Genomic DNA, 72,089 nt, shown 5'->3' with positions numbered 1-72,089 from the left:
ATGTTAAACAAATGGTTATGGCTAAATTTGCTTTGTTTAGGTAAAATGTTAAACTAATGGATTGAATGTGTACTGAGATTCTGAATGTAATTTGCTTCCTGTAATATTCTCGGGAGCTTCTGTATCTATTTATTGATGTACAGATTATATTATATTTGAGAATCAAATAACATGATGTTGTCAGCCTCCTTCAACTGACATTTGACTTGGTCTATGACTGTCCTCCTGTGATACTTTGAATTGAATTTTGCGGATTTATACGTTTGTGTGCACACAACAAAACGCTGTCGTATAGACAATCTCAGTTGGTTTAGTCTATTTTGCGGATTTATACGTCTATGACTCTCTTGAGGATCATGTGTTTCAAACCGTGTCGGTTTTAGTCTTAATATATAGTATATTATAGTTATTTAAAGCACTTGTTTCCACGTTTTATTAGTATAATAAACCACGTGTTTCTCAATCTTCGGGGTTCTTACACAAATTCATCATAAAAACCTCATGATATGATAGTCAATAAAGATTGCAACCTAGAAATAAAGGTTTAGATTTTAAAAACTTCCACCCCGTAGAAAATTCTAAAAATAGCAACTTTCCTGGCTCGTGCTGAGTTTCAAAGATACTGAGGCGGCCATGGGCGGCGCCTTGTACGGTTCAAAGTGTTTAGTGAACCCACTGTGTTGGCAAATTTTATATATATATAATATTTTTTTATTTGACCCTCCTAAAATAAAAATTTAAACACCTTGACTAAATTTATTTTAAACCCACTTGAATTAAGTTTAAATATAATCATTTTAACAATATTTTGGTTTTTTTAAACATACAAAAAAAGGCCCAACAGCAAACCAATTTTATCTAAAATCTGGGAAGAAGATGCTTTAGATCTTAACAAATTCGAAATAATCTAATGGAGAATTCATAATTTACATTGTACTATCAATGTAAGATTTACGTTGTTTTCAAACCTTACATTGATTCTATTGTATATTTTTTTATATTGTGTATTTTATATTGTATATTTTTTTGCAAATGTGTACACTATAATTATTTACAATGTAAACCTTACATTGATTCTAAACAAACGTGTACAATATAATTCACTACAATGTAAATGTTACATTGATAGTTCAATGTAAACATATAATTGTCCTAAACTAATAGATAAAAGTATTTTTAGCAATAATAATCAAAATTAACTTAATAACAGAAATTAATACACTCATTGTATTACGAAAAAAATGTCAAATGAACTTATAATTTATTTTTTTATTCTATTGCTCATACATACGATAGACAAATTTGTAATAAGGAATCAATGTTGAATACAAGATTAATCTCTTACCCAAAAAAAAATCGTAGAGCTGCCACTAACTCTAATGTAGCAAACTCTAGATGGTAAAAAGAGAAAATGGTGTAACAAACTATAAGTGATAAAAAAAAAAAAAAAAAAAATGATGAGTTTATGTAAAAATGACAAAAAATTAATTACGGTCAATATGTCATATATATATATATATATATATATATATATATAGTGATGACAAAAGATATGATAAATGTTGAACCTGTTAGGTTTAGAGTCAAATATTATAATTCGACCGACGGTCGTCTTACCTGACATGATTACATTTCACGTAACCATTGACAGATGGAAGCAAAGTCAAAATCTATGTCAACACTTTCATTCACGCCAGCTTTGTTAGCCGTGTGGGACGTGCAATAATCTATAAACGTAGTGCCCATTTGATTAATTCAAGGCAGTAATCTTATTCTGTGGGATGTCGTAACAAATATAAAATTATTAAAAATAAAACTAATTCTGTGAGAGGACCAGTAATATTTCCATTTGAAAACCGTTTATTTAATTGAAATTGAAAACTTTTTACTAAAAGTATGATAGAAAAAGGTTAAAAACTAGCAGAATTGTATAATAAGACCTATGAAAAGTACTAAAAAGTATTATAGGGACTCATGAGTAGTTTACAATTGAAGGCTATATTTGAATATATTATCTATTCTCTCCCTTCTATTTAGAAATTGTGTTTCCCTTTACATTATCACATAAAAAACTTTGAATTTACACAACTAGATATCTATGTAGGAAACACTAGAATGTGCTAACCTGTTAAATTATAAAATTCTCGTCAAATATATATTTTTATTAAATTTTGTACATGATAAACAATCGATTTCAAATAAATATTTTAATTCCTGAATATTATTAAAAAGTGTTTAGTTCATACTTGTGAACCTTAAATATGCAAATGTGGTTTGGTCCACATAACCTGCACTTCGTGGAAGTGCCTTCTTCTTTCTTGTTTCTTCTACCTTTTCTTGTTCTCCTCATCTTCTTCTTCTTCTTCTTTTATTATTATTATTTTTTTTACGGATGCTCTTAAAACATTTGTTTTTGTGGAGTGACATTCGAACCAAAGGTGCGTGATGGGAATAAATCTTGAATATTGTGTTTATTGCTTTCGTATTTACTAATTTAAGATTTGGTACCTACTTTATTACTAGGTGACTTAAGAATAAATCCAAAATTCGGTAAATAAATCATATATAGTTTTTGTTTTTAATAATTTGGTAATTAAGGGAGTGGGGATTTGAATTTTAGACATCTCTATTGGAAACACTAGAATGTGCTAACTTCTTAAATTATAAACTCTTGTCAAATATATTTTTTTATTAAATTTTGTAGATGATAAACAATCTATGTCAAATAATTTTTTTAATTCATGAATATTAAAAAGTGTTTGGTTCATACTTGTGAACCTTAAATATGCAAATGTGGTTTGGTCCACATAAGTTCCACTTAGTGGAAGTGCCTTCTTTTTTCTTGTTTCTTCTATCTTTTCTTGTTCTACTCGTCTTCTTCTTCTTCTTCTTTTATTATTATTGTTTTTTTTACGGATGCTCTTAAAACATTTGTTTTTGTGGAGTGACATTCGCGCCAAGGGCGCGCGATGGGAATAAATCTTGAATATTGTGTTTATTGCTTTCGTGTTTACTAATTTAAGATTTGGTACCTACTTTATTACTAGGTGACTTAAGAATAAATCCAAAATTCAGTAAATAAATCATATATAGTTTTTCTTTTTAATAATTTGGTAATTAAGAGAGTAGGGATTTGAATTTTAGATATCTCTGTTGGAAACACTAGAATGTGCTAACTTGTTAAATTATAAAACTCTTGTCAAATATATTTTTTTGTTAAATTTTGTAGATGATAAACAATAGATTTCAAATAATTTTTTTAATTCTTGAATATTAAAAAGTGTTTGGTTCATACTTGTGAACCTTAAATATGCAAATGTGGTTTGGTCCACCTAAGTTGCACTTATTGGAAGTGCCTTCTTCTTTCTTGTTTCTTCTACCTTTTCTTGTTCTCCTCATCTTCTTCTTCTTCTTCTTTCATTATTATTATTTTTCTTACGGATGCTCTTAAAACATTTGCTTTTGTGGAGTGACATTCGCGCCAAGGGTGCGCGATGGGAATAAATCTTGAATGTTGTGTTTATTGCTTTCATATTTACTAATTTAAGATTTGGGACCTACTTTATTACTAGGTGACTTAAGAATAAATCCAAAATTCAGTAAATAAATCATATATAGTTGTTGTTTTTAATAATTTGGTAATTAAGGGAGTGGGATTTGAGTTTTAGTATCTCTGTTGGAAACACTAGAATGTGCTAACTTGTTAAATTATAAAACTCTTGTCAAATATATTTCTTTGTTAAATTTTGCAGATGATAAACAGTCGATTTCAAATAATTTTTTTTAATTCTTGAATATTAAAAAGTGTTTGGTTCATACTTTTGAACCTTAAATATGCAAATGTGGTTTGGTCCACATAAAGTTGCACTTAGTGGAAGTGCCTTCTTCTTTCTTCTTTCTTGTTTCTTCTACGTTTTCTTGTTCTCCTCGTCTTCTTCTTATTCTTCTTTTATTATTATTTGTTAGGTTCTAAGTATTAGGAACTAATGTATTAGAACTCTAATTTGTATTGTTGGCAAATCATGATCAAAACAGGTTTTAGTCTTGTTTAGACTTGCTCAAAGTATATACTGTTAGGACATATGTGTTTCACTTGTTAAGAACGTATGTCATTCTTTTATGTAATTGGCTAATCCTTTGACAAAATGCACTTTACTTGTATTTGGGTAGATCTAAGATCTGTTTAATACTTCAAGAAACATGTTGTTCAAGTCTAGTATTAAAGCCATGAAGATTGGACTAAGAAACAAGTGGAGAAAAGTTGTTCATTAAAGCTGGACAGATAGCTCGACACCAGCAGACAGATATCTCGACAGCTTCTCGACACCTCTCGACAACTAGGCTATCTATCGAGCTCTTCAGTTGATTGTTATCACAATCTCGACATTCTCGATAGCTGGTGGATCGATCGAGAAAGCTCCTGTCTCCTCAACAGCTCCTCGATAGCTTCTCGATAGCTGTATATGTCGAAGTTTAAAGCTCGACACTTCCCGATCGATCGAGGTTACAGGAATTCAGATTTTCAAATATGATTTTTGGCTCATGATGACATGAATGTGTAGAGTTTCTTTCTCACAACCCTAGACCTATATAAGGCTTATTTTAGAGGCCGTCACATAAAAGAATACAATGAGAACATATGCAAAAGATGACCGATGCCTTATTCTCTCTGAAAGAAGCTACTGCGTCTTTGCGCCTTAGGGTTTTGTAACCATGTGCTTCTTGATCTTCATTATTGATGAAGTGAAGAACTTTGCAGCCAACAATCTTCTTCTAGTTGGTGATTAAGTCGTGTACTGGGATCCGTGCAATTGGTTAGTCACATACTGGGATTCGTGCATCAAAAAATGGCATTCATATATTGAAGAGTTTAGAGGTTCTGAAGCGGTAGAAGGTTTCTGCTGTGAGTTCATCTACGGGGATTCTAGAGTCTAAGGACAAAGGTTTTGTACCAAATCTGAAACTTCTCTTTACTATAGTGGATTGCTTTTTGGGAAAGTTTCCCCCCAGGTTTTTTTACTGTGAAAATAGTTTGTTTCATTGGTTTTTCTGGGTCATCATATCTTGTCTTATTTATTTTTCTGCTGCATGATTTTGACATGATATTGATGTTTGTTTGTTTGTTTGTTTTAACAAGTTTTATTCATAATAAATCTGATTAACAAACTTGGATTTAAAACTTGTTAATTCTATCAACCGGGGTCTAAATTTCCCGACAAATACGTTTTATGTGAAGTTCGAATCGAGTTAATATAGAATTTACTATGCAATTCTGTCTGGCTTGATTGATCAAAAATTAGGCTCAATCGATCGAAGCACGGGCAGAATGTTTTTCTGTAGAATTTTCCAACTCAGCCCAAGCCTACATGACGTGTAGGGTTTTATGTTTTGTCTTATGTATAAAAGGGAAAACCCTAGCCACGTTTTTGGTTTTCCATTATGATGTGTGTGTGAATCTTTTGTGAGATCAAGAGGTGGTTGCCTTCACACATACTTAGGGTTTCCAAGATTCAAGACTATGTCAAGAACTTGGTAATTGTTTCAGTTGCTGCATTAAAGAGCTAAAAAAAACACAAGCGGGTATGCTTGTATTTGCTGGAGAATCCAAGAAAGAAGGAGTCCGTTGTCTCAGAGCTTGCACGTGGTCGTGTCAGTAAGTTTCTACTGGTAGGTAGCAATAGGATGTTAGGGGTCTAAGTGCTATTGTAAAACTTCGATTCTTTCATAGTGGATTCAAGTTTACCTTGAGGATAGCTAGGTTAAATCCTCGCCAGGTTTTTACCGGTTTGGTTTCCTGGGTCATCATACCTTTGTGTTCTTTATATTTTGCACTTTACATTGATATAATTATATGATTTTGTTAACCTAGATCTGAAATTTGGACTAAGTAATCACTTAGCTAATTTACTAGGTTAATTTAGTTGTGTTTCAAGGGGTCTAAAAACGAACATTTTTCTTTTTCAGGTGCTCTTAAAACATTTGTTTTTATGGAGTGACATTCACGCCAAGGGTGTAATGGGAATAAATCTTGAATATTGTGTTTATTGCTTTCGTATTTACTAATTTAAGATTTGGTACCTACTTTATTACTAGGTGACATAAGAATAAATCCAAAATTCAATAAATAAATCATTTATAATTTTTTTTTAATAATTTGGTAATTAAGGGAGTGGGGATTTGAATTTTAGATATCTCTGTTGGAAACACTAGAATGTGCTAACTTGTTAAATTATAAAACTCTTCTCAAATATATATTTTTATTAAATTTTGTAGATGATAAACGATCGATTTCAAATAATTTTTTTAATTCTTGAATATTAAAAAGTGTTTGGTTCATACTTGTGAACCTTAAATATGCAAATGTGGTTTGGTCCACATAAGTTGCACTTAGTGGAAGTGCCTTCTTCTTTCTTGTTTCATCTACCTTTTCTTGTTCTCCTCATCTTCTTCTTCTTCTTCTTTTATTATTATTATTTTTTTTTACGGATGACCTTAAAACATTTGTTTTTGTGGAGTGACATTCGTGCCAAGGTTGCGCAATGGGAATAAATCTTGAATATTGTGTTTATTGCTTTCGTATTTACTAATTTTAGATTTGGTACCTACTTTATTACTAGGTGACTTATGAATAAATCCAAAATTTAGTAAATAAATTATATATAGTTTTTATTTTTAATAATTTGGTAATTAAGGGAGTGGGGATTTGAATTTTAGATATCTCTGTTGGAAACACTAGAATGTGCTAACTTGTTAAATTATAAAACTCTTGTCAAATATATTTTTGTATTAAATTTTGTAGATGATAAACAATCGATTTCAAATAAGTTTTTTAATTCTTGAATATTAAAAAGTGTTTGGTTCATACTTGTGAACCTTAAATATGCAAATATTGGTTTGGTCCACATAAGTTGCACTTAGTGGAAGTGCCTTCTTCTTTCTTGTTTCTTCTACCTTTTCTTGTTCTCCTCGTCTTCTTCTTCTTCTTTTATTATTATTAATTTTATTTTTATGGATGCTCTTAAAACATTTGTTTTTGTGGAGTGACATTCGTGCCAAGGTTGCGCAATGGGAATAAATCTTGAATATTGTGTTTATTGCTTTCGTATTTACTAATTTTAGATTTGGTACCTACTTTATTACTAGGTGACTTAAGAATAAATCCAAAATTCAGTAAATAAATCATATATAGTTTTTCTTTTTAATAATTTGGTAATTAAGGGAGTGGGGATTTGAATTTTAAATATCTCTGTTGGAAACACTAGAATGTGCTAACTTGTTAAATTATAAAACTCTTGTCAAATATATATTTTTATTAAATTTTGTAGATGATAAACAATCTATTTCAAATAATTTTTTTAATTCTTGAATATTAAAAAGTGTTTGGTTCATACTTGTGAACCTTAAATATGCAAATGTGGTTTGGTCCACATAAGTTGCACTTAGTGGAAGTGCCTTCTTCTTTCTTGTTTCTTCTACCTTTTCTTGTTCTCCTCGTCTTCTTCTTCTTCTTCTTCATCTTTTATTATTATTATTTTTTTTATGGATGCTCTTAAAACATTTGTTTTTGTGGAGTGACATTCGCGCCAGGGGTGCATGATGGGAGTAAATCTTGAATATTGTGTTTATTTCTTTCGTATTTACTAATTTAATATTTGGTACCTACTTTATTACTAGGTGACTTAAGAATAAATCCAAAATTCAGTAAATAAATCATATATAGTTTTTGTTTTTAATAATTTGGTAATTAAGGGAGTGGAGATTTGAACTTTAGATATCTCTGTGGGAAACACTAGAACGTGCTAACTTGTTAAATTATAAAACTCTTGTCAAATATATTTTTTTATTAAATTTTGTAGATGATAAACAATCGATTTCAAATAATTTTTTTAATTCTTGAATATTAAAAAGTGTTTGGTTCATACTTATGAACCTTAAATATGCAAATGTGGTTTGGTCCACATAAGTTGCACTTAGTTGAAATGCCTTCTTTTTTCTTGTTTCTTCTACCTTTTCTTGTTCTCCTCGTCTTCTTCTTCTTCTTCTTTTATTATTATTATTTTTTACAGATGCTCTTGAAGCATTTGTTTTTGAAATTTCTTATGAGAAAGGTAAAAAAAAGCTTTTTTTTTTTTTTTTTTTTACAGTTTTTTATATTTCCCATAAAAGTAGTTTCAATTTTTTTAAAAAAATATTTCATTAATAAATGTCCTAAAGGCACAAATTAACCAGATCTTTTTTAGCTTTATTGTTTATTACATACAATTAATTTTTTGCACAATTTTACATGAGCCCTAAAAAGCATGTTGCTCTTTGGGTGGGTAAAATTATGTTAAAAAACTTGTGTGCAACAGGTTAAACTTTTTTTTTTTGGTTGAGAAAGTTAGTAGAAGTACGTATGTAATGAAATGTTTGCAATCAGCGCCAGTTTCAGGATATTTTCTATGGGAGTCAATAAGAAGATGAAGCTTAGGTAATAGATGAATCTTGTTACAAATTTTCTCATAGTAGTAGTAAGAGAATTAAAGATAAATTATAAGTTCATTTGATATATTGTTTCTTAATACAATGAACATTAATTATTATTACTAAAATTAAATCTTGGAAATCATTTATTGTTTCTAAATACAATAAACATGCTAATTATTGATGTTAAGTAAACTTTAATCATCATTGCACTGAATAATTTCATCTATTATTTTATTTCAAATTTGTTAAATTCTATTCCCTCAAAAAAAATTGTTAAAATCTAGATTAACAAATTTCTACTTTTGTTGTTGGGTTTACTATTATTTTTTTTTTAGAAAACCAAGATATTATTAAAAAGATCATATTCAAAACTTATTTCAGCTCAACTTAAACAAAATTTAGGATCATATATGCTGTTCAAAAGTTTATATTAGGGGGTCAAATAAAAAAAAATAAAAAATATATATATATTTTTTTTTTCTAGCTCGATCTGGGGTTTCTTTTGAACCCATGGGCTGTACACGTATCCCACCCCTGTCGGCAGTTTGGTTTTCATGCACCATATCTCAATCTGTTTCTTTCTAAAAAGCTCAGTAAAGCAAATAAGCCAGGGCAAGTACTTGAAAGGTCAACACGCGGAAAAGAAATGTGGATATATGGGAATATGTGAATAGTGAGCTTCGGCTTGAGGTATTAATATGAATTAATAACACAAATGCATTTAGATGCTCTTCTTTCGCACTCTCACGTCCTACCATCTTCATTGGTAAAACCATGAATCTGTTAGGTTTTGTGAAGCCTAATTGTATTTTATCCGAATTATGACTTGACCTGAAATAATATTGTTACAATTTTTAGTGGAAGCTTTTCTGAGACTTAGTCCATGGAGTGGAGGCTTGGACCGATAGGCCTAAGCTATAATGCTCATGGACAAGCTTCCCTGAAAAAATTTTGGCCCGTTTTGTAAGCCATTGTTAATCTTGTGCACAAGATATAAAAACCATTGTCTTGGAGATGATTTGGGTTTTCTGTTGTTTTTGAGAGGGAAAATTGTATTGTCGCACTCTGTTTTTTTTTTTTTTTTTTCTCCTTAAGAATAGTGAAATCCCTACAACTCTATGGACATAGGCAAATTGCCGAACCACGTAAATATTGTCTTTTGTGTAATTATTTTTCTTTGGCGTATATTTTTCTCTCTTTTTGCATCTCACTAATCTGGAAATTTCATGTATATTCCCATCAATTGGTATCAGAGCCTAGGGTTATGTTTGAGTGGAAGCAATGACGGAGGAAATAGGAAAGGTGTCTGGAATAGAAAAATTCAATGGCCCAAACTTTGGATTCTAGAGGATGCAAAGCAAGGACGGAAAAGAAAAGTTAAAGTACATTGACATACGAGATCTAGTTCTAGCTGAGGAGATTTGTAGAAGAGATTCAGGTGAAACCTTAGAATCTGGTTTTTCCCTAAACCTTGAGACAAGAGGTAGTGGTAATAACAGAAATTCAAATCGAGGCAAATCAAAATCTAAAAATTCCAATTGGAACAAAAGTAAATCTAGATCTAGCCTACAAGTACAATGTTGGAACTGTGGCAAAGCTAGCCACTTTAGGAGGCACTACAAAAGTCTTAAGAAGAAGAATGAGGATAATTTTGCTAATACTTTAATAGAAGAGGTACATGACAACAAGAAAAAACATGAACACAAGATGTTACGGACACAAAGGGAATAAAAATGCAAAACTTAAAACTCCAACAGACTTTTTAAAGAAAAGATAGAAATTTTTGTTAAAAAAAAAAAATCACACTAGTACAAGAGTAACTTTTAATGGCCAAATCACATTGTACCTATACATTGTATCAAGAGTAGCAAAGAGTATGCGTATTGTGTGTGAAACTTTTGCAAGAGACATAAGTGTCTCATTATATGAAGAGTAATGATATAAGAGAATCAAATACATCCACACACAATTATAACTATTTGATGGGGACCATCACCTTCGAGGTACATCATATGACTCTCACATCTCCTGGAAACATGCTTGCAACCATATTTGAAAGAATTTTGATTCTTTTTGCTTTACATATTTTCTACATATTTTTCTTTTAAGCATAAAATGACATAACATGCATGGGCAACTAAGAGAGAAAATAATTATCCAATTATGAAAGCCGAACATCTTTATTTTGCTATGCAAGTGCTACGTCTTACTGTGCGCGGCTTTTATGAATCGCACACAGATGTTTTATGATTGATGAGTTTTAGTGGTGAGATAGTTATTTATGCCTTTCTCTTAAGATTTTCTAGTCCTTCCATCAAAAAGAGTGATTTTAGATATGAAAGATAAGAGATCAATCAAATCATACAAATCACATAAAAGAGCCATAAAGCTCACATTGCTTAGTTGTGGATGAAGATGCACATCTAAGTTACAAGTGATACAAAGAGAAACTTTATTTCAAAGGCCATCCAAAGGTACACAAGTACTAGTATACACAAAACACACACTGTTTTTGTATTTTTTTTTTTCAAAATTTTTTCCCTTAATTTTTCTTTTCTTGAAAGCAATAAAGGAAATAAAAAATGCATATGTAAAAATAAATAAATGCAAAAACAATGCAATGCATGAAAGCATGATTCCAAAAACAAACAAGAAATCAAGCATGAAAGTCCTCGCCAAGAAAAGGTGTAGGACCTCGAGAGGAAACTTGAGACCTTTTTGACACTTGCTTATGAGGATACAACTTGAAACAATTTGGATGAGTGTATCCAAGAACACCACAATGGTGACAAACATGAGTAGTTTTAGAACTACTAGACTTCCTAAAATGAGGTCTAACAAAGGATTTAGAATTAGACATATCAGTTAAGGATTTTTTACCTTTATCAACCTTCTCAAATTGAGGCACAACAACAGTCTTTGATCCAAAAGCTGTGGAAGAAGAGGGGCCGGAGGAATCAACATATCCTAAGCAAGTCTTATTAGAACTAGGCCTTTCAACACTCAAAACCTCATCAAGTTTTGCACTAGACATCCTCTCTATTTGAGTTCTAGCTTGACTAAGCTCAACCTCAAGATTCTTGATCTTCTCATCTAATGAGGTTTTTTCCACAACAAGAGTCTCAACTAACCTTATAGTCTTATCTAATTTGACTAACAGATTAGCTTTTTCGGTTTTCACCTCATTAAGCTTTTTTCTACAGAGATGGGAAGTCTTTTCAGATTTTATGTATTCAGTGCATAGCTTATCATAGGCTTCCTAAAGGGTCAACTTCTCGGGTACTTCATCATCAAAAAAATCCTCACTGTCACTAATATTCTCCACAATCACCTTATCGATTGTGGCAGCAAAAGCCATATAATTACTACATTCATCCTCATACTCATCAGAAAGATCACTCTCAGTATCACTCAAGGTGGCAACCAACACTTTACCTTTTGATTTCTTGGTCTTTTCCTTTATACAGTAGTTTGGGCACTCTATCCTCATATGACCAAAACCTTTATACTCATGGCACTGGATGAGGGGTTCTTCACTCTTACCCTTCCTAAAAGATTTAGATTTCTTAGGAACTTTGTTTTTATCCTTTTTCCTGTATTGGAGAAGCTTTCAAATCTTCTTAGCTATGAAAGTTCAGTCCTCATCCTCTTCTTCATCTTCAAAGTCATCACTCTCTTCCTCTATACACTTAAGAGCCATGCTCCTACTCTTTCCACTTTTTCCTATTTTATCTAATCCCATCTCATAGGTTTGAAGGTTCCCTACAAGCTCAATCAAAGGAATTTTATCAATGTCCTTTGCTTCTTCAATAGCAGTTATCTTGACATAGAGTCTTTCAAGTAGGGACTTAAGGATTTTCCTAAAAATTTTGGGTTTTGCTATAGATTCTCCAAGATTGAAGGCAAAGTTTACAATATTCTTGAGTTTAGCATAGAACTCATGAAAGGTCTCATCCTCCTCCATCCTTATTTCTTCAAAACTGCTAGTGATTCTTTGAAACTTAATAGTCTTCACTGTCTTAGTACCTTCATAGGTGGTCTCAAAAATGGTCCATGCTTCCTTAGCAATTTTAGTGGATGATATTTTCTTGAACTCCACATTGGTCACATCGCTAAACAAAGCATTCAAAGCCCTACTGTTGAAGTTTGCATCTTTAATCTTGCCATCATCCCAAGTAGTTGGGTGGTCACTTGGTTTCTTCCAACCAACTTCAATAGCCAACCATACTTTTTCCTTAGGAGCCTACAAAAAAACTTCCATACGAACTTTCTAGTATGCATAGTTAGTACGATCAAACAAAGGAGGAATGAAAAGAGATTGTCCACGATCCATGACAATGGGAGTCAAGGTTCACTCTTAGGAAATTAATCCAATAAGAGTGTACCTACGCTGATACCACTTGTTGGAAAATTTAGACCCCGGTTAATAGAATTAACAAGTTTTAAACCCAAGTTTTTAATTAGATATATCATGAATTATCCTTGGTTAAACAAACAAACATCAATATCATGTCAAAATCATGCACAATGGAATAGTAAATAAGACAAGATATAATGACCTAGGAAAACCAATGAAACAAACTAGTTTCACAGTAAAAAAACCTAGGAGGAAACCTTCCCAAAAAGCAATCTCCTATAATAAAGAAAAGTTTCATATTAATACAGAACTTTTGTCCCTAAACTCTACAATCACAGTAGATGAACTTATAATAGAAACCTTCTACCACTTTAGAACCTTTGAACTCTCCAATATATGAACGCTCCACCCACAATCACAATTGGAACCTCCAAATAACTTCAAGAACCTCTTGAAGGTTTTCCTCACAGTAGTGGTTGCTATGACTTCAGCTTCTTCACCAATGGAATCTTCAAATCTACATAGAAACTCTTTGGTTTGGTGAAATAGAGAAAACTTGGTTACAAAACCCTAGCCGCATGAACAAAGTGTTTCTCTCTCTGAAAAATCTTCTAATAGATGGCTTATGATGTCCTTTAAATATAGGTTCAAACGGATCTCAATTCGGGCTTCAAACAAATAAGTTATGGGCTTTTTCACGTTGCTTATTTTTTCTGATCCACGAAACTTGATCTATCGAGCTGCTATTGAGGAGACAGTAATTTTCAGCTTCTATCGAGTTGTTATCGAGGTACATGCTGAAAATGTGTTTTTCTTGAACTTTTCTTGAGCAAACTTTGTGTCTTCAACTTGGTCTTCAATTACAACTTTAAGATAGATCAAAACTCAATAAAAGACACATCATTTAGCATGATTTGACGATAATAAAACACATGAACCTAACAAGTATTATCAAATAAATGATTGATAATCATATATGAAAAAGGAACTAAACATTCTTTTAAATCTAAAAAATCATCAATGATTGAATCTCACGAACAAGTTATTATAATTACTAAGAAAATATAAGAATGTGAGCAATTTGCATAATTATTCAACTACACTTGCCTACTACCCCACGCCAACTGTTACCACACTACCAACAGTGTTAACCAATCAACTGCTTCTACTAACTTCCCACTACTTTATTACCAAATCATCACTAACTTTACTAACTTTAGTAACTATCTCTATATAATATGAACTATAACAGGTCACACAATCTTGACACCACACAATTTACAACACATCTCAGTAGACAATACAGTCACACATAAAAGATAGTTTCTAAGACAAAGAGGTACAAAAGTCAAAACACATAAATCAGTATGGAAAAAGAAGAAATACTTGCAATGATGATGGCGATCTAACCTTTTCCTTTCAAACCCTCTTCCCACCTCTCATGTCTCAATCAATAACCAGTTAGATCTCCACAAATGAAGAGAGAAGAAATACTTGTGGTGAATGGGTGAAGTGTAAATACGTGGCTACTAGTGATGGCGGTGAGGCACCAGCCTATAGATTCTCTTTGACTCTCTCTCTTCAACTAGTATTTATAGCCCGTTTGGATTGAGGGGGAGGGAGGGGAGTAAAGTAGAGTAGAGTAGAGTATATTTAGCCTAAAATTAGCTTATATTTAGCCTAAAATTAGCTTATTTTTAGCCAACTCTACTCTACTCCCCTCTACTTCCCCTCCTTCCCCCCTCCATCCAAACAGGCCATTAGGGGTTTTTGTTTTTGATTTTCATCTTATGAATTACGAGATAAGTTACATTATTAAATGGTTTTTATTTTTTATTTTGTTATCACAGCCTAAAAATGGGCTTACTTATTTTGTTAAAAATTTTAATGTTGTTTGGGCTGAAATGGATTTTATTTGGGCTAATTTGTGGTGTTGTTTGGGGCATTTTGGGGTTCAAGGGGCATGATTTTGGGACTAATTGTTTAAGCATTTTCTTGATTTGAAGGGCTAATATTTTGGAGAGGGGGGGGGGGGTAGGTTTAATTTTTTCTTGGGCCTAACTTTAAATTCAAGCCTATTATATATATAATTTTTTTTTCAAAATCTTAAAGGTGGCCATTGCCCCCCAAGGTCAAACTACAGCTTTGTCCATGATTATGAGATTAGATGGAAAATACCGAATTTTACCAAAAATGATAAAATTGTGTTAATGCAAAATCATAAACTACTGACCTTAAGGGTCGTCCCAAAACAAGCTTACTCTTATTCTGACTTTTGAGCAAAAAGTTATTAAAGAAACAAAATTTACTATAGATAGCAAAATCGTAGTTTCCAAGGGCTAAATGGAGGAATTCACCAAAATTAGGGGGTATCTCGTGGCAAGGCGACGACTATTACTCAAAAGACCGTTTCCCTTCAGCCTGCGAAATTTCATGCGATTTCGACTTCGTCGCCCAAATGATTTCTACTAGTGCCTTTTTGCCTTGAGCAATTTCAAGCTCACTTGAAAGCCTAGAAAAGTCATGGCAGTCTGTTCTACATCAATAAGAAAGAATTAATAATAGATTTAAAATATATATAAATATATATATATATATATATAAATATGTATACACACACTAAAAATAAACTAAATTTTATTTTAAGTGATATTTAGATTTAAAAAGGCTCCTTTAAAATTATTGCCTTAGGCCTCAAACCATCTTGGGTTGCCCTGGATGGGGTAAGTGATATAGGACATGGTTTAATATTTAATTTTTGTAATTATTTAACTTTAGTATTTTTACCTAATTTTTGTTATTTTAGGTTTAGGTGATTTATTTCCTTGTTTTAGGTGTTTTTAATGTTTTTTTAGTCAAATTAGAGTTTTATAAACTTACGTAGCTGTCTTAGGGTTTGCTAGCCAGCTTAGGTTTTCTTTTTACTATTTAAACGCATTGTAGCCTACAAGGGCAATTCAGTTTTCAGACTATTATCAATAAACATAGACATTTTGTCAATTTTCTTCTCTGGTGGATTCCAATTTTATCACCTAATGGATTTAAGGAACCCCTCATGGATTCAAGGTTTACTACCCAAAAACTAATAGCTTAGCTTATGTTCATCAAAGAGAGCATCGTGTGTGCTTTCTTCAGACTTCCATGACATCAGTTTGTATCAGAGCCTTGACATACCCTTGTCTAATGGCTAATCAGTGAGATGGTGACCTCCACAACAATGATGGCGGTGACGACATCAACAACCCAATCCTCACTAGGGTTGAGTTCCTTGAGTTTTGTAAAGAGGCTCGTAATGAGAATCAACGATTTTGTGAAAAGAGTCAGCGAATTATAGGCAAAATCAAGCAAATGATTGCTACTCTTCTTGCTATGAAATCATCTCACAACAACAATGATCAATATATTCAATGACGCACTCCTAACTTCAAGAAAATTCCATTCTTTGACAGAGATATGTGTAAGTTTGATTTTATTGACTGGATTCTTAATTTGGAAGAGTATTTTAATTTTTGGAAGATTTGAGATGAAGAAAAAGTGCAGCTTGCATCTAATAAATTGGACAATGAAGCAAAGGAATGGTGGGAAGATATTCAAATCAATAGAAAGCGACGAGGTAAGCATCCAATTTGCTCTTGGCAAAAAATGAAAAGGGTATTAATTGATTTATGGTTTCCTAATGACTATTATGATATACTAGATTATACAAGTGTTGATTATAAATCTGTATATTCATATGAAAAGCAATATGTTCAAAACATGGAAGGTCAACCACAAAACCAAAATTATCATAGTTAAGTCCATATGTCAAGTAAAGGAAAGGATTTGAGGGTTAAGAAGAAGTAGCCAATTTTTAAAGAAAATTTTGAAGTGGTTAAAAAAGATTAAGACTTACAACAGGTTCTTGAATTGAAGATTGAAGATATCACTTGCCAAAAACTTGATGAAGAGGTCAAACAAAAGTAAGTTGAGCTAATTGTGGATAATGACAAAATCAAGAGATGGTAATTGTTGAGAACATTGTGGAAGATCCAATGGAGGTTAAATATGAGGATAAGTCCACAACTCACAATCCTCAAGTTTTGGTTGATTTGTTGAAGATGACTTCACATATGTTGATTTTCTTGGAGTAGAAAATTTTAATTTTATTATCAGTCCTTTGTTGATTGATGTTACAAATAAATTGAAGGTAGATGAGAATAAATTTTATGCTACACTTTTTGAAGAATTCAAGTTTCGAAACCGAATCAAGTCATTAACGCATTCAAAGTATTTGTTTATTTGGAGCTAAATGATAGTTTTTAGACCCTTAAAAACACAATTGGATTAACCTAGGTAATTAGCCAAGTTGTTACTTAGTCCGAATTCCAAATCTAGGTTATCACAATCAAACAATCATATCATGCAAAGCAGCGGAAAGATAAATAACACAACGATATGATCACCCAGGAAACCAAACCGGTAAAAACTTGGAGAGGATTTAACCTAGCTATCCTCAAGGTAAACCTGAATCTACTATGAAAGAATCAAAGTTGTTCAACAGAACTTAGACCACTAACATCCTATTGCTACCCACCAGTAGAAACTTACAGACACGACCACGTGCAAGCTACGAAACCACAGACTCCTTCTATCTTGGATTCTCCAGCAAGTACAAGCACACCTGCTTGTATTTCTTTAAGTTCTTATGGCAGCAACTGAATGATCATCAAGCTCTTGAAGAAATCTCCTTCTTGATAATCCTAAGCTTGTGTAAAGGAAAGTTCCTCACAGATCTCACAAGAGATTTACACAAACAGCAATATGAGCAACACTAAAACGTGGCTAGGGTTTACCTTATATACTTGGGGTAAAAATACAAAACCCTAAATGTTTTAAATAAACTAGGGCTGAGTTGGAATTCTGCATAAAATGCATCTGACCCGATTTTCAATTGATCAAGCCTAAGCTTCGATCGATCGAACCAGGCCGAGAAGCAATATTAATTTCTACATCAACTCGTTCCAACTTTACATAAATGAACCAACTTTGAGCAAGTATAAACACGACTAAACATCTTGTTTTGATCATGGTTTGCCAACAATATACATTAGAGTTCTAAATACATAAGATCCTAAGTCTTTAGAACCTAACAAACTCCCCCTTTGGCAATCCGTGACAAAACACAACTAAAAGCTCAAAGTTTACAAAGAAAATCCCTTTACAAAAATAATGCTCATAAAAACAAATCCAATCCTAACTACTATCCAATCCCTCCGATAAATGCTATGATTCTTCTTGCAAGTGTAGACAGTAGCTCAATTGAATCAGCCTGTATATTTCCTAAAACACTAAACAAAAATGCATAACTGCATGTGTGGAAAATACAAGTAAACAAAATAAATTCTTGATTTCAACCAACACACAATAAAGACATATATCAATGAATAACTCATAAATATAAATCAATAAGCAGTTGAAACAAGAAACATATAAAGCAATAAAAGTATCTCCCCCTAATATGAATAGCCCAACAAAAAAAATATGGCAAGAGCTAAAAAAAAGTAAAATACAATGTGAAGCACCTAGATACAATCTAAACTCCACAAGCTCCAACCAACAAGAAATGCTCTCCCCCTGAAAACAAAAACTCTACAAGTACTCAAATATGTACTCCCCCTTTTTGTGATGGAATGTCAAAGGGCAATCAAAATCCATCATCAAAAGGAGGTGGCGGTGAAGATCGTCAAAACTGTGCCAACTCTGCGCGCAAAGCACGGATCTCATTGAGCATGTCCACCAAAATCTGTCCATGAGCCACCTAAACGGTCAAGACATGATCCAACATACGTCGAATGTCTGAATCATCCGAAGTAGTCGGTGGAGGAACATCAGCATCAGCAGCAGCAGCACCAGACGCCTTAGCCGTATCAGCACCTATAGAAGAGGGAGGAGGGGGAACAACACTAGATGACGCACCTCTAGGACGCGTAGGACCAACTCTCAAGTGAGCAGCCCTCTGCCTAAGGAAAGTGGCACCTATGGGAGCTATGACATGAACGGGCTCACCGGCAGGGAAATCAGCTAGACCAAGAAACAACAAAATCCTATGAATAAAAATAGAATGAATAAGAGCATGCGCTACAGTAGAACTCTTATGAACTTCGTTCAAAGAACGAAGAAAGAAATGTGGAAAGCTGATAGACACACCAGAAACAAAAGCGTACAAAAACACACATCGCTCAAGAGGGATGGTGTGAAGATGAGAAATAAGCCACAAAGAATAACACGTTATCCTAAAGAAAAGATAGACAGTCTCAGTAAGCTCAGCAGACATGATCCGAGGATCAGAACCCCACTAGATAGATGACCCAGTGATGTATGACATAACTTCATCTAAGGGTGGAGACTCCTCATAGGGATAGACAGGCTCCCTAACGACCGGAACCCCAAGAGCATCAGCCACTATCCGAGGGGTAATGGTGAACTCAACACCTCGTATCCAACTCCTAACAAGGGTGTTGGAATCATAGATGTGGCAAGAGAGATTCGAGAAGAATTCTCTAATTAGGGCGGTGGGGGGTGGATGATCTACCTTTAACAAGGACAGCCAACCTCTACTCTCAAGGTTTTCCCTAATGGCAGGGTCTACCTCATCTAACACAACAGAACGCTTAGCCCAAATCTTACGCTTACAGTTCAGTTTCTCATAGACCTCTCTGCTTTTGTCATTCCTAAACAACTCACTCCTAGAGGGAGACTCAGAGGAAGTGGAAGGGGTCTTATGAGTTCTAGTCTTCCTAGGCATGGTGCTAGGATAAGGACTAAGATACAAAAACAAAAAAAAAAAAAACAAAAAAAAAAAAAAACAAACAAACAAACAAGCAAAAACAAAAACCAAGGGCAGACTACAAGTTTGCACAAAAAAATAAAAACAAAAATCTATATAATGCATGAATAGTTAAATGTCAAATCACTTGTTCAATTTGTAATAAATTGATGAATTGATCATTACACATGAGAGAAAACATATAAAAATGATCAATTACATCAAAACAACAAGCCAATTTCATCAATTAAACCTAATTTGAACAAAATCCCCAATTCGGGTTCAATACAAGCCCTAGAATTTTTAATTTATCACAAAACCCCAAATTGATCAAATTAACCATCATAGATCATGAATATATCAATATAACTACAAAACCCATTGATCAATTTCACAAAATAAGGCTTGATTAATCAAAACCCCCAATTTATGCATAGTCCAAAAATTTACCCATAAATCATGAAATAATGCATGAAAACATGAAAAACAATGCAAAAGAAAGGGTAATATGGACATACTGGCTTATGGAGAGAGAAACCTTGCAAGAAATTAGGAGGAAAACGACAAAAAATTTGTTGTGGAGCCTTGCCGAGTCGGAGAGAGAGAAAAAGTTTTGAAAAGGTGGTTTGAACAAGTTAAATCTGAATTTTAAAAAACCTTATTCCTGATATTCGATTGATCGAATCAACAGTTTCGATTGATCGAAACAAACAGAGACTCCTTAATAATTTTAAATGCAATTTCGATTGATCGAAAAAACAGATTAGATCAATCGAAACAGGCAGAGGCTCACTAACAAAAAAGTTTTGAAAAAAATTTTAGAAACATCTCAAAGCATTGAAATTGATGAACAAAATGCATGAGTATGTGATGATATGTTTTTCAAAAACAATAGTTTTAAGCCCAATTTTCCCAAAGTTAAAATTTCTTACATTCTCTATAAATTTTCAAGCATCAAATCTGTTTTTGCATAAAAAACTCAAAGTATTTGCAAACTTGGTTGGTCAGACCAAAGACACACACAGTAACATGTACAATGTTTAGCAAAGAGTAACTTGTGTAGTGTGTGCAACTAGCAAAAACTTGAGATACATGTAAGGTGATATGTGTATAGCAATTAAACACAAAGTCTACAAAATTCATAACATAGAATTTGAAAGAGACTATTACCAAAAGAATTCATGATTGGCTAGTGAACAGTGGTGAGATGGTTATTTATGCATTTCTTAAAAGGTTTAAGTCCGACGGTCAAAGACAAGTGACTTCAAGATCAAGACAAAGTGATCAAAACCATAAACATCTTTCCCACACAACATGCACTACAAAGCTTCAACTAGTAAAGTGCAATAAGTAGGCTCATCAAAGCTAAACAAGGTACAAAAGACATGTTATGTGAAAATAAATTGACCAACCTTGTTTTCAAAAACCATGAAAATAGTGCAAAACACAATTTGCTTCCTTTTTCTCCCTTTTTTTTTTTTTTTAAAAAAAAATGATAAACAAAAACAACCTAGAATGAAATGCATGAATGTTATGCAATGCAAATCCTAGAAACAGAGAAAACAAAAACCAAAGAACAATGGTCACAAAGAATAGCAATGAAGCACAAGGACCATGTCAGAAGGACTCAATTAGATTGAACATTTTGCATCCAAAACTTTTTAGATGCACCACGAGCATTGGAGTTCTTATTCACATGGGAATGATTACCAACTCCAGGATTGGAATAAAGGTTTAGAACTTTTACCAATTCACCAATAAGTACCATAGGATCTCGTGCTTGAGGCACAGGTACTTTTGGTTTGTTTGCTCTCTTAGCAGCTTGTAGCTTGTAACAGTTTGGACGAATGTGTCCAGACTTTCCACAAAAATGACAAACCCATGCAGGCTTATCATGTGACTTGTCCTTAGAAAGGGTAGGCTGCTTAGGTTTAGACTCTTTTTGATCAACCCTAATCTTCCTAGGAGGTGTAACTTCTTAGGGCTTGACAACCTCACTCACAACCTCACTCACAGGGGGTTCAGAAGAAGATGAAGGAACAAAGATAGTGGAATTGGGTGCAGACACATTGATGCTTTCTACAAAACCTAACCCAGTTTTGTCAGAAGGAGACTTTTGAACACTCAGCATATGATCAAGTTTGGAACTAGTAGACCTATTAGATTGTTCTCTAGCAACAGAAAGCTCATGTTCCAAATTATTAACTTTATTAAGTAAAAGCATGTTTTCAGTCTTCACATTATTCAAAAGTTCAGTAGCATCAAATAGTTTAACAAGCAAATTTTTCTTATCAAGCTCAAGAGATGCAATTTTCTTCAAGCCTAATTCAACATTCATAGCATCCTTTGCAGCAACTTTGCAAAGTTTATTGTAAGCTTCTTGAAGATCTATGTCCTCAGAGAGTTCCCCATCAAAAGGGTTCTCTTCAGCAGATATGCTTTCATTGACTACAATATTAGTAGTGAAAGCAATGAAGTTTCCATCCTCTTCACAACCAGACTCATCATCAGAAACTTCACTATCATTAAGGGTTACAGCCATAGCCTTACCCTTAGACTTCAAGTTGGTAGGACATTCAGATTTCATGTGACCATACCCTTGACATCCAAAACACTGAGGACCCATAAAATTATTTGAAGATTGACCTACTTTTTCTCTAGGTTTATCAGTGTTGTTAACCTTATTGGGATCATTCTTCCTAAAGTTTCTAAGTTCAGCAGTGTTCTTATCTCTTACCCTTCTGTTGTTGTTTCTAAGGAAATTCCTAAAGTTCTTGGCAAAGTAAGCAATCTCTGTAGCAGAGAGCTCATCATCAAATCCACCAACATCAACATCATCAACTGACTTAAGAGCCATTGATTTGGATTTGCTAGTCTTAAGTAGGTCCAACTCATAGGATTGAAGAGATCCTACAAGTTCATCAACAGGGATGGAGTCCACATCCTTGCTCTCAGTGATGACAGTCACCTTGGGTCTAAAATCTTCAGTAAAAAATCTAAGAATCTTCCTAACAATATCATTAAGTTTAGCATAGAATTCATCAAAAGATTCATCATCGACATCCTAATACTTTCAAATTTAGAAGTTAACTGCTGCAATTTGTTGATTTTGACAGCCTTTGTGCCTTCATGCATAGTCTAGAGGATATTCCAAGCAGTATGAGCAACCTCAACATTTGAGATTCTCTTAAATTCCTCTATAGAAACAGCGTTAAAGATAGCATTCATAGCTTTGCTATTGAACGCGGCTGCTTCTTTTTTAGAAGTTTGCCACTCACTAATAGGAGTAGTGGGCTTCTCCCATCCATATTCGACGGAGTTCCAGACTCTCTCATCAATTGATTTCAGGAATGCTTTCATCCTTACTTTCCAATAAGCATAGTTATTCCCATCAAAGTGAGGAGGAATAACAAGAGAATGTCCGTGTTCCATGACAATAGGGGTCAAGGATCAGCTCAGTGATCAAAAGATCAACAACAAGAGAGCAACCTGCTCTGATACCACTTGATAATTTTTAGACCCCTTAAAAACACAATTGGATAACCTAGGTAATTAGCCAAGTTATTACTTAGTCCAAATTCCAAATCTAGGTTATCACAATCAAACAATCATATCATGTAAAGCAGTGGAAAGATAAATAACACAATGATATGATCACCCAGGAAACCAAATCGGTAAAAACCTGGGGAGGATTTAACCTAGCTATCCTCAAGGTAAACCTGAATCCACTATGAAAGAATCGAAATTGTTCAACAGAACTTAGACTACTAACATCCTATTGCTACTCACCAGTAGAAACTTACTGACACGACCATGTGCAAGCTCCAAAACCACGGACTCCTTCTTTCTTAGATTCTCCAGCAAGTACAAGCACACCGGCTTGTGTTTCTTTAAGTTCTTATGGCAGAAACTGAATGATCATCAAGCTCTTGAAGAAATCTCCTTCTTGATAATCCTAAGCTTGTGTAAAGGAAAACTCCTCACATATCTCACAAGAGATTTACACAAATAGAAATATGAGCAACACTAAAATGTGGCTAGGGTTTGCCTTATATACCTGGGGCAAAAATACAAAACCCTAAATGTTTTAAATAAACTAGGGCTGAGTTGGAATTCTACAGAAAACGCATCTAACCCGATTTTCAATTGATCGAGCCTAAGCTTCGATTGATTGAACCAGGCCAAGAAGCAATATTAATTTCTGCATCAACTTCTTCCAACTTTACATAAATGAACCAACTTTGAGCAAGTCTAAACACGACTAAACATCTTGTTTTGATCATGGTTTGCCAACAATACACATTAGAGTTCTAAATACGTAAGATCCTAAGTCTTTAGAACCTAACACTGAAGATTTCAGATTTCGACCATCAACTCGAGGACGAGTTTGCTTTAGGTGAAGGGGTCTGATGTAGGACACGGTTTAATATTTAATTTTTGTAATTATTTAACTTTAGTATTTTTATGTAATTTTTTTTTATTTTAGGTTTAGGTGATTTATTTCCTTGTTTTAGGTGTTTTTAATGTTTTTTTTAGTCAAATTAGGGTTTTATATACTTTCATAGCCGCCTTAGGGTTTCTAGCCACCCTAGGTTTTCTTTTTAGGTTTTCTTTTTATTATTTAAACAAATTGTAGCCTCCAAAGGCAATTTAGTTTTTAAACTATTATCAATAAACACATACATTTTGTTAATTTTCTTCTCTAGTGGATTCCAAATTTATCACCTTGTGGATTCAAGGAACCCCTCGTGTATTCAAGATTTACTACCCAGAAACTAACAGTTTAGTTTCTGTTCATCAAAGAGAGTATTGTGTGTGCTTTCTTTAGGCTTCCACGATGTTAGTAAGGGTTGGGGAGGATTGAGAGATAGTGTGGCTGAATCAAAAGTAGAAGAGTACAAATTTTGTCATGGCTGGAGGTGAGTTTGTATGCTCTGATACCATATTGGATTGAATGTGTAATGAGATTCTAAGGGTAATTTGCTTGCTGTAATATTCTTGGGAGTTTCTGTATCTATTTATTGATGTACAGATAAGATTACATTTGAAAACAAATAACATGATGTTATAAACCTCCTTCAACTGACATTTGACTTGGTTTATGGCTTGTCCTTTTATGATGCTTGAATTGAATTTTGCTAATTTATGCATTTGTGTGCACACAACAAAACGCTGTTGTATCAAGAACCTCACTTACGCTAAACAGTGTCGTTTCCACTCAAGAAAATGTTCCTTGTAATTTGAACAATGTTGTCTATCTTATCTCTTTGAGGATCAGTTAGCGTTTCAAAATGGTGTCGCTTTTAGTCTTAATTAGTCGCCGACCCGCGCATTATGTGTGATAATATTTTTAGGGTGATCTCATTAAATTTATTTTTTAAAAATTTGACCTAATTTAATAAATAGTATTGTATTTCATAATCATATTTTCTTTTATTATAGTGACAATCACAAATGTAATATATATAATTTATGTTGTACCAAAATGAAAACAATACAATTTTTCTCAAGAATTCAAATGGTAAAAATTATTAATTACTTAATAAAAATTATTTATAACATTTTGTGTATCATTAAAAGGTATATAAAATTTTGAAATTATTCTTTTAGTTTTAAACAAACTTTCTCAAACCCAATTTTTTCTACCATACAATAAAAAACATCGAGAAACATATCTACAAAATTAATCAAAATCAACAAAACTACAATTCAAAATAAAAAAAGAAAGGGAAAAGTAAAACTCACATCAAAGTAAAACTCCTTCTCCTGAATATGTAAAACATATCAAATATGATGTAATCAATCAAAATATCCAATGCATAATTAAATTCAAAAATTTTAATAAGGCTTTGAAGTAACGCAATAGAAATATGCCGTTGTTTCTAGGCAAAAGTGCGGACTATAATCTAATCTAACATCTAATCCAACATATGAAAAATAAATAGATAAATAAATAATTTTAAACAAAAAATTGAATTTGTTTTCTTAAAAATCTCAAACAATACACTAATGAGATAATGATATTTATAAACACTTAAACAAATTACTCAAATATCAAACAACATTATATATCAAAGACATAATAATTTTCTACTAATTTGTTAAACAAAATATTTAGAAACAGTGAAAGGATACTGCACATAGATCATTTTCGTCAATACATAGTCTAGACAATATATTGTCTAGACTATATCCTGTTATTTTCCAAATAAATTAAAACCTGACAACAACACAAAATATAACATATTATAATATGATTTTTCTCCAAATTATATCAACAACAAAAAAATTCATTAAAAGTATTTAGTGTTGTAAGTAAAATGATAAAAAAAAAAAAATATTTGCATCAAGGAACACATATATATTGACTAATGACATGCAACAAATTATGAAATGCAATATGTTGTGTTAGTTTTCCTAGATCTATGACTAAATGTCATTCAAAAATCCTAGATCTACACCTTGCTCTATGCAAAGAAAGAAAAACATTTTATTTATTTTGTTATGAGAATACCATGACTTCATGATAGAAAATCCCAGATCTGATTTTAAGATGAAAAACTATGAATTATATTTTTAATAGAAAATAGAAATTTGGTTTTATGATGCAAGAAAGAATGAGTTTTATAAAAATAATTTCAAATATGTTTTTGAGATAGAAAAAAAAATGAATTTCGTAAAAAGAATTTCTGATATATTTTTGAGATAAAAAATAAAAGAATGAATTTTATGAAAAGAATTTCAGATATGTTTTTGGGACAAAAGAAAAAAGAATGATTTTTATAAAAATAATTTCATATCTGTTTTTGAGATAGAAAACAAAAGAATGAATTTATAAAAAGAATTTCAGACTGGTTTCAAGTGAAAAATAAAAACAAAAACAGTTTGTCCTACAATGATCTAGGTGATAATTAAGACTGGTTTGAAAAAAGGAAAGGGAAAAAAAATGACAATGTGTAATCAACATCTAAATTAACAAACACTTACAATGTGAATTCTTACTATAAAAATTAATGCAATCAAACAATTGGATACAATGCATAGACATTACAATTAATCTTAAATTAAGACGTTCATTGCAAAATTTTGTAGTTGAAGATATATTACAAAATATCCATAGTTTAGGTTTCTATCTTTTTTGTTAAGTTCTAAAGATTTAGGTTTAAATGTTTAGAATCATATTTTTGTTGTGTTAACAAACCAAGAACAAAACATGTCTAGTCTAAGTGTTAGGCAATACTTAAAAGTATAGGTTTCAAGTTTCAAGTCCAGCTAGCTGCAGAAAAAAAGGAAGTGAGGTTTTGCCTTTCTCGACCGATCGAAAATTGCAGGTCTAGATTTTCTACAAAATTTTTAAACAAGCCCAGGCCCACAAAAATGTTTAGGGTTTCATTTAAATTTCTCCACATATAACAGGGAAACCCTAGCCACATTTTGAAGACTTTTGGAGAAGACTTGTGTGTTACTCTTTATGAGATTTTAGAGGTTTTGTACCTTTTAACTGCATAAGAACCTACCGGGGCAAGAACTACAATCAAATGTTGGTAGAACATAGTTGCTGTATCAAGATCATTAATAATGGTGATCTGAAACCTTTGAGCGGGATCTCAAAGTCATAAGCAAAGTAGCTTGTGTTGCAGCAAATCCAAGAAGAAATGGAGTCCATGGATTCAGAGCTTGCACATGGTCATCTCAGCAAGTTATTAAATGAGGTAGCAATAGATTTAGAATTAAATCTAATTGTAAAAATTTCAATTTTCTTATAGTGGATTTTCTTTACCTTGAGGATAGTTCGGTCAAATCCTCCCCAGGTTTTTATCTTGAAACGATTTATTTCATCGGTTTTCCTAGGTCATCATATCGTGGTGTTATTTATTTTCCGCTGCTTTGCATGATATGATTTATTTGTGTTTAACCTAGATCTGAATAATTAATTTAAGTAATCACTTAGTTAATATATTAGGTTAAACAATTTGCTTTAAGGGGTCTAAACGAACAAACATTTTTCATTCATTAGAAAATCATTAAGTTTATGAGTTATGTACAGGATGAGTTAGATAATAGGAGGTATAGTGGCTAGCCTTTTATCTTTTCATTTTCAGTTATAATAAACCAAAAGTAAAGTTTTAAAAAACACAAATATTCATCAATCTAAGGTAGAGATGCAAAAGAAATATTAAAAAATCCAACAAAAAAATGAAAAAATGAGAGAGAGAGAGAGAGAGAGAGAGAGAGAGAGAGAGAAACTATGCATAGAATGGAAGAGATTGACAAATTTATAGTAAAAGTTTGGGAATAAGAAAAGTCAAAATGAAGGAAGGTAAATTGGCAAAAATTATATGTAAAGTTAAACTGCCCAAGATGAATATGTATAGATAACACTTTTGTTTTGAATTATTTATTTATAACATCTGTAAAGTTGTGATTTCAAATTTGTATTTTGTTGGCTTTTATTCCGTGTCAAATTTTATTGTAATTATTTTCAATCTTGTGTACCTTGTATTTATTGTGGGATTTGATTGTAAGGGTTTTGTGCTAGAGAGAGAAAGTGTGAAGACTCAAGCAAGTGAAGACAAAAGACTTCTCACGGGTGTCTCGCGACTAAGCTTCCCGCGAAGTAAAGCATATGCCTTGCACATGACTAGAATGCGAAGAGTCTGTACAGATGAAGACAGCTGTGTCTAACGAGTATCTTGCGGGTAAGGCCTTCCCGCGAGACACCCGCGAGACATTCTGTTCTGTCAGTCTGTACTGTCTGATACACACTTTCTGTACCCTCACTATATATACCCATATTACCCACAAATGTGAAGGAGAGTTTCAGAGAGAAAACCCTAGCTAAAACACTTGAGAGTTAGAAATTGTTATACCAACAATTCTCTACACATTTGTTTGTGGAATTTCCTCATCTCCTACCTCTCCATTCCCATATCATTGAGAGGTCAATAGCCCAAACACTTACCACACCTTTTGAGAGTGTCCAGTGAGGTTTTGGTTCTGCTGGGAAACATTGGAAGAAGCCAAGGATGGCAGATGCAACATGGAGCTTGTTGCGGGATCCGGAGAGCTAGACAAGACACAGTTCCGAGAAGCCTTGTTGGAGTAAGAGCTTGGAGGGCTTAGGTACAGCGGGTAGATTAGGCTTGGAGGGTCTCTTGCTAACCCATGTATCCCAACTGATTGTCTAGTGGATCGATTACCGCTTGGAGGGCTGCGGAGAGGTTTTTCGCCGAGTTCTTCAGTTTCCTCTTCGATAACACGTCTTGGTATTATCTGTGTTTGCATCTCTCTTCCCTACTCTTGTTCATTTCATTTTACTGCTGTGTTGCTTGAAATATGGATAAAAGTAGCTCTCGTGTTTATTTGCTTGTGTTTATGCTATTCCGCACTTAGCTCTCGTGTTTATTTGATTGTGTTTATGATATTCCGCACTTAGTATTAAGTTAGTGTAAAATCGACCAAGCCGTAATTTGAATTGGGGTTCTAAACAAGTTCTTGTGTTTTTACACATTTCGAGCTTTCAACATCAAAATTAAAGTCCTTGAATATGTAAAATTAAAACAGTCTAAGATTAATTTGTAAAAAAAATATATTTTTATATTTAATATTCTAAAAAATAAAATTAAAAAGTAAATATGAAAAAGAATAATGACATGGTGGATGGGGTGGCTTAACAAGAGCGTAACAACAATAAATGTTATGCTTCATTTTTTTTTTTTTTGAATAAACAATAATACTTATTAGAACACACACGAAAATAGTAATATTAGTATTTTAAACCAGGTTTTAGATATATATAGATAGATATAGTATTAGTTATTTAAAGCACTTATTTCTTAGTTCTTACGTTTTATCTAATACTATATATAATAGCAGAAGCCTTTAAGGAGGTGCTAACACGTTAGGAAAAATGCCTATCTAAAAAACTGACACGTATAGAGTTTAAACTTGAAAAACCGCACGGTGCGTTTGGAGAGATTCCTTTTCAGACAGTAACACGCTTATCCAAAAAAAGAAGAAAAAAAGAAGAAGAAAGAAACGCAAGCCCTTATAAAAACACCAATCGCTTTTCCACAGAAAAAAAGAAAAAAAAAAACAAAAACAAAAACAAAAACTCTAAAACCCAAACCGTATTTCCCGATCAAAATTCAGATTTGCTGCACCTTCAAACACACAGATCGGACTTGCATGTTCCAACCTATTAAATAGACAAAAAATAAAACCTCTGTAACAGTGAAAACCTCTGCGACGGTGGAAATCTCTATTCGTTCTCTGCAACAGACGATTTAGAAGCCATCCCGTCTCTACTCTTCAACAACAAACGATTTAGAAGGTAGACATTTTCCCCCTTTTTTGTTTTCTATTCAATTGCCGTTTCTAGGGTTTCCAGGGAAAAAAGGGTATAGTCGAAGGTAGGCATTTTTTCCCCATTTTCCCCTAATTTCTCTTTTTTTTTTTTTTACAATTTCTTGAATCCTGTTTTGTTCGATTGTAGTATAAACAGACAAAATATAAAACCTCTGCAACAGTGAAAACCTCTGCAACGGTGGAAACCTCTGTTCGTTCTCTGTAACAGACGATTTAGAAACTATCCCGTCTCTGCTCTTCAACAACAAACAATTAAGAAGGTAGACATTTTTCCCTCTTTTGTGTTTTCTATTCATTTGTCGTTTCTAGGGTTTCCAGGAAAAAATGGGTATAGTCGAAGGTAGGCATTTTTTCCTCCTTTTTCCCTAATTTCTCATTTATTTTTACAATTTCTTGAATCCTGTTTTGTTCGATTGTAGTATTGATTAAATTTAGTTTTAGTTTGGCAAATTTTTGTTTAGATTGTATTTTTTTAAAAAAAAACTGAATGCTTGGAATATACAATCGCCTTTGTTGTTTTCCTTTTTTGATATTTAATTTTATTTTTATTTCGCTATTGAAATATGCCTCTATTGATATTTGTTTTCATTTTTTGATTTATTAGAAAGTAGGAACTGCTTTTATTTTTTGTTTACTTATTTGTGTTTGTGTTGATTGATTTTTGAGATATTTTACTTTGTAATCTTGAGGGTTGTATAATTGCTAATTACAATTTCAAGCCAGTTTTGAATATTTAGTTTGTGGTCCTTAACATAAAGTGTTTCATGTATAGTAGCTGTTGATTTTTATAATTCACAAAATTTATCATATGTGCATGCACCCACCATTTGGTGTTAGTTTTAGCTTTGCAACTCAATGAACTGCTCAAATGTATTTTTAAATTGAGATCCATGGAGGAGTGTACCAACTGTAGGTTTCACAACAGTAACTTTTTGTAATATAGTTTCTAAAATTTTGAAACCTACCTAACTTTTAATGGTTGGTTATCTTTTAAACTTAATAATTAATTTATAATTTTTGGGTTTTTTCTTTTCTCTATTACCTGTTCTGTTATTTGTAAGAGAGGGGGGGGGGGGTGAGAGTGTGGAATTTTGAATATTTGCTCAAGGTTATTTTTTGTTTACTTTGAAGAGTTTGTTAATGACCATATTTATGAGACTGATTCTTTAAGTAACATGCATGATTTATGTGAAGGTAAGATTTTCCTGCAGTTGCATTGTTCATATCTATTTGGTTCTTTAATCTGTTTCTTCAACTATTTTTTTTAAATATATTATTATATTTAGGGATTCTAATTGTAGTATACTTTTGAAAAAAAAAATTTGTTATAAATTTTATTTTTTAAAACCTTTTTGTATAATTGATACCTGCATTTGTAATTAGTGTTTTGCAGAAAAAGGGTCTTACACTTCTTTTGTAATAAAGGCATTTTCTTTGTTGTTGGTGTAAAAGCAAAGCCTTTTTGGTTGATGTGCTCATCCAAAAGTATGCATTTATAGGCTTTCAATTACTATTATAAGTGTGACGAAAAATATTAAAATATAGAAAGATGCTAACTTCTGTTTTTTGCTTGAATTTTGTGATTCATTAGATTAATTAGAAAAGCTTTGAGGAATTAAAAAGCTTTTTTCGGTTTTTGAAGTGGTGCTTCAGTTTTATTTGTGTCTACATAATTTCAAAATCATATAATTATGATACAATTTTGTTTCAGTTTTGATAAAGTAATTTAAATTGAAGTATTTCATTGAAGTTGGTATTGTCATTGTAATTATATCATGTTCTATCACGACTGATAGTTTGTACCTGTTGGATGAACATTTTGTGGGTTTGGATGGTTGTTTATGACGTAATCCATAAGAATTACCCCATATTAGCTTCTTATCTTAGCATTAAAATTTGATTTTCAAATTTTAATTCAGATTTCAAGTTTCAAAGAATACATCTGAATTAATTCTATCTTTACACCAAATTTCATGATTTTAAACATATTTAGCACACTCACTTCTATTCTTGCCTTTGTATTTTTCTTCTTAGTATTTTATTTTACTATTGTTTCTCTTCTGATTTATTGTTTTGATTTACTGGAATGCTTATTATTATTTTTTTAAATTTTCCTTCTTGATGTTTATTTCAAAATTGTTCTATTAGACTTGGTATCTTTTATTTTTTGTACTGCTCAGGCTATTAGGTTCAGTTTATTGGCAGTGTTTTTAAATATGCAATTGTTGTTGTTGTTAGCTTTACTTATTTTCTTTTTCTTTTTTTTTTTCCTTTGATTTGTATATGAACTAAGAAATATCAGTTAGTTGTGAGTGTTTTGGTTGGATTAATTAAACAAACAAATTGATAACTAACGTATCTTACACACTTTGCAACAATTTTTTTCTTAAAAAAATGATTTTATTAGCCAAATTTCTCTGCTACTTATGAGATTTCAAATGATCCCGCGCATTGCGCGGGTTAAACACTAGTTATAATAATGCATGTGTTTCTCAATCTTCTTTTCCTCTTCTTTCTTGAGATTTTACTCTCATTCATGATTCATCCATAGACTTTAATCTCAAGGTCACCAATCGCGTGTAGCTCTCTGTCAACAATTTGTGCTTAGTGCAAGCTTCGGTGGAAGCTTCGGTGTTAAGATTGCAAATCTTCTTACACAAATTCATTATCAAAATCTCATGATAGTCAATAAAGCTTGCAACCTTTTTACCATAAAAAAGATTTCAACTTAGAAGTTAAGGGTTAGATAGATTTTGAAAACTTCCACCCCGTAGAAAGGTTTAGATTTTAGAAAATTCCATCCGGTGGAAATCCTCAGGAATAGACCTTTTTACCATAAAAAAGATTCCAACCTAGAAATTAAGGTTTTGATAGATTTTAAAAACTTCCACCCCATAGAAAGGTTTAGATTTTAGAAAATTCCATCTGGTGGAAATCCTCGATTTAACAACCAGACTTGTAGAACAAACTTTTGAACAGCTTTCCTGGCTGGTGCTGAGATTCAAAAATCCTGAGACCACAATTTTATGTGCCATAACTCTAAAGTAGCAAATTTTAAGTGGTAAAAAAAGAAAATTATGAGTTTATGTGAAAATGATAAATAATTAATTATAATCCATCTGTCATATATATAGTTGTGAAAAAGTATATGAAAAATGTTATGGTTCTAAAATAACTCATTGAATTTAGGACTCAGATATAATTATTCGATCGTCTTAACTTACATGACTACATTTTCATTGACGGATGGAAGTAAAGTCATAGTCTATGTCTACTTCAGCCAAAATCTCATTCACGCTAGCTTCGTTAACCGTGTGGGACGTGCAATAATCCATATAACGTAGTGCCCATTTGGTTAATTCAAGGCCGTAATCTTATTCTGTGGGCATGTCATCAAAAAAAAAAAAAAAAAAAAACCCTAATCCTGTGAGAGGTACAGTAATTTAAGGCTATATTTGATTATATTATCTATTCTCTCCCTTCTTTTCAGAAATTGTGTTTCCCTTTACATTATCACATAAAAAAACTTTTATAAGTAGATCATTGTAACTGTTTTTCCTTAGTAAATTATTGTTGAAAAAAACATTTTAGTTTCTATATTTTGAGATCATTGTTAATTTGGTCCTTATATTTTCATAACAATTAATTTGATCTCTGTTATTTTTAACTTAAAGTAAATTTGGTTTCTATCATTAACGCACTAACGGAAAATGCTTATATGATTAATGGTGTACTTTTTAGCATACACATGGCAAAAATATATATAAAATCAAATTATTAATGTTTAAAGGGCCACATAAGCATTTCAATAGCAACAAAAAAAGCCGTGTCAGACCAAAAACTAATTTTAAAAAAATAAAGAAAATTATTTTTTTAATAAAAAAATTTCTCAATTTCTTTAATTTTCTTGTGTATTCTTGCACATATATATATATATATATATATATATTTTGCCACATTTATGCTAACATAGCACACCATTAGCCACATAGGCATTTTTCATTAGTGAGTTAATGGTAGGGACTAAGTGTCCGTTTGACAAAGATTATTTTTACCAACTTTTTTTAGTATTCAGCTTATTTTTGCTACTATTCATGGGTTGCACTATACTATTTTAGCTAACTTTTACCTTTATTTGCAGTATTTTCAACAAAAAGATTTTAGTTTCAGCAAAATAAGTAGATCCCAAACAAACCCTAAATGGACTCTAAGTTAAAAATAACATGAACCAAATTGACTGCTATGAAAATGTAGGAATCAAATTGACTGTGATCCCAAAATATATGAACTAAAATTATGTTTTCTCCTTAATCATTTACATGTCTAGGTCTCCAGAGTGGTTTTTTCATCAATGATGTTCATTTTTGGTTTTCAACTTAATTTGTTACCAAATCTTGAATATTTTGTTTATTATTTACTGCTTTAAGATTTGATACTTAATAACTAGGTGACTTACCAATAAATCCATAATAATTTCGGTTAATAAACTTATCTAGGTTTTTTTTTTTTTTTTAATATTTTGGTAATTAGGGGAGTGTAGATTTGAATTCTAGATATCTATGTAGGAAACACCAGAATGTACTAACTAGTTGAACTATAAAACTCTTATTAGTGAATATATATTTCTATTAGATTTGTAGACGATAAACATTCAATTTCAAATTTTTTTTTTTTAATGCTTGAATATTAAAAAGTGTTTGGTTCATTCTTGTGAACCTTAAATATGAAATGTGGTTTGGTCTACACAATTTTAGACTTTTTTTTTTTTCCATAAAATTAGTATCGAAACTTTTCAAAAATAGCTCATTAATAAATGTCTAAAGGTATTCATTAACCGGATCTTTTTTAGCAATATTTTTTATTATAAAAAAAGTTTTTTTTTAATTTTTTTAATTTTTTTTTTTATATATAGAATTTTACACAAACCCTAAAAGAAAGTTGCCTTTTGGGGTGTGTAAAATTGTGTAAAAAAAACTTGTGTGCAACAAGTTTAACCTTTTTTTTTTTTTTCCTGTTGAGAAAATTAGTAGAAGTACGTAATGAAATGTATTTTTTTTTTCTTTTTTTAGGTTTAAGATTTACAAATTTCTATTTTTGTTGTTGGCTTACTATTTTTTTTTTTTTTTTTTTTTTTAAGGAACAAGATATTATAAGAAGATCATATTCAAAAGTTATTTCACTAATGGGTTCTAGTTAGCTGAACTGGTAAAATCTCTAATAATTGAATAAGAGATCTAGGGTTCAATTCCCACCTGTTCAAAAAATTGATTTTTTGAACAGTGTCTTGATCTAAGGTCATAGTCATGGTCTTCAAAATTTTAAATTAGGGGTCAAGTAAAACAAATATAAATATAAATTTTTAGTTTTTGAACCTCTGGAGTTTCTTTTGAACCCTGACTGTACATGGGGTCGCCCCTGTCGGCAGTTTGGTATTCATGCACCACATCTCAATCTGTTTCATACTATAAAGCTCAGCAATGATGCAAGTACTTGAAGGTCAACACGCTAATAACAAGTGTGGATGGAATTATATGTCATGAATAGTGAGCTTCGGCTTGAGGTATTAAAATGAAGTCATACACATGCATTTAGATGCTCTTATTTCGTACTCTCATGTCCTACAATCTTCATTGGAAAAACCATGAATCCTGCTAAATCCTTATTGAAATCAGTATTAATATTACCTCTCTCCCTTCTTTTCCCAATTTGCGTTTCCCTTGATACCATAACACCAGACCAGCCCATCAAGGATGGTCAAACTCTAGTCTCAAACCAAAAAACCTTTACACTTGGATTTTTCAGCCCTGGCAATTCCAACCGCCGCTACGTTGGAATTTGGTATTACCAAATTACCGAACAAACCATTGTGTGGGTTGCAAATAGAGACAATCCCCTCAATGATAGCTCGGGAATCCTATCCATCAACAGTCACGGAAACCTTGTCCTCCACACCCAAAATCAAACCCTTCCTATTTGGTCCACGAATATTGCTTCAGTCTCATCAACAAACTATTCTATCTCTATGGCTCCGCTCTTAGATGTTGGAAATCTTGTTTTGGTTCAACAACATAGCCAAAGGTTCTTATGGCAAAGCTTTGATTATCCCACCAATACTATTCTTCCTTTTATGAAACTTGGGCTGGACCGGCAGACTGGGTTGAGTCAATACTTAACATCTTGGAAGTCTAAAGATGACCCGAAAACAGGTAAGTACTCATATAAAATTGACCCAATTGGGTACCCCCAGTTGTTGTTATACAAGGGTCAAACTCCATTGTGGCGGGCTGGATCTTGGAGTGGCCAAGGATTGACCGGTGTACCAGAAATGAAATCTAAATTATATAATTCCGACGTGAATGTTAGTTTTGTGAATAATAAAGACGGAATCACCATTATGTATAGTATAACTGAGCCCGATATTTACTCTAAAATTATTTTTGTCTTAGGTGAATCAGGAACATTTGGGAGGTACACTTGGGGTGATGGTAAATGGGTTAGGTTTTGGTTCAACCCAAAAGAGTCATGCGATATATATTTAAGTTGTGGTCCAAATAGTTATTGTGACCCATATAAGGGGGAGGAGTTTGACTGCACGTGCTTACCCGGGTTCAAACCCAAGTCACCTCTTGATTGGAGCATTAGAGATGGGTCAAGTGGGTGTGTACGGAACCAAGGGGTGTCCACTTGTAAGAGCGGAGAAGGGTTCATCAAGTTGGCATGTGTGAAGGTGCCCGATACTTCAATAGCACATGTAGACATGAGTTTAAGTTTGAAAGAGTGTGAGCAGGAGTGCTTAAGGAATTGTTCTTGTATGGCTTACACAAGTGCAGATGAGAGTGAGGAAGGGATTGGATGCTTGACATGGCACGGGGACTTGGTCGACATAAGAACATTTTCTAATGAAGGACAAGATTTATACATACGCGTGGATTCGATTGTACTAGGTAATACTTTAAGTAATACTTGCCAATGTCTTTTTAATTATTGTTACCATATTAATTGCTTGTGTGCTTAGGTTAACTATAGTAAAAAGGTACCATAGACATGTAACCAAAAACAAAAACAAAAAAAAACGATAAAAGAAAATTGTAGGGTGCTTAGGTGAAATCACATTAATTGCACATTTGATACACTGAATGAGGATTACTAAACAAAAGTAATCGTAATCTTTATTACTAGGACTAAAACTTGGTTAAGTTGTATTTTAGGAAACATCTTACTCATACAATTATATTTCATAATAAATAATATTTTTTTAAAAAAAATTTGAGAGAGAAATTAGTTAATTTTTGATATTTTTTATTTTCATAATTGTTAGGTATATATGGAATGTTTTATTATTTGGAAATATATTAATTTTAAAAGTTATTATACCTACTAAGGACTAACTATTACAACTATTTTAGAAGGGAATACTTATTTCTCATTTTAAAGAAAATGTATTCACAAAGAATGACTATTCCTTATACTAAAAAGATAACCAAACTACCGAATAACTAAACAATTAAAATAACTATTATATTACAGTATTTATTACAGTTTACCAAACGTACCATTTTTTTATTCTGACATGATATAATAGCTATCTCACATTTCCTAACACTTTCTAATATTTAGCACATATAGAGAATCCAGATTTTATGCATGTTGCAAAAAATTTATACATAGTTTTGTTAAAACCGTCCAAAAAATGAAGGGAGTCAATACCTTACCAGAAACTGTTTCGGTTTAGTTATGAGAACAATATATTTCGGTATCGGTTAATACCGATGTACCATTTCGAGGTTACCGCTAATATAATAATAATTTTTATTTTTATTTTTATTAACATTTAAAACAAATAAATTTGATAGTCTTTAAATAATTATTAGATAAAGGAAAATTATTGTGTACTCCTGGAGTACCATAAATGCGTATTCCCTCCTCTCACATGAATGGTGGATCCCACTAATTAAATTCATGGTAAAATCCACCATTTATATGAGAGAAAAGAATACATATTTATGTTATTTCGAAAGTACTTAATAATTTTCCGTGGATCAATATATACTATTGTAGTGTTAGTCAATACCATAAACATCTTCATTAACTCACTCCCAGTCCATTTTTAAAAATAAAAAATAAAAGCCCAATCCCTTTATGTTCAAAAAATAAAAGCCCAATCTCTTTTTCCAATTCATTTTTTCCCTTTTATTTTTCCTCCACCGTCTCAGCTAGTCTACTTTATCTTTTTGTTTATTTATTTACTTTTTATTACTATCTCATCTATATTTATATATAAAACCGAAGCCTTTGAAACTCCCACAATTTTCCACATCATCATTTTAATTTAAAAAAATTTTAATTTTTAAAACTAAATAGTGAGAGAGTCCTAACAGGAGTCTCTTTTATATATATATATATATATATATATATAAGAGACAAAATCTTTGAAAACCCTAAAGCAATCTCCTCTATCTGTCTCCACTAAGAGAGAAAACCCTAAACTTCAATTTCTTTGGTACGCTTGCTATTGTTTTTTCTCTTTTTTGTGAATTAGTTTTTTTTTGCTTTTGTTTTGTATGGAGTAGTACTTTACAATATATAGTATAACTACAAATATTGTAGTAAGTTTGCTAACTTTTTGTGTGGTTCAAAGATACTATATTCTATATTATTTTAGATTATATTACCTTAAGCTTTACCTTATGGAGACGTATGTACAAGTTTTCAATTCCTTTTGTGTGGATATTTTCTCACAGCTGTGGAGTAAGGTATATGCACTATATGTTATCTTATGTTTTCTCTTATGGTGTCATGCTTCTTTATTTATTAATTAAAGATTATGTTGGAAGCCTATATTATTTGCACCTTCAAAGTGTTCGACAATGTTTGAACCAAATTTTTCATCAATTAGGAAGAATTGGATAAAAAAAACTTAGAAAAGCTTTCCATCCTTACTGAAATTGTCTCGCAATAATGACTTTTTTTTTGTTTTGTTTTTATAATTTGTAGGTTCTGAATGTTTTGATTTTTAATTTTATTGTCTTTAGAAAGTTTGACCATCTAAATTTTTGGGTTCAATTTTTTGCAATATTTGAAACAGTTTAGCAAATTTCAACTGTTATAATTATGGATTATTCTCTTGAAGGTAACCTATCTTTCTCTTATATTTCTCTATTTGGTAGTCATATATATTTTGTTTTGTTTCAATAATTTCTAAGCACTGCCAGTAAATTTTCTGATTTTTTTTTTCCCCTTTCGAATGTTTTAACATCAGAACTTTTTAATTATTTTTTTTTCAATATCTAAATTTGGCTTATTCATCAAATTGTAACTCAAAAAGATAGGAGCAATTCATGCAATAGTATAGTTTCATAATCAATTTAAAATTTTATAAAATTATTTTAGTCTATTATAAATAGGTAAGTTCTCGTGCGTTGCACGGGTTTCCGACTAGTTTCTCTTTAATTCTCATCCACTGACACAGTACCCCACGTTGTCCTTCAGTACTCCCTCACAAATCTGCTTCTCTCATTTTCTCTCTAGTCTCTCACGCACACTTTTCTCATCAAAAGATTTAAAACTAACCCCATAATCACACTAAGTTCTATTTCTCTCTTTCCCTCATAGATCATCTTCTCTCTCGCAAGTTGCTTCTCCTCACTCAAACGTTGCACCGGCTGCTCCAGCCACCCTGTGCTTGAGCTACACTGCCACTATCGTGCCTCCTATCTATCTTTCTCTCTCTCTCTCTTCTTTTTATTTATTTATTTATTTATTTGCAAAGGAATTACATTCCGGGCCGAAATGCATTTTTCAGCCGGAATGATCGAAATTCGCCGGAAAGGCCGGTACAAACCGGAATGGTCCGGTATTTAAAATGAAACGAAATAAGGATCTGCCGGTACCGGATTATTCACCGGTACGAAAAATTCCGGCTATACCGGCCGGTACGAAACGGTATTGACTCCCAATATCATAATCTTTGCATTTCTCTATCTTCTCTTTGTCTTAAATTTTTCCAAACTTTTATGAAATGGTTTGACAAGTTGAAGAAATTGTTTAAATTTTGTAAATTCCTGACATCATAAGAATTTCTACAATTATATTCATTACTTTTGTCCCGCTGCTATATATGTAACACTAGTTTTGATGTGAAAACCGGTTTGTGCTTTTTTTTTTTAACTAGCACATTCTCCTTAATCACATTGTTTCCTCCTTAGTCCTTACACTCTTGTTTCCCAATAAAATTGCATCAATACTATCGTATTTATGTTCAATTACCTTTTCAAATTTATGAGGTCACTATGAATAATAAATAAATATATATATTTTTCTACCTTAGCTCAATATGCCAAGAAAAATGGTATTGCTCGAAAAACAAGGATGTTGGCAATTTTGGGAGCTCCTGTTGCTGTAATGGTTCTTTTTGTGGTCTCAATTGTGTATTGGTTGGTAATGAAGAAGAAAAGAGGTAAAGCAAGTCTTTACTCAGTTTTTTTTTTTTAAATTGAAGTAGTTTCTTTTCACTTATTTTTGGTAAATTATCTAGTGAAAAAATGCTAGTAAGGTGACTCAAGAGTGCATTTGGCTTTTACTTATTTTTGGTAAATTATCTGCATAGTATTTATTAAAAGATATAGGTTTTGGTAAATTTAAAATTAAAGGGTAACAAAAAATTAAAAACTACCTTATTTCTAAAATAAAAGTTAAAAGTTAGGAAAAAAAAAAAAAAAACCTAAAACAAAAAAAGCAAAAAACTACAAATGTATGAGAGTTTCTAAAAGAATGGAATAACATGAAATAGAATATGATTTTTTTTCCCTAGTACCTTTAGGAGTTTATAAAAGAATGAATGGAAAGTAAAAAATAATAAAACTTTATTAATATACCATTTAACTTTTATTTTCCCTTTCTCAAAGATAGGGATGAAAGCAATATTTACCTCCATTTAATCAAAGGAATGAGCCGGAATGTTTATTAGAAAATAAAAGGAATGTGATTTTCATTGCATGCACAGATGTCCTTTAATTTCTTGTCTCTCAGCCTATCTATATCCAAATGCATTAGCTCCTTCCATTTACACATCTTCTTATCAATCAAATATGAACGTAGTAACTAATTATTTGTTAGTTGTTTTATAACAGGGAAGAGGCAAAGCACAAATTCATATGAATCTAGTGCCTGTAGTTTACCAAACTTAGAAGACTCTACAAGTAGAAGGGACCTTGATGGAACTAGAACAGATTCAAATTTGCCAGTATTTGATCTCAAAAACATTATTGCAGCCACAGATAATTTCTCAGTTGCTAACTTGCTTGGTAAAGGTGGCTTTGGCTCAGTATATAAGGTATTCTCCTTATACAAGTGGCAACACCCAAAAAAGTAGATTAAGCTTAGTTCATGTGTGTTAATGCATCGAAAAATCCATCATGAATGTTTAGGTGCATTAATAATTTTACGTGTATGACTTCATTAGGTGAAATTGGGTTTGCCCGAATAATTAATTGGATTAAATTTCTATCAACAATTTCGTACTATGATAAAATGACCTATGTACTTTTATTTCAGGGTTTGCTACAAAATGGAATGGAAATAGCTGTGAAAAGACTATCAAAAAACTCAAGACAAGGAATAGAACAGTTCAAAAATGAAGTTGTGCTAATTGCTAAACTCCAACATAGGAACTTGGTGAGAATTTTAGGTTGTTGTGTTCAAGGAGAAGAGAAGATGTTAATTTATGAGTATTTGCCAAACAATAGTTTGGACTCTTATATTTTTGGTACGTACTCTTTTCACATAAACTTTAGGCATCATGACCACGAAAATGGTCCTCCAAATTCAAACATCATAATTCCTAGCATTAAGATTGTATATGTAATCACGAATGCAGACTAATCTATGTTCAAATATCTTCATTCAGATGGAACAAAAAGCTCATGGTTAGATTGGGGAAAGAGAATTGAGATTATTTGTGGAATTCCTCGAGGAATCTTATATCTTCATCAAGACTCAAGATTAAGAATTATCCATAGAGATTTAAAGGCTAGCAATGTTTTACTTGACACTGCATTGAATCCAAAAATTTCAGATTTTGGAATGGCTAGAATCTTTGGAGGGGACCAAATTGAAGCCAATACAAATTGTGTAGTTGGAACGTTGTAAGTGGGCTAAAGAAAAAATATATATTTATAGTTTTCAACTGATTACTATACTAATATTATTATATCTCATAGGAGTACAAACGGCTGCCCCTTTTTGCAAAAATAATGGACTTCTTTCATTTTATTTTTTTTGATAACTTAACAGTTGGAAGAGGGGGGATTTGAGCATGGGTGCCTCCTTTGAAAAAATCAAGAGGTTCCAGTTAAATTACCAGGTTTTTAGAAAATTTTATCTTTTATTAGTTCAAATGTTATGTGTAATGCTATTGAACAAAGGATTTTCTTGAATAATTTTTGTTTAATCATGAACTATACTCAATAATTTTCTTTAATTTTTTTTAATAATATGCAATGCTCAATTGTTTTCTTTTCATTGTATTACAACAGCGGTTATATGTCACCCGAGTATGCAATGCAAGGATTATTTTCAATAAAATCCGATGTATTTAGTTTTGGGGTGTTGCTATTGGAGATCATTACTGGCAAAAGAAACACCAACTATTATCATAATGGTCCTTCCTCAAATTTGATTGGACACGTAAGTACATGTGGAAATAATGATATGCAATAATAGCCCTGTTGTATTGTATTTAGCCTAATATGAATATGTTGTTAATAGATTTGGGACCAATGGAAAGAAGGAAAAGCCATGCAAATAGTTGATCCATCACAAGGTGAGACATACCCTGCTAATGAAGTATCAAGATGCATTCAGATTGGGCTTTTGTGTGTGCAAGAACATGCAACAGATCGACCGACCATGTCAGCAGTTGTTTTCATGTTGAGTAATGACACACCCCTTCCTTCACCAAAGCAACCTGCGTTCATTTTCAAGAGTGCCAGCAATACTAATGACCAAACAACTATTGAAGGGGCTAATTCTATAAATGAAATAACAATTACTAAAATAGATGGTAGCTAAAGTTAAAGCCCCACACTATTTGGAGCAATGTACTAATATGCCATTGCATCAAAAGATTGACTTCCTCTAAATCTAATCTACATTGTACACTATCATTTTATTATAGAAACCTAATATTTACAATGTAAATTATGACAAAAAAGAAGATTCTATAGAGTGATACAACGTGAAATGATATTATCTAGAACTTATGATGAATTCACTACTATCTTCCTAAAAAAATAAAAATAAATAAAAATAAAAAATTGATAGTTACAATATGTGAGGGGAGGATTTGAATCTTGAATGTCTTGAAAACATCAAGAGTTGCTAACTAGTTTAGCTTTAACAACAAGGCTCTTGGCCACTACCATCTCCTTTAACAACTTAATTTCCTATCAAGTGCTTTCTAAAAATTAATACACCAAGAGTTAAATTTTGTGCGGATAACTTCATCTGTTTTCCAAATAAGATGTCCAAATTATATAGTCAAATTTTTACAATAAATGTTTGAACAACGCGTCAAACTGGGTACAAATATGAGTTTGATCCAACCGGGTTCGAATCATAAATTTATTGGACTAAAAATATTGTTATTCCTATAACTCATACCCTTTTTTTGTTTAGGTTGGGTTGGTTTATCGGATCTGCATCTAATAATTTTCCCTTGCCTACTCCCTATAACCCAACAATCACAAATCTCCAACACAAGTCAGATCCAACAATTGCCGGTCTTTTCAGCTCCACCACCTTGGCAACCAATAATATTTTAGGACTTTAGCTGCAGCTCCACTATCTACCTATGTTCAAAACCCACCTCTCTCCCCCGCAAAATTTGGTTCATTTTGATCCACTTTGGCTAAGGGCTAGAGTTGGGGTCCCTCCTGGTCTTATAATGATGTTTGAGTCACTTAGAAAGCTGCTAAATGAGGGGAAGGTCAGTTTTGACTATTGGAAACTAATATTCATTGTCATTGAGCAATGTTCATCTTGAAAAAGGATGCATTGATTCTAGTTTTCCTGACTAAGCTCTATAAAACTGCTAAATGAGGGGAAGGTCAGTTTGAATCTTGTTTTCGAGGCCAATAGATGTGCAAAAGTGTCCTCAACAATCTTCTAATCCAATAGGTTTCCAAGGCCACCACCCTTTTTTCTAAAATTTGAATTTTACAAACACAGAACTTGCAATATCATGCACCACCCTATTGCCAAATTTGGGGATCAAAACACCTATAGGAATATTTTTTTACCCGTCAACTAGAGACTTGATGAATGACTTGGTCAATTCCATAACATTTATGATTTTTCTCTAGTCCCATCGCTACTTATATCTAAGAAAAGTGCTTTTTAACTGGTTAGAACTTAAAAAAAAGTGAACCAAACGATCTTCCTGTCAATGATAAACTGAAATAATAAACTTTAATTCTTCATGAACACAAATTGGCTACCTGTGACTTGTTTTTATGCGAACTTTTCTGCTATTCAAGTTTTTTAATGTTCAACAAATAGTCACCTACGACCCATGGAAAGCTCAAGCAATTAAAGTCTTCCCGGCAATAAGTAACATGATACCATGCTGAGGCCATCTGCTAACGTTCATGCGTTTCGCAGCTCAGTTCAAACCATTCTTTGGCTTCATTTTGTAGCCTCTTCATTAAGAGCAAAATCGAATCCCTAAAATCACCATATCTCCCGTTATCACGCAGCGAATATGCAGCTCGATTTCGCAGATTACTTGTCAGCATTTCATCCTCAGTCTCAGCTTCATAATATTTCATTAAGCTACTCATTTTCTCTATATACTGGTCTTTGCGTTTTTCTGCAATTTCAAGGAAGGCCTTAAAACCATCCACTTCAAGATAATTATTGTAAGATTCTTTAGAAAACTTCTCCAATTGGACCAAGTTCGGCCTTTCTTGCACTGTTGACTCAACAGTGGCACGGTAGAGCTTCCCCAATACATTGTTGGAGGAATACATGGGTTTGTCTGTAATGATAATTTTTTGCTAAGCGTCTATAATGATAATTTATTAAACATAACAGTGTAAATTATACAGTATTAACTATAAACTTTATTGTCACATTTCACAATACCATTTATAAACATTAAATCAGTTATACACTTATACTTCTTATAAATAAATAAATAAAAAGAGTAATGCTGCAGCTAGAAATTATTTTACAACATTTTTACAAAAATGTTGATGTGGTCAATTTTTTATTGGTTTTCATTTATACCTACTATTAATATCATTTTTTTATCTATGAATAATTACTCACCACATCAGCAGTTTATAAATTTTTTTGTAAATTAATTTGTATTTCTAACATTATTATTAAAAAAAAAAAAGTTATTCAATAAATGAAAAATTAAAAAACAAAGGCAAGTTGTTGTCAACTCATCACGGGCTTTCAATCATGGTTAGGTCCCCAATTACGTGTACCTATAACCTAGTTAACCAGTTGGGCTTAGTGAGTCCGGCCTTGTTAGGCAACAATAAATTGAAAATTTATACTAAAAACTTAAAAGTTAGTATAAGAATTGAGTCTAGCTAGTGTCCAGTTACACTAATTCATCTGGACGTTAAACCTAATCTAAGTCAATAAGTAAAAGCCTCTTATAGAATTATTACTCATTAAGCGTAACCCAGTGGTTGTAAATAATAATATCTTTTGGTGTTTTATGCCAACTTCTCCTCCCCATGTTTCTCCCAAAAAAAAAAAAAAATTCTCCTTCCGATATTTACCATTTTTTTTTTTAATTTTTAAAAGTGAACTATTTCATCAGTTATTGCAAAAGTTATGGTTATCATCGTAGAAAAACTATTATAAATATGACGTTAAGATCTTTGTAATACAATATTTTTTTTCTACAATTTTTTATAAGAAAAACTAAGGTTTAAATCCCTTCCTCATTTTTATAATCACCAAATTTAAAAAATAAAATAAAAATGATTATCAATATGTCATGGTTTGGCATAATTATTCAAGAATTCAATATTGCAACCCAAACCTCTTTGTTGAGAAAAGGAGTGGATGTCCTCCTAGAATTTCATTAACCAATGTAAAAAATTAATTTAGCTCTAAACTAGTTTAGAGTTCTCTCCTTCCGACTCACTATATAGTGATTGAGACCATCCATTTATAGTTTTAGTCATACGACTTTTTTAAAAGATATACACGAATCGTCTTATAAATCATCAAGTAGTGAGTTAGAAAAGATAGCTCTACACTAGTTTGGAATTATAACTTTGACAATCATGCCATCATTTACGTAATCAAATGGCTTAACACTTTTGATAAATGAATCTGCAAGTATTCATTTAATTCCAAACTTGCACCTAGCGAAAAAAGAAAAAGAAAAAAGAAGATTAATAACAGGCATTTACAAGCTCTAAAGCCATATAAATTCCAAATTAAAAGTATTTTGGCACTCCTTTCTTAATTGAGTTTAAATTCAAACTGGATGTGAAATTGCCATTTTTCACCCTTTAATCCTAGCACGCTACATTAGCATATTAAAAATTAGTGAATAGGTAGTGTCACACACAATCACAACTCATCAAAACCCATATGCATTCTCTTTCTACAACTCTCACCGGGTGTTGTCATCGTCTCTAGTGATGGCTCTCACTCTTTCTCTCTCTCTCTCTCACACCAACCCAAACCCACAGCTGAGCCTACTTGTTTTGCCTTTCAATTTCTCTCCAAACCCAAATATGGGTTATGCATAACTAATGTTCTCCTCATTTAACTTTTGCTTTCTTGTGAAAAATATGCATAATACACTAGATCTAAAAAAGTTTTTCATATACAGTAGAAAGGAGAAGTTGAGAGAGGTGGTGAGGGAGAGAGGAAAGACTCGTTTGTGCCACTGTTTTCAGCCTAAGACTTTAGAATGTGGTATTCCTATGCTACTGTTGTATGAGTTTTTGCTCTAAAGATAGGATTTCAAGTGTAAAACGTGCCTTGTCCTGTTGGATCTGATTTGGGGTTTTATATCAAACTCAGGATGCTCATAACTAATGTTCTCCTCATTTGAATTTGCTTTCTTGTGGAAAATATGCATAATACACTAGATCTATTAAAAAAAAATTCATATATAGTAGAAAGGAGAAGTTAAGAAAGGTGGTGAGAGGGAGAGAGGAAAGACTTGTTTGTGCCACTATTTTCAGCCTAAGACTTTAGAATGTGGTTCCTATGCTGCTGTTGTATGAGTTTTTTCTATAAAGATAGGGTTTCAAGTGTAAAACGTGGCTTGTTATGTTTGATATGATTTGGGGTTTTATATCAAATTTAGGATGCTCATAAGGACTCGTCTAAGCATAATGGTTGAAGCCATGATCCCTAATAATGTCAAACTAATGGCTATGGTTAAATTTTCTTTGTTTATGTAAAATGAAGTCTTGCTTTCGTCATTATTAAGGAAAATGTAATTGGCTATTAATTATTCCCTAGCCAATCTTAGCCTCTTGGGAAGCTGTCCTTGCTAGCTACATGCAACAAAAGCCAATAAAGAAGCCAGGTTGCTCCAAAATCCTCAAATGACAATGTCTTCAACCACATACAACAAGAGCCATAGGTCTTCATTTGGGTAAAAATTTTGGGCACGTGATCTTTCTGCATGAGCTCTAGGTCTACAAAGTGTCCCTAACCCATTTGGCAAAACCTGTGATCTAGGCACATGAAAAAAGTCCTAAAAAGTCAACCCACCCCAACCAAACCACTCCTTAAAATCCCTATTAAGGCACATGAGTTTGGACCATGCAAAAGAAAATAAAATAAGATAAAGAAACATGAATCGGGCACAGGAAGAAATGAGCTTGGCTTGCAGCGGGCATGTAGATTAATTTTCGCAAAAATTGGCATCAACAAGAGTTATGTTACGATTATAATAAAGTGATGAAATTTACTATTTCTTAATATCTTAAGTTTTTAGAATAATCAGTAATGTATCATAGTATCAAAGTAAGAGATCCTTAGTTTGATCTGTAACTTTACTCAACTATCTCCCATTTAAAATGTTAAAAATCTTAAATGTTGGGCCCTACTAATTGAGGGGGAGTTTGGCTATGTATGAGTGGGAGTATTAAAATTATGGTTAAGTGATTACCTTTAATTACTATTTCCTAACTATTTAAGTTTTTGGAAAATTGGTACTCTATCAAATTACGCCCCCAATTGGTGGAGGATAAGTCGGTGGAGGGTGAGGATTGAGCAGCAAAATTGGCTGGTGGAAGACCCAAATCATTTGATGCATGCATGCAGCCTATTGGTCAAATCATAATTCATGGGTAAGAAGATGGCCATGGAATTCATCGAGAGAATCTGATTTCGACTGAGTAGTTATAGAGGTCAAAAGAGTATCCTATATATATATATATATATTCAGATGGAAGACCACTAGACCAGCAAGAAAATAGGATAGAATCTCAGAATCACCTATTTAGATGGAGCGGTTGCCTTTCTTCGGAGTGGCAAGCTGGTAACGAGTCTGCTTTATCCTTGCACAAGATTAAGAAGAAAGCATCTATTCCAAAGTTTGCCAAACCCCACGAGAAGTGGTTAGTCCAACAATGTTGGATACAATTGGATCTGTGATAGTAGATACTTAAACATTTAGCAACAATTAATAAGTACAAAAAAAACGAGCAAAGTCAGGATTTCAAATCATGCATGGCTGAAGAGTATGAGGATGAAGGAATAGTTTTAGGAGGAGGGGCCATAATGCCATCAACATGATACAAAATTTTGTTGCCATTTCTGTAAGGTGGGAAAGTTGTTTTCCAAGAAAAGCTCTATTGTCATTGGTAATGAGATTCTGAGTGTAATTTGAGATTATATTGAGAGATAGTGTGGTTGAATCAACTGTAGAAGGATTGAATGAGATTCGGAGTGTAATTTGCTAGCATGTTGTAATATTCTTGGGAGCTTCTGTATCTATTTACTGGTGTACAGATTAGATTACATTTGAAGAACAAATAACATGACGTTATCAACTTCCTTCAACCAGGGACGGACCTAAGATTTTAAGTTAGTGGGGACCGGAGTATAAAGAAGAAAAAAAAAAAAAAAAAAAACTCTAAATAGGCATCCATATGATATTAAAAAATTAATAAATACAAAAAATCGTTGTTTTTAAATACATTAAGATGCAATCATTTACTAAAAAAAACAAAAATAAAAGCAAAATAATGGTTTTTTTTTTTTAAAGACTAGGTTGGCTAGGATTTTTTTTTTGTTGTTGAAGTTAGAGCATTCACAGTGATGCTGCTAAAAATTTTAGCTTTTAGCACCTTAAAAAGTTACTTTATCTATTTTACTATCTCACTTTACAATACACCCAACATCAAATGTTTTTTTTTTTTTAATCACTTCATTTAAAATAATATAAACAACTCGTTAAAATAATAAAAGAAGAGAAAGAATTTGAGATTTTTAATTGAAGAAATAGAAAGAATTTGAGTTTCTTAATTGTAGGAAGAGATATAATCTTAATAAAATATTGTATTTTATTTTTAACAACTTGATACAGTCAACTAGTATTTATACCAGTTTACTATATTAACAAAAAATTAGCTTTAACTTTTCTAATAACACATGAATTTTTGGTTTTTTGGTGGTAAAATTCTTTTTTTTTTTTTTGGCTAAAATACAATCATCATTATAAAGGTTTTTATTATTTTTATTAAGTTTTTATGTTAAATAGTTGCTATTTAGATGGAGTTAGCTAGGTTTGAGAAAAAGAGAACCTAAGATTTTGGACCCGGCCTTGGCCCCCACCTGCCGTCCCTGCCTTCAACTCACATTTGACTTGGTCTATGGTTCGTGATGCTTGAATTGAATTTTGCCGATTTATGCGTGCGTTTGTGTGCACACAACACAACGCCGTGGTATCGAAAACCTCAGTTACGCCAAATAGTGTCGTTTCCACTCAAGCAACTGTTCCCTGTAATGTGAACAATGTTGTTTCTATATGTTATCTCCTGAGGATCAGTTTTGTGTTTCAAACCCTGTCACTTTTAGTCTTAATAGATAGTATATATATTATAGTTATCTAAAGCACTTGTTTGATGTTTCTCACGTTTTATTAGTATAATAAAACGACGTGTTTCTCTTGAGATTTTACTCTCATTCATGATTCATCCATAGACTTTACTCTCATTGTCATAAATATTAAATAAACCTTTATGATTGTCAATAACTTGTGCTTAGTGCAAGATAATGCAAGCTTCGGTGTTCTTACACAAATTCGTCATAAAAACCTCACGATAGTCAATAAAGATTGCAACCTATATAGAAAGGTTTAGATTTTAAAAGACTTCCACCCAGTAGAAAATCCTAAAAATAACAACTTTCCTGGCTAGCTGGTGCTGAGTTTCAAAGATACTGAGGCCGCAATTTTATATGCCCATGGCGGCGCCATGTACAGTTCAGGGGTTCAAAACAACCACCTGAGCTAGCCATTTATATATATAATATTTTATTTTATTTGAACTTAAAAAAAAAATTTTGAACATCTTGTCTCTAAAATTTTTTTAAAACCACTTGAAATGAGTTTAAATATGATCATTTTAACAATATTTTGGTCTTTTTAAACACAAAAAAAAAAAAAAAAAAAAAAAAAAAAAAAAAAGGTCCAACAACAAACCAATTTTATCTAAAATTTGGGGAGGGGGGTGACTTAGATCTTAACAAATTTGAAATAAACTAATGGAAAATTCATAGTTTACATTGTATTATCAATATAAGATTTACATTGTTTTAAAACAAATGTAATATTGTATATTTTTTGCTAATGTGTACAGTATAATTATTTGTAATATAAACTTTACATTGATTCTAAACAAACTTGTACAATATAATTTTCTACAATGTAAATCTTACATTGATAGTTCAGTATAAACATATAGTTCACCTAAACTAATAGATAAAAGTATTTTAAGCAGTAATAATAAAATTAGCTTAGCAAAAAAATTAATATGCTTGTTGTATTAAGAAAAAAATGTCAAATGAACTTATACTTTATTTTTTTTTTTATTCTATTGCTAGTGCATACAATAGACAAATTTATAATAAAGAAACAATGTTGACTGCAAGATAAATTTATTACCCAAAATGCATCTTCTTATCGACTCCTCTAAAAAAAATCCTAAAGCTACCACTAACTCTAACATAGCAAACTATAAATAGTAAATAAAGAAAATGGTGTAACAAACTATAAGTGGTAAAAAAAAGAAAATAACTTGTCTATGTAAAAATGACAAACAATACATATATATATATATAGAGGGTGTGACAAATGTTGTGATTTTAATATAACCCGTTAGGTATAGGACTCAGGTATTATTATAATATTACTCGACCGTCCGTTGTCTTACCTGACATGATTACATTTCCCGTAACCATTGACGGATGGAAGCAAAGTCAATTTCTATGTCAACTCTCGTCAAAACTTCATTCACGCCAGTTTTCTTAGCCGTGTGGGACGTGCAATCCAATGATCTATATAACGTAGTGCCCATTTGGTTAATTCAAGGCAGTAATCTTATTCTGGGGGCAGGTAATCTTATTCCGTGGGCATGTCATAAAAAATAAAAAAATAAATAATAAATAAAAAGGTGTTTGGTTCTTGAGTATTAAAGGTGTTTGGTTCTTGAATAATAAATAAAAAAGGTGTTTTGTAGATGATAAACAATCAATTTCAAATAATTCTTCTTCTCAAAAAAAAAAAAAAAAAAAAATTTTCAAATAATTCTTTTAATTCTTGAATATTAAAAGGTGTTTGGTTCACACTTGTGAACCTTAAATATGAAAATGTGGTTTGGTTCACATAAGTTGCACTTAGTGGAAGTGCCTTCTTCTATCTTATTTCTTCTACCTTTTCTTGTTCTAGAACAAGAAAAGGTAGAAGAAAAGAAGTCGAAGAGATCTCTTCGTCTTCTTCTTTTGAACCCCTGGACTGTACATGATCCCACCCCTGTCGGCAGTTTGGTTTTCCTGCACCATATCTCAATCTGTTTCATTCTAGAAGGCTTAATAAAGCAAATAAGAAATGACGCAAGTACTTGAAGGTCAACACGCTAAAAACAAATGTGGATATATGTGAATAGTGAGCTTCGGCTTGAGGTATTAATATGAATTAAGTAACACACATGCATTCAGATGCTCTTCTTACGCACTCTCATGTCCTACAATCTTCATTGGAAAAACCATGAATACTGCTAAATCCTTATTGAAATCAGTATTGCTATTACTTCTCTCCCTTCTTTTCCCAATTTGTGTTTCCCTTGATACCATAACACTGGACCAGCCCATCAAGGATGGTCAAACTCTAGTCTCAAACCAAAAAACCTTTGCACTTGGATTTTTCAGCCCTGGCAATTCCAACCGCCGCTACGTTGGAATTTGGTATTACCAAATTACCGAACAAACCATTGTGTGGGTTGCAAATAGACACAATCCCCTCAATGATAGCTCGGGAATCCTATCCATCAACAGTCACGGAAACCTTGTCCTCCACACCCAAAATCAAACCCTTCCTATTTGGTCCACGAATATTGCTTCAGTCTCATCAACAAACTATTCTATCTCTATGGTTCAGCTCTTAGATGTCGGAAATCTTGTTTTGGTTCAACAACATAGCCAAAGGGTCTTATGGCAAAGCTTTGATTATCCCACCAATACTATTCTTCCTTTTATGAAAGTTGGGCTAGATCGGCAAACTGGGTTAAGCCGATACTTAACATCTTGGAAGTCCCAAGATGACCCGAAAATAGGTAAGTACTCATTTAAACTCGATCCAATTGGGTGCCCCCAATTGTTGTTATACAAGGGTCGGACTCCATTGTGGCGGGGTGGAACTTGGAGCAACCAAGGATTGGCCGGTGTACCAGAAATGAAATCGAAATTATATATTTCCCTCATGAATGTTAGTTTTGTGAATAATCAAGATGAAATCACCATTATGTATAGTATAATTGAGCCCAATGATTACTCTAAAATTATATTTGTCTTAGGTGAATCAGGTACACTTGGGATGTACACTTGGGACAATGGTAAATGGGTCAAGTTATGTTACCCAAAAGAGTCATGCGATATATATTTAAAGTGTGGTCCAAATAGTTACTGTGACCCATACAATGGGGATGAGTTCGATTGCGTGTGCTTACCCGGGTTCGAACCCAAGTCACCTCTTGATTGGCACATTAGAGATGGGTCAAGTGGGTGTGTAAGGAACCAAGGGGTGTCCACATGTAAGAGCGAAGAAGGGTTCGTCAAGTTGGCAAGTGTGAAGGTGCCTGATACTTCAATAGCACATGTAGACATGAGTTTAAGTTTGAAAGAGTGTGAGCAGGAATGCTTAAGGAATTGTTCTTGTACAGCTTACACAAGTGCAGATGAGAGTGAGGAAGGGATTGGATGCTTGACATGGCATGGGGACTTGGTCGACATAAGAACATTTTCTAATGAAGGACAAGATTTATACATACGCGTGGATTCGGTTGTACTAGGTAATACTTTAAGTAATACTTGCCAATGTCTTTTTAATTATTTCTACCACATTAATTGCTTGTGTGCTTAGGTTAATTATAGTAAAAAGGTACTATAGACATGTAACCAAAAAAAATTGATAGAAGAAAATGGTAGGCTGCTTAGGTGAAATCACAATAATTGCACATTTGGTACACTGAATGAGGATTAGGAAAAAAAAGTAATAGTAATCTTTATTACTAGGAATAAAACTTGGTTAAGTTGTATTTTAGGAAACAACTTACTTATACAATTATATTTCATAATAAATAATATTTTTTAAATTGAGAGAGAAATTAGTTATTTTTTGATATTTTTATTTTCATAATTAGTAGGTATATATGGAAAGTTTGTTTATTTGAAAATATATTAATTTTAAAAATTATTATACCTAGTAAAGAATAACTATTCCAACTATTTTAGAGGAGAATACTTATTTCTCATTTTAAAAAATAGGCATTCACAAAGAATGACAATTCCTTGTATTAAAAAGGAGTCCAAATCTTCTATTCCACTCCTCCTGCTCCACTATATATATACTCTACAAATAAAAACATGCCACGTGTCCATCTACTTTATTAAATACTAAATTTATGCATTCTATTATTTCAATTACCTAAATAGGATGGGTTATTTATTTATTTATTTTAGGAAATTGTAATAATAGAAGGCATAAATTTAGCATTTAATAAAATAGATGGACACGTGATATGTTTTTATTTGTGGAGTATATAGTGAAGCAGGAAGAGTGGAATAGAAGATTTGGATTCATTAAAAGATAACCAAACTACTGAATAGCTAAACTATTGGAATAACTATTACATAACAGTTCTTATTACATTCTACCAAACATACCATTTCTTATTCTAACATGATATAATAGCTGTCTCACATTTCCTATAACTTTCTAATATTTAGCAGAATCCAGATTTTATGCATGTTGCAAAGAATTTAACATAGTTTTGTTAAACCGTCCAAAAACAATATCAAAATATTTCTATCTTCTCTGTCTTAAATTTTTTCAAACTCTTAAGAAACGATTTGACAAGTTGAAATTGTTTACATTTTGTAAATTCCTAGCATCGTAAGAATTTCTGCAGTTATATTCATTACTTTTGTCCCGTTGCTATATATGTAACACTTGTTCCATCTGAGGTTGATGTTTTGAAAACCGGTTTGCGCTTCTTTTTTTTTCCACGAGTGAATTTTGACCTCAATTAGGGAATCACACATTCTCCTTAAGCACATAGTTTCCTCCTTAGTCCTTACTCTTGTTTCCCTATAAAATTGCTTCAATACTAACCATTTATGTTCAATTACCTTCTCAAATTTATGAGGTCACTATGAATAATATATATATATCTATATTTTTTTTTTTTTTCTACCTTAGCTCAATATGCCAAGAAAAATGGTCTTGCTCGAAAAACAAGGATGTTGGCAATTCTGGGAGTTCCTGTTGCAGTAATGGTTCTTTTTGTGGTCTCCATTGTGTATTGGTTGGTAATGAAGAAGAAAAGAGGTAAGCAAGTCTTTCCTCAGTCTTTTGTTTGAATTGAAGTAGTTTCTCTTCACTTATTTTTTATCGCTAAGTCTAGTGAAAAAAAATGTTAGTAAGGTGACTCAAGAGTGCATTTGGCTTTTACTTATTTTTGGTAGATTATCTACATAGTATTTATTAAAAGATATAGGCTTTGGTAAATTTAAAATTAAAGGGTAACAAAAAATTAAAAACTACCTTATTTCTAAAATAAAAAAATAATTAAAAAAATTTAAAAAAAAAACCTACAAATGTATGAAAAGTTATAAAAGAATGGAATAACATGAAATAGAATATGATTTTTTTTTTTCCTAGTGCTTTTAGGAGTTTATAGAAGAATGAATGGAAAGTAAAGAATTATAAAACTTTATTAATATACTATTTAACTTTTATTTTTCCTTTATCAAAGATAGGGATGAAAGCAATATTTACCTCCATTTCATCAAAGGAATGAGGTTTATTAGAAAATAAACATTCCTCCTCACTTATCAAAGGAATGAGAAGGAATGTTCATTCACATGGGAGACATTAAAGAGAGAGAGAGAGAGAGAGAGAGAGATAAAAGAAAAAAGAATAAAAAAAAATCCTCAACTTAGACGATTTTCAAATTTGTAGAAGTTAAGGAAAATGTATTCCTAAAATCTTCTACAAAATAGAGTTAACAAACAGGACAAAGAAACTATAAAATGCATTTAATATAGAGATGAAAAGGGCTTTCTTTTCTTTTCTTTTTTTTTTATTTTTATTTTTTCCTTTTTTTTTTTGGTACTTTCGAATGAGTGATTTTCATTGCATAGATGGTATATTGAAGCAAGCCAGACAATTTCGTAAATGCTTGTCCTTTAATTTCTTGCCTCTCAGCCTATCTATATCCCAATGCATTGGCTCCTTCCATTTGCACATTCTCTTATCAATCAAATATGAACATATTAACTAATTATTTGTTAGTTGTTTTATAACAGGGAAGAGGCAAAGCACAGATTCATATGAATCTAGTGCCTGTCGTGTACCAAGCTTAGAAGACTCTACAAGTAGAAGGAACCATGATGGAACTGGAAGAGATTCAAATTTGCCAGTATTTGATCTAAAAAACATTATTGCAGCCACAAATAATTTCTCTGTTGCTAACCTACTTGGTAAAGGTGGCTTTGGCTCAGTTTATAAGGTATTCTCCTTATACAAGTGGCTGTGGCAACACCCAAAAAAATAGCTTAATCTTAGTTCATGTGTGTTAATGCATCGGAAAATCCATCATGAATGTTTAGTTGCATTAATGATTTTACTTGTACGACTTCATTAGGTGAAATTAGGTTTGCCAAATAATTAACTGAATTGAATTTCTGTCAACAATTGTGTACAATGATAAAATGACCTATGGATTTTTATTTCAGGGTTTGCTAAAAAATGGAATGGAAATAGCTGTGAAAAAACTATCAAAAAACTCAAGACAAGGAATAGAACAATTCAAAAATGAAGTTGTGCTAATTGCTAAACTCCAACACAGGAACTTGGTGAGAATTTTAGGTTGTTGTGCTCAAGGAGAAGAGAAGATGTTAATTTATGAGTATTTGCCAAACAATAGTTTGGACTCTTATATTTTTGGTACGTATTCTTTTCACATAAACTTCAAGCATCATGATTCAGGACCACGAAAATGGACCTCCAAATTCAAACGTCTTAATTCCTAGCATTGAGATTTTATATGTAATCACAAATGCCGACTAATCTAAGTTCAAATATCTTCATTCAGATGAAACAAAAAGGTCATGGTTAGATTGGGGAAAAAGAATTGAGATTATTTGTGGAATTGCTCGAGGGATCTTATATCTTCATCAAGACTCAAGATTAAGAATTATCCATAGAGATTTAAAGGCTAGCAATGTTTTACTTGACATTGCATTGAATCCAAAAATTTCAGATTTTGGTATGGCTAGAATCTTTAGAGGGGACCAAATTGAAGCCAATACAAATTGTGTTGTTGGAACATTGTAAGTGGGCTAAAGAAAAAAATATATATGTTTATCGTTTTCAACTGATTACTATACTAACATTATTATATCTTATAGGAGTACAAATTGCTACCCCTTTTTGCAAAAATGACTGACTCCTTTCAAATAATTTTTCATTTTATTTTTTTGATAACTTAATAGTTGGGAGAGAGGGGATTTGAACTTGGATCACTCCTTTGAAAAAATCAAGAGGTTTTCCAATTAAATTACCAGGCTCTTGAAAAATTACTTTTATCTTTTATTAGTTCAAATGTTATGTGTAATGTTATTGAACAAAGGATTTTCTTGAATAATTTTTGTTTAATCATGAACTATGCTCAATAGTTTTCTTTAATTTTTGTTTAATAATATGCAATGCTCAATAGTTTTCTTTTCATTATATTACAACAGGGGTTATATGTCACCCAAGTATGCAATGCAAGGATTATTTTCAATAAAATCTGATGTATTTAGTTTTGGGGTGTTGCTATTGGAGATCATTACTGGCAAAAGAAACACCAACTATAATCATAATGGTCCCTCCTCAAATTTGATTGGACATGTAAGTACATGTGGAAATAACGATATGCAATAATAGCCCTGTTTCATTGTATTTAGCCTAATATGAATATGTTGTTAATAGATTTGGGACCAATGGAAAGAAGGCAAAGCCATGGAAATAGTCGATCCATCACTAGGTGAGACATACCCTGCTAATGAAGTATTGAGATGCATTCAAATTGGGCTTCTGTGCGTGCAAGATCATGCAACAAATCGACCAGCCATGTCGGCAGTTGTTTTCATGTTGAGTAGTGACACACCCCTTCCTTCACCAAAGCAACCTGCATTCATTTTCAAGAGTACCTGCAATACTAAAGGCCAAACAACTATTGAAGGAGCTAATTCTATAAATGAAATAACAATTACTAAAATAGATGGTCGCTAAAGCTAAAGCTAAAGCCCCATACTATTTGGAGCAATGTACTAATATGCCATTGCATCATAAGATTGACTTCCTCTAAATCTACTTTACATTCTACACTGTTATTTTATTACAGAAACCTAATATGTATAATGTAAATTATGACAAAAAAGAAGATAATATATGATGATACAACATGAAATGATATTATCTAGAACTTATGATGAAATCTACTACTATCTCCTTAAACAGAAAAAACAAAAACAAAAAAAACAAATTGATAGTTACAATTGGTGAGAGAAGGATTTAAACCCTGAATGTCTTGAAAACATCAAGAGTTGCTAACTAGTTTAGCTTTAACAACAAGGCTCTTGGCCACTACCATCTCCTTAAACTACTTAATTTCCTATCAAGTGCTTTCTAAAAATTAATACACCAAGAGTTAAATTTTGTGTGGACAACTTCATCTGTATTCCAGATAAGATGTCCAAATTGAGTAACCTGAATTTAAACACCTACAGGAATATATTTTTACCTGTATCAACTAAAAACTTGATGAATGACTTAGTCAATTTCCTAACATTTATGATTTTTCTCTAGTCCCATCACTTCTTATATCTTAGAAAAGTGCTTTTTTAACTAGTTAGAACTTAGTAAAAAGTGAACCAAACGAAATTCTTGTCAATGATAAACTGAAAATAATAAACTTAAATTCTTCCTGAACACAAATTGGCTACTTGTGACTTGTTTTTATGCGAACTTTTCCGGTATTCAATTTTTTAATGTTAACAAATAGTCACCTTCAATCCATGGAAAGCTCAAGCAATTAAAGTCTTCCCGGTAATAAGTAGGGTGATAAGTAACATGATACCATGCTGAGGCCATCTGCTGATGTTCATGCGGTTTGCAACTCATTTCAAACCATTCTTTGGTTTCATTTTGCAGCCTCTTCATTGAGAGCAAAATCCGATCCCTAAAATCACCATATCTCCTGTTATCACGAAGCAAATATGCAGCACGTTTCCGCAGATTACCTGTTAGCATTTCATCCTCAGTCTCAGCTTCATAATATTTCATTAAGCTAGTCATTTTCTCTATATATTGGTCTTTGTGTTTTTCTGCAATTTCAAGGAAGGCCTCAAAACCATCCACTTCAAGATCATTATCGTAAGTTTCTTTAGAAAACTTCTCCAACTGGACCAAGTTTGGCCTTTCTTGCACGGTTGATTCAACAGTGGCACGGTAGAGCTTGCCCAATACATTGTTGGAGGTATACATGGGTTTGTCTACCCTCTCCATGAAATCTGGAAACTCCTTTGGTTTCCAAACCCTGGGCATTTCAGCTGGTGCACCAGTCTTTGCAAAGTCGACGGCCATTGAGTGAAGGTTTGCCAACTCTAGACATTTTTTACTTAGGGCATTATCTGGCTCACGGTCAGCATGAACCAAATGTGCAGTTGAGATGGCACCCAAAGTATCATTGATCATGTAATCAACAAAAAAACTTTTGGATTTCCTGCAAGTTCACCCAGACTAATGAGAAGAGCAAATAATAAATAACAAAAATATACTGGAACTTCTATTTCAACTCTATAGGGTAAAACTAAGTTTAGAAAATATACCTCTAATGTCACATCATGATCCATTATACGAGGTCTTCTCCCTGTGTAGTCCATTGGGGCCTCAGTTTGATGGGGGATGAGATCTTTATCCCAGCTAATGAAGTACAGGTCTCCATCAAGATCACCACCAGAGCATTCATTTGGATGTGGTCTGTGGACACAAATTCTTGATAAAATTATTATCTGTATAAGAACTAACCATTCCTTCATGCCCTGTTATGTGTTGTTATAATAATACATGGCTCAAGACATTGTTGTAGGAAATGACTGCCCAGTGCAGGTAAGTGACTAAAAAGAATGAGAGGTTAAATGCAGGCAGGTGTTTAGACAGAATGAAATGAAAATTTTCTTTTCCTGGTAATGGAAAGTGGGTTTCATAAGTAGTTGCAAATCAAGATGCTAAGTAAAACTGCTCCTGTGAGAGGCAAGAGATTGTCACAATCACTAATGAAATGAAAATTTCCTTTTCCTGGCAAGGGAAAGTGGGTTTCAAGAGTAGTTGCTAACCAGGATACTAGGTAAAATTGCCCCTGTGAGAAAGGCATTAGATTGTCGCAATCACTAATGACATCAAATGTAAATGCATTGCCTAGGAAAACATGAAGGATGTAGTAAAAATGGTAGTAAACTCCGCTCAACCCAGCAAAGCCTTCCAACAAATAACTTTCTTTAATAAAAATAATAAACAAAGAAGAACTCCACGAGGAAAGGAATACAGAGTTCCCAATAAAACCAAGTGAATATTAACATATCCATAATATGAAATTAACTAACTTCACTACACAGGGACATGCCCAAGTTTAAACTCTACAGTTCATATGCCAGAACTATATGTCACCCTGATCCTTGTGATATATAACAATCTGAGGACCTAAATACTTTAGGAAGGTAAACTGAAATGGTCAAAGTAGGAAGATGAGTTTTTCATGATCTTGTCAAATCGTTGTGGTAAAATAAAGGTTGAGCAACGCAATGGTTCTAATAATTGCACTTCACTAACATACCATATCTGGTGCAGCCATGTAATTGCCGACTCTAATCCAAAAATGTAAATTAAAAAACAATTAATCTAGAGATGTGATGTATACCGTTGTCCATTCTGAGGGAAGATAAGGCAATCCACCAGACCCTTCTCCTCTAATTCCACTTCATAGATAGCCTCAAGAACTCTGATGTCTCCTGGGTGAAGACAAGGGTTTTTGGTCACAACAACCTTCCCTACTATTATACATGTTGTCTCATCCACCTTCCGGAAGAAACTCTGATCCCCAGATTGCAGTTCTGCTTTTGACATGGTAATGCGGACATATACTTGGCCATAATTTAAAATACCGGTTTCGTCCAAGCAACCAACCAGGATCCAACCCTTTGGGACAAATATTTGACATCTACTTTTCAAATCAGACAAGAGGTTATCATAATGTGCTTGAAGCATCATTGAGAGATAAGGTTCCTGATTTGGCTCATAACCTTGAAGCAGCATTTTTACCAGAATGTTTCTAGAATCTGATCCATTCAATATCTCAAAGACCTTTAAAGATGCATCTCTATTGGTCAACATTTTTCCCAGCAGACACAGTTGTTCCTTTTGCATTGCCTCAAATACTTCGTCCTTTACTCCCAAGGTAGACAACAGGGTGATGATCTCTCGATTCAAATAGCAAGGCATGGAATCACTCCATTTAGTGACATTAAGCATCCTGTTTTGTGATTCAAATTTTTCCATACTTTTATGCAGAGATAGCTTCCGGTAGGAATTACGGTCAACAGCAACAAACCTTTATATCCACCATATAGAATTTGAAACGCTGAAGGGGTTCGATTTAATCCACACTTCTGAGCAACTACCCAACCAAAAGACTCAGAAATTTTTCCAATGCCATCTGAGAAGCAGTAGTCAATATCATCAGAGATCACTTTGATATCAGGAATAATCTCTACATCTTGCCCATGGACCTCAAGAGTTTGCTTAGAGGAACTGAACAACTGACCCATCCTTGCTGCACATTTAGATACACTGCGAATCTTGTTGAAACACCCCATCCATTCTCTGATATCTTCTGCTCTTACTTTGTCATTAGAAGCAAACATCCAAACAGAATTTGACCGCAGTTGACTAGCCGAAAAATCTAAAAACTGAAATCTTTTAGCTCCAATCACAATCCCATCTCGAAGAACAGACAATATGTGATGATATATTCCAGTTCTAAAAGGTTTGGCAAAAACACCTCGCTGGATACTTGCGGAAATGGTATTTGCAGGAAGCTTACTCCAATCCTCCTTAACAAAAGTAACTCTCATAAAGTCTGAAGTATATGATGCAAAATGCTTCACCACATAATTAGAAGTTTCAAGCTCAGGACCCAAGCAATAAATCTTTGACGGGGTGATTAGGGCCCTATGACAATTCATTACATTTTGATCTTTTAACCTATTGAAGGAAGAGGGGGGAACACTCTTACGGTTCCTTTCTAGGACATGTAATTGAGTCTTTACAAATGAGTCAGGCTCATAACAAGTGGAACTTAGCTTGTGCATCTTCTGAAGAACCATAAGAGCAGTTTCAACATCTTTCTTGCTAAGTATCTCAATCAGATCAGTACCTGCACCAAGGCTAATTTCCTGGGTATGGACAAGGGAATTGATTTTGGAAAAGGATCTCATATGCTAAGTTAGAGGCAGGATTGCATTTCACAAGTGGAACTGTCTCAGATGTTGAAGAGAATTCCTCTCCATCCTCTAAGATTAGATCATTCACATCTTCTCTATAACGGGGGAAACTTGTAAAAATATCTGAAGCCAGTAATCCTTCAATTTGCCAACAAAATGAAGTTGACTGTCCAATTGACTTGATAGTAGAAAAGTCTATTGTTCGAACCCAACGAAAGTCAAAATCTTCCTGGCAGAAATTGTACCGATCAGCACTAAATTTTGAATCTATATCAGGTCCAGAAATTTTCTGATAGATCTTCGGTCCATACTTGAGCTGAGAGAGAAGATCAGTACACTTTGAGTCAAAGCATTCTAAAGCCAGAAACCAATCAACAAGAGAAAGTAATGCCAGAAAAGAGATAAAGTTATTGAAAAACGATAATTTCATACAAGAGTTGTATGCTACAAACGCCCAATCTCCCACTTATTCCCTCTTTAACAACCCCAAGCAAATGATATTACAAAGTTGAGTACAACATACTTCGTTATACAGCTGCCATTGTTCATGCCTCATATCAGATACTTTACCAACTTAAAGGCCTAAGAGGGAATTTAATCATTATTAAGAGCATTATGACTTTAATAATTCATATGTGATGCTATCTGCAATAGAGTCAAAACATATTCTATTTATAAAAAGCTCTAAATATTCATTAATAAAAACCTATCCTTGAATCCTAATCAACAAGATAAATTTAGTTAAACTCACTATCGTCTCCACCTCTATGGAACTATAAAGTTAACCTAATAGAGAATCTTGACAATAGGTTGTCAGTTACAGCATTCAGGTAATTTACTGATGCATTCATTATTTAGTAGAATAATAAAGGAAAAAAAAAAATCCAGAATTTCCTATCACAAAGGAAAGAAATAACTTCAATTATAACTTCACTTTCAAATAAATATAAATTACAATTTATTAATAAAATTAATTAAAGTCATCTCAAATTAATAAATCTAATTCAACTCTTTGAGGTTGGCTAAACACGTCATTTATTGCCATTCCCCTTTATATGGGGCTGCATCATTAGCTAGTTAATATGCAATCATGTCTTCTCTTGCAACCTTGTTTCATAAATCTTTTGAAACAAAGGTGGCAGGGAATTACCAGAAGGAATAGGCTGCATTATTATGCAAAAGTCTACATTTTGCTTAGCACTAAAATGTGACACAAGATTAGCAACTGCAATCATCTATATTGGGCTCACATTCAACCGAATCAACCCAATAATCCTTTATTCCATAACATAAATCAACTCTCAATCTCTATTGATCATACATTCTCAATCTAACAAGGTTAGACAATACATCTTTCAGAAAACTCAATAAAAGGATAATAATGGAAATTGAAATGAAGGTGTACTTATAGCACCTCTTTCTGATTCACCTACAATGTCCCAAATTAAAAAATTCTTCTCGCCTACATTGCACACCAAGATAGCAGCAAACACAATCAGACAAAGTCAGAACATCAACAAAACCCAAAACAAAAGAAATATCTCAGCATACATATCAGAGACTACCACTCAACAGATTTGAGACAAACCACAATACTTTTATTGAATGCAAGGAGAACATTGACAGATAAATTGGCCCAATTTTTTTTTTTTTGATAAGTAATTGAAAAGGAAAAATGGAAATGTTCCCCATGTAAACAGGAAGTGTAGTAGGGAGGCTACAAACATCATTGAAAGTTACATACAACTAGAAAAAGAGCGACCACTTAAAGCAGCCATCCAATCATACAAGGAATGTACATACAATGATTTTATCTCCAACAACGAACTTTCAACCCTTTCGAATGTAAGTTGACTGTGTTTTCTCCAGACAGTCCACATAATGAATAATGAAACTGCCACCCCCCCCCCCCCCCTCCCCTCTACAATTCAGCACTATAATGCCTACCAGAACCCGTTTCCAATAAGCTAGCAAACCATAACCCCATAGATTATAAGCAAAATCACAATGAAGGAGCAGTTGATCTAAGGACTCCCCACTTCTCTTACACATGCAACACTACTCTACAACGCAAATATATCTATTTGATATGTACACTGCAGATATTTCTCTTCTGAAGATTATTATCCATACTGAGAATCTTCCCTCTAATAGTTGTCCATGTGAAAGAAAGCTACTCTTATGGGGCCCTTCTCCTCCAAATGCTTTTCCATGGAAAGAAGTGGGGAAATCTGTTATAAAGGACCTTAAAATAGTATTTTACCTCAAAAACACCGCTCTTAGTAGGAAATCAACAGTCATTCTTCTCCATCCCTTTTAACTTTGGAGGAATAAAGAAGGCCCGGGAACAAGCATAACATCTCCAGCCCTCAATCCGGGACAAATCTAGTAAAACATGACATCCCAACACATTATGCAATTATTCAATCTCATATAGTTCTCCATTGATGCTTCTTTGTCACAAGCAAAAATAGTTCAGAAAAGCTTCCCTTATTGATCTAATGAACTCCTGGTAGCATTTATCAACCAAAAAAAAAAAAAATCCAAGTATCATTCCAGTGTTATTAGCTCCTATAGACGTTTCAGGAGCCACAATGCTCCATCTCTGCCCAAGAAAATAGAATGAAGATGGAATCTTCCTCTTTTGTAAATTGTCAGGTTGAAAACAGGCCCCCATCCTCCATCAAAATCTCAAATCCTTTCAATTCAACTTTAAACAGGCTTTTAACCACCCGTGTTTGAGAAAAATTAGCAACTTTGTGAGATTACCGCCTCTCCACCCAATTTTTCCATTTGACAACGAGGGTGATCCGGTAGAGGTGCTAGTAACAATAACATAATTCTATCAAAAATATATATACTATATATCAGAAACCATTAACCACCTATCTAGTATCTAGCTCAGTAACTAATCAAGAGAATGATAAAAGGCGTACATTGTTCCCTACTCCCTCATTCTTATTCCTATAAACAATCCAAGAGAGATCAAACAAAGGAACAATTAAAACTTGTTTCTTCTCCTATTAAAGCTGCAACACATTCATCATAAAATAACAAAGCCATAAAAATAAATAAATAAAATACAAAGTAAAAATCAAACCTTTAAGACCAAGGCATCGGCATCCCCATCAGCAAGACTACACCGAACAGTCTCCAAAACATCATGAAACATAATCTCGAGTCTATAACACTCCGAACCTTGCCACACCCAGAACTCGACCCTTTGTCTCTCGGGCATAACCCAGACCCTAACACCCTCCCAAGACTCCAACACACTCATGCAACACTCTCGAACGAAAAAACCCGCGTGCAAAACACAGTTATCGAGTCGGTGCTTGGGTTCCACGGGGCGTACGACGATGTCGTCGTAGGTTGTCTCGGAGAGTCGGAGAGTGTGGGATTCGAAACTAAGAGGCACGGCCATGGCCTTGAGCTTGGCTTCGAGTGTGGTGAACTGGATTCGACCGAAGCTTCGGGGCTTCCATTGCTTGCGCTCGGTGAAGATTTCGAGGGCGAAGATTGAGTCATTGCCGAGTTGGGATTCGAGGAAGTGACGGAGGTCGAGGACTGTGATTGTTTGTGGAAGGTTTGACACCGCGACTGTGGATTTCTCCGATGCCACACTCATTGCTTAGTAGTTACTTTGGGAATGAGAGAGTCGAAGCACTGTGAGGTCAAAGAGAGAGTGATATGCATCAAGAGCAACTGAAGAGGCATAGGCAAAATCATGGGATCGTGCTGGATTGTTTCTCCGAGAGGTAAGGAAGTCAGTTCAGTTTGGAGTGTTGGGAGTCTTTTTCCACTTCTGTTTTTAAGTACTAGTGGGTCAGTTATTACTTATTAAGTACTAGTGGGTCAGTTATTACTTATTAGTTTTTTTCTTTTCTTTTATCTATATTATTATTTAAGGGACTTCCTGTTTAGATTTCTCATTTTTTATGTTTAAAATACTCTCATCATACCCACTTACAAATTTTTAACTACCAAAGATAAACATATAAATTAAAACTATTATACTTTTAGGACCCACAAACTCACGCTTTGCAATTTTTATCTCACTTTCTATCTCTCGTTCTTCTTCTGATTGAAGAAATTTAGTTTAGCTTTACATCATTCTTTCTTTTTCTTTAGATTAAAGACATTTACTATCAAAGGCTCCAATAAATTTTCAGGTTCTATTTTTTCAAGTTCTTCTTTGTTTTCTTTTCTTTTGTTTATTTCTTTGTTTTCTTTTCTTTTGTTTATGATTGACTTTCTTTGAGTTTTACTTTTTTTTTTTCTTTTTTATGGGTATCATATTAACTCTTTTTTTTTCCCTTTTTTTTTAAATGTAATTTTGAAATGAATGGTTCCTTCACATACTCTACCACTGTACTTTTTAATAAATTGTAATTTTATGTTGTAGGTATTATACAAAAGAAGCATTCAAAAGTACCCAACTTTGAAAACAAGGAAAAAGAAAATAAAAAGCAACCATATATTCTGGTACGTTCTGGGTTACTTTCATTTTTTGGCTCATGGTTTTTGGGTTTCTTGCTACAACTGAACAATGTCAATTTTCGTTTTCTTTAATTTCCTTCCTCACTTATTTCTTCTTCTTTTTTTTCCCTTCCTTCTTCGTATTTTTTTCTTTTTAAGAAAGTGTTTTTTTTTATCATCATTGTATATATTTTTGGCGTTAAATTTTTTTAGTTTTTTTTTACCATCATTGTATATGTTTTTGACATTAAATTTTTTTTATTTAGGTAGGTAGCAACCTTGAGTTCTACTTTTTTTTCTTTTTTTATTTATTTTTTTTTTATGTATCATGTTAACTCCCTTTCTTTTTTTCTTTTTCTTTTTTTTTTAGATCTCCATTAGTTATTTTGACACATCAACTCCTTTTTTTTCTTTCTTTTTTTTAGATCTCCATTAGTTATTTGTTTAAATAGTTGATGATGTGGTGATAAGATTTTAAAGAGTCTATGATAGAGTTAAATTCTAAAGAATCTTTATCGTTATTCTGAACAATTTTAATAGGATTTTCAGGAAAAATAATCTCATCAAAATTTAAATCAAACACAAACTCTAACAAACTTATGCTATTATCTTTGATAACATGTAAGAGGATTGTGTTTTTTATTTTCAATTTCATTTAGGAGGAGAAGAGAGAGTAAGTATGGATGATATAGAAATTAGTGATTTCTTTGGGAAAGGATAAAGCAATAGAAACCGGTTAAACACTTAAAACTTTTTGAGGTGGTTACTGCTTAGTGGTTAGACATGGAGAGCATTTTGGAGATGTCCGGATGAGTGCTAAAAATTTGTAGCCTAATTTTAAGGAGTTGATAGAACGTGAGGATCTAAGAGATGCGTGATTTTTTAAAAATTATCTTTTTAAAAAGGTTTAAAATTTAAACATGGATAGAAGAAACAGTTTTTTCAAATTTATCTCAATTTAGGAGTTCTAAATTATTAATTTTACATGTTTAACCATGTTTACACTTCCTAAACAATTGAATTTGAGGGTACTTTGTACAAATTTAGCAGTTTTAAATTAGTAATTTTACATGTATAACCCTATTAGCACTTAATACCTAAACTGCTCTTAATCTCTATTTATTTGTGTGTGTGTGTGTTTTTTTTCTCAATGTGAGTTTTTTTTTTTTTTTAGAATAAAATATTAGAAACATGTGTTAGAATAAGTGGGTTAGTGAGACGGTTCCTATTTTGTAGGCAATATTTTTTCAAACTTATCTAAAATTTACGACTTTTTAAATTAGTACGTTTACATGTCTAACCCTCTTATTTAAGCTTTACAATTGTCCTTTTTTTTTTTTAATGTGAAAAGTTTGTGTCTTAGTATAATGATAAAGAATAACTAGCCTCTGAGCACGCGCGTGAGGCTCTTCAATTTTTTGGTATAAATTAATAATTTGCATTCATTATAATTTAGAGCATTTATTATAATTAGGGATTACTACATTTTCCAATCACAAAAAAAAAACCTAGGGGGTTTGGATAGAAAAATTATTTCAGCCAAACTATACTCTACATCACCTAGTTTTTTTTTTTTTTTTTTTTTTTGTGATTGAAAAATGTAGTAATCCCTAATTATAATAAATGCTCTAAATTATAATGAATGCAAATTGAATGAGAAAAAAACTTTAGAATATGATCTAAAATAGGCTCATACTTTAATAACATCTCCATTAGAGTACTAACATCTTATAACAATAAATAACATCGATATGATTAATAATAACAATAACAATAAATAATCACCACAATACTAACAAATCCTACAGCATAAAAAATAACAACCAACAATATCAACCTTATTATTTTCACAACAACCAAGAGGACAACACTTTAACATGTCCTGACCATTTACCAAATTCTATTATGATGTTTGATAATATTAACAAAAATGACAATACCACTATGTATAACATATTTGTTGACAAATTTTTCATTTAATTTAATTGCATTGTGCAAGATGGTTATATATAAGGTGGTTGTGGCATGCTCATAAAATTGCAACATTTAAGAAATTTTTGATAGATTATATAATGCTGGAACATTCATGCTATTTAAAAAAAAAAAAAAAAAAAAAAATCAAAGAGTGGGTTATAATAAATGATGAATGTTTATTAGCATAAATCATTTGTATTAGAAGAATTTTATGTCTACATCTCCTTAGGCTCGATAATCGACCACTACGGTTATTGATGAAGATATCCTTAAAGGTGCCTAACATGGAGCTTAGGACTCCAGTAACCATAAGAGAGTCCGAATCAATGTGTCCTATGTCATCATTTATTAATTTATATGCTTGTGAAATTGGAAAGCAGTATATCATACTACTTAGAAGATTACCCAAAAGAGATTTTTTTTTTTTAAATTAAAAAAAATTAATTTTACGTAAATTATTATTGTATTGATATTTTTTTTATAAAACAATTGTGGATATTTGTTTGATTAGAATTTGATTGAAATGAATTGTGCTTATTTTGGAAAAATTTTCTTGTTGTTCCTATTTTATTTTTATTTATTTATTTTGCATTGATGGTTTTGTTAGTTTATCAATTTACTTAGTTGTAACTTGCAGCCCTGTGTCACCACATAAAAAAACAAAAAAATTATTTGAGAGAGAGAGAGAGAGAGAGAGAGATGACTTTTTTAAAAGTTTGTAAATAATAAGAATATAATCAACATAATTGTCAAAGACAAATGTATGTTAAAATGTGAAGGAATTCCAAATAAAAAAATTAAACTTCTTTAAATTTAAAACTATTTTCTTCTCAAAGCTATTTATTGTAGTTATGTTGACAGCATGAGTTCAACAATAATTGTGAGGATGGTATCAAATTAACACAAAATTTTGAATAAAAAAAGAAATCAACATATGTCAATGATGACACTTTCCAATTGATATTATGATGGTTTCTTAGTCAATTTAAGACTCTAATTTAATTTATTAATAATTATGTTTATATTTATGTAATTATAAAATCCTCCAGAATGCATTTTTTGCATTACTACACCACAATATCAAATAAATTAACACAATAAAGTTATAATTTATCTTTTTTTAATATTATGTTTATGTTTATGTAATGATGAGATTCATATGTTAAGCTAAACACAAATTGAATGAGTAAAAAACATTAGAATATGATCTAAAAAAAGGCTAATACTTTAATAACATCTCCATTAAAGTACTAGCATTTTATAACAATAAATAACATCATTATGTTTAAGAATAACAATAACAATAACAATAAATAATCACCACAATACTAACACCTCCTACAACATCAAAAATAACAAATAACAATATCAACCTCATTATTTTATTCTCAAAAAAAAAAAAAAAAAAACCTCATTATTTTCACAACAATCAAGAGGACCACCCTTTAACATGTCCCTACAATTATCAAATTCTTAGTTTGGTTAGGAGTATGAGGGTATGTGCACAACCAAAAAGTTTATTTTGTATATCTTATATAAATAAAGTGTAGAGAAAACAATTACATTACGACATCACAGATAAACCAATGCATTAACACAATATAATTCATATTAATTATGTTAGATGACGTTTATTTTTATGTAATTATGACAACCTTTGAAATTTTTTATTCATGTTGACTAATGGTTATATTGTGTAATGGTTAAGTGAGATTAGACTTCTTTTTTTCTTATGATGTGAGCTTTTATTATGGTGATGTTGATACTATTCATAATAGTGAGAAATAACATCATATTTTATTAATATATAATCACATACGAACTTAAGTTTTTTAATAAATATAAACATGGACCAATTCTTTCAAAAAACCATTAAAATCCATTGAAAAAAACAAGAGAAAATACATATTTTTACTCCAACATGTATGTGTGTGTATATTATTCCATTTTTAAGTATTTTACATGCAACTAGTGTCATCTATTTTGCATTTTGCATTTCAATAGGTTGTGCATAACCCAATAAAAAGTTCTAACATGCCCAATTACCTTTTTTGATCAACTCAAAAGCTTCACCTATATTTTAAAATTTTTAAAACAAAACCCTCAAATAATACATAAAATAAAAAGCCCAAAAATAAAATGTCAAAATTGGGCTTGGGCTCAAACTCTAGAGGCAAAAAGTCCCCTCAACTTCGTGGCCCAATTGAAGAGGACATAAAAGAAAATCCCAACTCAGTCATAGCTTCATATACATTTGAAGATATTTGTATGAGAACGCAAAATCTGACCGTTAAATTCATTGGTAGATAAAGTTTCAATAAAATATGGTTTTATTAATTAATTAAGTGAACAATCTTAAAATTCTCTTAATTTTTCTTTTACTTGAAAAGTTAAATACCATTTTGAGAGAAAAAATAAAAAAGGGTTTCTCTTTATATTTTGAAAATAATTTTTTTATTATTTATTTATATTTGGTTATTTTTATTTTTTGAATGTAAGAATTAAGATGTCTAAATTCACATATTTTTAACAAAATTTGTTATATATTTTTTGAACATAATATTATATAAGAAATAAAGCTATTATATTATTTTATTAACCATATTTATCATTTTAAAATTATTAATTAATTATTTATGACCCAATTGCGATTGGACTAGAAAACTGAACACCCTTAAGTTTGCCTATAAAAACCCCAAAAGTTAAATACTTCTCCTGTTTTTCTCCTTTTCCAAGGTAGCCTATCTTTGCTTCTGCATACCATGGTGGAGTCAAGACTGTCAAGTACAAGTTCAAGTACAACCCTTTCTTTTGGTTTGCGTTGCAAAAGAAGAATAGAAAATCCGGATGATTTGATCCGATCAAAACTCGGTTACGTGTTGATTGAGGTCCTTTATCAACTTCCTTTTCGATTGGCTATCCTTTGTGTTGGATATATTTCAACAATTTACTTTGTGATTAAGTAAAAGGAACAACATATGGATCTAAATATAAGCAACAATACAAATAGATATGATAGGCAAAAGCAAAATATAATATATAAGAAGAAATCTACAAATAATTAAAAACTCACAGACATGTGTGAAGGATGAATGATTCAGATCAAGTCTTGTGTTTGATATAATCTCCTTAAATCAGATTTCACCCTTCACACAATCTGTGGTGCTTTGAGACTCACGAACGTTTACCTCTCAGGATAAAATGATCTACAACATGGAGAAGAAACATACAAGGTCTGTGCTCTGCGAACTACTCTATGTCTCTTTCTCTCTCTTTGACTCAAATGAATGCACAAAAGTTTTCTCCTTGGAAGAGTTTCTC

At 32.3% G+C, this 72,089-nt stretch overlaps 1 protein-coding gene and 1 pseudogene across 2 annotated transcripts; one reads left to right on the top strand and one right to left on the bottom strand.

Moving 5' to 3' along the window:
* Positions 1-35,637: 35,637 nt before the first annotated feature.
* Positions 35,638-58,055, top strand: LOC115991204 (G-type lectin S-receptor-like serine/threonine-protein kinase RKS1). The gene is made up of 13 exons (XM_031114948.1): positions 35,638-36,940; positions 40,324-40,366; positions 41,160-41,328; positions 41,550-41,760; positions 41,902-42,139; positions 42,530-42,680; positions 42,762-43,056; positions 52,289-53,569; positions 56,094-56,278; positions 56,505-56,715; positions 56,864-57,101; positions 57,513-57,663; positions 57,745-58,055. Exons 1-13 carry the CDS (start codon positions 35,638-35,640, stop codon positions 58,045-58,047), a joined length of 4,779 nt encoding a protein of 1,592 aa, XP_030970808.1. The 3' UTR covers positions 58,048-58,055.
* Positions 58,056-58,631: 576 nt separating this feature from the next.
* LOC115989244 lies at positions 58,632-65,943 on the bottom strand (annotated as a pseudogene). Its single transcript, XR_004091851.1, has 4 exons — positions 65,416-65,943; positions 60,734-62,631; positions 59,646-59,796; positions 58,632-59,539 (listed from the first exon to the last, which is right to left on the bottom strand). The product of XR_004091851.1 is annotated as an RNA-dependent RNA polymerase 2-like (transcript).
* Between the last annotated feature and the right edge of the window lie 6,146 nt (positions 65,944-72,089).

The sequence above is a fragment of the Quercus lobata genome, chromosome 5 (assembly GCF_001633185.2).
Source record: "Quercus lobata isolate SW786 chromosome 5, ValleyOak3.0 Primary Assembly, whole genome shotgun sequence".
In the NCBI taxonomy this organism is placed as follows: domain Eukaryota; kingdom Viridiplantae; phylum Streptophyta; class Magnoliopsida; order Fagales; family Fagaceae; genus Quercus; species Quercus lobata.
This window is presented reverse-complemented; position numbering and strand designations above follow the sequence as displayed.

Coding starts and splice junctions, on each gene's coding strand:
- LOC115991204 (XM_031114948.1), top strand. CDS start 35,638: ATGAATCCTGCTAAATCCTTATTGAAATCAGTATTAATATTACCTCTC. Junction 36,941..40,323: donor CGTGGATTCGATTGTACTAG/GTAATACTTTAA, acceptor TTTCTACCTTAG/CTCAATATGCCAAGAAAAAT. Junction 57,102..57,512: donor AATTGTGTTGTTGGAACATT/GTAAGTGGGCTA, acceptor ATATTACAACAG/GGGTTATATGTCACCCAAGT.